General features: G+C 40.0%; 2 protein-coding genes across 2 annotated transcripts; one reads left to right on the forward strand and one right to left on the reverse strand.

The window, feature by feature from the left end:
• Positions 1-24,936: 24,936 nt before the first annotated feature.
• SEC61B (SEC61 translocon subunit beta) lies at positions 24,937-37,537 on the reverse strand. Its single transcript, XM_036738121.1, has 4 exons — positions 37,428-37,537; positions 37,134-37,231; positions 28,585-28,686; positions 24,937-25,261 (listed from the first exon to the last, which is right to left on the reverse strand). Exons 1-4 carry the CDS (start codon positions 37,428-37,430, stop codon positions 25,174-25,176), a joined length of 291 nt encoding a protein of 96 aa, XP_036594016.1. The 5' UTR covers positions 37,431-37,537; the 3' UTR covers positions 24,937-25,173.
• Positions 37,538-37,928: 391 nt separating this feature from the next.
• ALG2 (ALG2 alpha-1,3/1,6-mannosyltransferase) lies at positions 37,929-44,325 on the forward strand. The gene is made up of 2 exons (XM_036738119.1): positions 37,929-38,360; positions 42,542-44,325. The coding sequence occupies exons 1-2, from the start codon at positions 38,019-38,021 to the stop codon at positions 43,442-43,444; spliced, it is 1,245 nt and encodes a 414-aa protein (XP_036594014.1). The 5' UTR covers positions 37,929-38,018; the 3' UTR covers positions 43,445-44,325.
• The last annotated feature ends 27,764 nt before the right edge of the window (positions 44,326-72,089 follow it).

Raw genomic sequence — 72,089 nt, forward strand, 5'->3', positions numbered from 1 at the left:
GTGAACAAAAATGGACCAGAAACCAGCATAAATGAGCATCATAGAAATCATGATGTTAGAAGTATGGGGAAAAGCCTGCATCTTTGGGGCTTTCAGCAGAGGAGAGAAGGGCTTCGGTTCTAATGGCATAATACAAAGGTCCACCAGAAAACATAGAGGTAATTCTTGGAAACTTTCCTATGAAGAAAAACACAGATCTCTAAGATTCTGACTGCTCTTCCTCCTTGTGAAGGACAGATTTAGCTCAGCTTGAGGAGGAAAAGCTGTGCAAGAGAGGAGGAGGGCTAACAGCTTACTTCTTGGCTGCCAACGTGGAAGCATTAAATGTTCACAGCCAAAAGTAAAGCTGTTGTTTTTCTGGTCCAAATATTCAGCTAGAAATAAAGTTCTAAGCAACTATAATGATGTCTCTGACTTTCTTCTCTTAATAAAAATAAAACAGTAGGTTAAATTATATTTGTCATGAAAGCAAAGGTTATTGAAACACATCGAGTCTCCATGGAATTGGAGAGTGATTTATGGCTAAGGGTACCTGCTTTTCTAGATTAAGAGGTATAGACAGGCATCAGGGTTGGGGACCAGTCTCATTTAACATGTTTATAAGAGGAAACACATAATATGATCTCCAAGTTTAATGCTTAGATTTTTCCAGGAAGGGAGCAGAAAATCCTGAATTGGGCACCAGGAGACTTGGGCGCTAGTTTTGGTTCTAACTAGCTATGTAACCTAGATAAGTCATTCGCCTCTGGGCTTTGGCTTCCAAATTGAACATTCTGTGCCAAGCTAATGGAGATCGATTACAAGAAGAGATTTCAAGGTTGTGTGTGAGCAGCAATGTGACAGATGAGTTTCACTGTGGGTAAGTGCAAAGTAATACACTTGGGGAAATATAATCCAAACTGTGTTTACAAGGTGATGGAATTAGAACTCTCAGTTACCACCCAGAAAAGGGACCTGGGAGTCATCATAAAATACTTCTTGTGACCAAATGGCCAGCTTTAAAATGGGTCATTATCAAGGATGCTGAATATATATATATATTTTTAAATCATACCATCTTCATTAGAAAAAAAATTATATTGTCTTTGAACCTTTGGAATCCTGAACTCAGTTCTAGCCTGTGTGACTGAAGAAAGAAATCTAGAGAATTGTAGCAGCTTCAAAAAGCAACAAAAATAATCCAGAGTTGTGGAGTTGCATTATCAGAAAACAAAGATTAGCAGTCCAGGCTGAAGAGAGGCATATGCTTGGAGAATTATGCTCAGAGGCATAGTTCTTGGTACATTAAATAGAGGCACAATTAACTGTCTTCAAATATTTGAAGGGCTCCCAAATGGAAGATTGGTCAGACCTCTTCATGGTATAGTAAAAAAAAATTCTGGATTTGGAGTCCAGACGCCGTTCAGATTCTAGCTTTGGCATTTACTGACTGTGTGACCTTGAACAAATCACTTCCACTCTCTGGGCCTCAGCTTTCTTGCCTACAAAATGATGGGGTTGGATGGAATTGTTCCCAAGGGTCCTCCTAGCTCTAACATTGCGTGGATCTTTTAGGATTGGTCCCTAAGGACAGAACTTGGATCAGAGAGTGAAAACTATGGGGAGGTAGAATGAAAAACTTATTAGTGGAATGGTGAGGTAGTGAACTCCCCATCACTGGAGGTCTTTAAGAAGAGGCACTTGAGCAGGGGTTGGAGTAAACATGTTTGTGAATTCTCTCACCGTGGGAATATGGGAGCAAAGACAAGGCAGGTTAGTGTATGTACTTCCGTCTTCATCTAAGTCACTAATAAGAATATTGGATAGGACCAAGAATAAAGGCCGTGGCTCACCATTAGAGATTTCCATTCTTGCTGACATCAGCATCCTATCCATGTGGTCGTCCCATCATCTATAAATGCAATTAATTCCACTACTATCCAGTGGACCATTCTCTAGCTTGCCTAAGAAAATACTGGAGCAATAAGGTATAGGGGAAAGAGCACTGCACCTGAAATCAAAAGAGACCTAAGTTTGAACTTCAACCCTGACACCTAATAGCTGGGTGACCGTGGATAAAACACTTTCCCTCTCTGAGCCTATTTCCTCCTCTGTGAACTAAAAATAATAACACAAGTGGTGTTCTATTTATGAATGTGTATATTTGTATATCATTATTTGCTATTATATATGTATGCATATGCATATGTGGGTATACATATATGTGTATATAAATACATATACATGCATACACACACACAGTTGCCATCCTTAAAGCCCTAAATAGATATTATTCAGTACATCATGAAAGACTGCTTAAAATGAAACACCCAACCTATAGGATTCCCCGAATCTCACAGCTTAGTAAACCTATCAACACAGAAAATGAGGTTAGTTTGGCATGAGTGTTTTCACCAACACAAATTATTCCAGTGAGGAAGAAAAGAGCAGTTTCAAGAGGAAAATGTGGCTATACAAGGAACATCAATTCAGATTTTGGAGTAGTGGATAAATGTATATGTGTGTGTGTGTGTGTGTGTACACACATGCATTTATGTATACATATAGATATGTGTATGTATATGTACATGTGTGTGTTTATATGCATATATGATACATGGTATAATATATAGACTATATAGAAGCAAGTACAAGTAATTGATTTTAGTACAAGTAACTGGTACCATCCTGCAAGAAAAGCTAAAATGTAGAACAATCTAAGGTCTGCAATGAATGTTAAGGATAACTTAAAACATATGTGTGTGTGTGTGTGTGTGTGTGTGTACATATATATTAAGGTATTTAAGGTAAAAGAAAGATTAAAGAGGGAAAAAGACCATTTGTTGGGATGGATGGGAAAATTAGAATGAAAGGGGGTGTGGTGCATCTCTGTTTTTGCTTCTTCTCCTACACCAAGCAAAATTATTTTCAGCGCATGACTGGGTAGTTGTTGCCAAGAACACAGCTATGAATGACCTTGTAATTCAGCATCATCACTGTAAAGCACTTTGGTCTATGCTGTATATGATGTAACCTTCAGCCGATCGTAGTGCATCCCACCACCTGTGATTTTTCTCAGGGTCAGGCACAAACAGAAGAGAGGAACACAAATACATAGAAAGTCACCCAGGTAATCTGACTCCACTAACCTTCACTGCTCTGCCACGAAAAGGTCTCATCTGGTTCTCTCATTCACCCTCCTATGAACCGTCAGCTCTACGGTATAAGAGTCAATTGAGGAAACATGGATCAAGAACTCTGCCTTAGTTTTGCTTTTACAGACTGACTCTATCAGGACTGTCCTGGAGCTAGCTCAGACAGGCTTGGGAGAGCCAATGGCTAAATTTTCAAGGCAAGCATTTTATACCTTGAAAATCAATAAATGCTACAAATCAGGCTTAATTTTTTGTTTCATCAATTGTCTAGGCTCGAGAGAGTGATGGAGAAAATGTTAACAATGAAGATTAAATTTAAAAGTGTGTCATGTGTACATTTTTTTTTCTTTCAGAGAGCCAGCATATCACTGTTATAGATGATCTAATGGGGAGAAATGCTGGTGTCCTCATCAGAGTTGCTAGCAATAGCTGCTACCTTTCTGCCACACAAATCAATTGTTCCGCCTTCTTGAATTACGGTAACATTAGAAGCTGATGAACTTGACTTCGATTCTTGACAAAATTCAAGAATGCATTTTTAAAGAAAAGACATGTGAGCATTTAGAAAAGGGAAGTGGTGATCACCACAAGAAATGATTAAGATAAGTTATGCAAAAAGAAATCTCATTTCCTTTTTTTTTTTTTTACAGGTTTCTAGATTGAAACAGCTGGGAAATGCCATTAGCAGAGTATCTCTGGATTTCAGCACGGTATTTGACAGACTCTCTCATGATATACTTGTTGACAAGGTGGTGAGGTATTGGTTAGATGGTACTACAGTTAGGTGAATTCAGTATTGGTTGAATGACTAGACCCAAAGAATGGTGAAGCATGGATGGATCTCAAACTCCAGAGCTCTCTATGAAATACCTCGGGGCTCTATTCCTTGCCCTTGGTATTTAAGATTTTTATCATTAAAGAAGTAGATAAAGACATAGATAGATAGTATACAGATGACCAACTTGGGATGAGATAGATAATACACTGGGCAAAAGAAGTGATATCTAAAAATATCTCAATTGACTAGAACAATGGACCACATTCTTTGAGTGATGAGACCATATCTATTTCTGACATTGAACCTCCTTCTGAAGGACTCTGGTGGTGGTGGTTAGATTAATTCACACATGCTGCCTCTAGTACCTAGAACAAGTAGTGTTTAGTTTTGTTATACTGTGCCCTGGTTGAACTATATCTGGAATATTTGTTTCAATATTTGGTGGCATATTTTAGGCGATATGTACATGTATGCATGTATATGTGTATACATATCTGTATATGTGTGTGTATGTATGTACATGTGTGTGTATGCACACACACAGGCACACATAGAAATTAGATGCAAATAGAGGACAACCAAAATGATGAAGGAACTAGAAACCATGTCATATGAAGATCAATAGATCATACTACCTTCATAGCCCTAGTATCTAGTACAGTATCTTAGACTTAGTCATGTTTGACCATTTCATTTATGGTTGTTAATATCATTTTAAATATAAATATATATATATTTATATTTGTATATATAAATAAATATGTTGTATATAATTTTATGTATATATATAAACATGTGTATATACATACATGAATATATACATCAATACTATATATAAAATAGATATGTATATATATATATATATATATACATATATGGATACACATATACACATGTATGTATCTATTTGTAAATGGAATGGGCTGCCATAGAAAGTAGTATGAAGATGTTCCCCATCTCTGCAGGTCCTCAGGTAGAAGTTAAATGATCACTTATCTGGGATGTTAAAGAGCTAATGGCGGCTTCAGGTTTGGATCACACTAGAAGACCTCTGGGCCCATTCTAACTCCGAGATTCCATGATCGTATTGAATTTATCCCTTACTTTTCCAAGTGCTCACAAATCACATCCTTAATAAGCTTTCTTCAGGGAGTGATTTCAATTTTGTAGTAGTTTGCTCTGTAGTGGCTGGAATCTACCTCTTTTATAACTTTTTATAACTTTTTTTAATAACTTTTGAAAACTGAGACAACTCTTACCTGTCTTCTGGCACTTCTCTTGTTCCTCATAATCCCTTAACAGACACAAATAAAGGTCTGACATCCCCATTCTCAAATTCTTTCAGCATTACTCTAGCATGTAACTTATCTGGGCCTGGGAGCCTGAACTGATTTAAAGTTGCTGACTGATATCTTACTATCTCCTGACTGGTCTTTGGTGTGATTTACAGATTGAAGGTCATTCTTCTTGACAAGCAGGCAACTAAGTATTTTCACTTTTTAACTGTCATGTATTAATATTGCTTCATCTGATTAGTTTTGCTGAATTTCAACTCCTCTCCCCTTTTTTTTATTCCTCACAAATAAATGTTTAGTAAATGCTTTTTCTTTCATTCTTCATTTTAAGTAATGGCTCCCTAAGAGGGAAAGGATACATTTAGAAATATAAATATTTTAAAGCAATATATGTATATATTATATTATATTACTAAGTTATATATATATATATATATATATATATATATATATATATACATATATAATTTTTTTACCGAGGAGAAAGCAGGGTAATTGGGGTTAAGTGACTTGCCCAAGGTCACACAGCTAGTAAGTGTGTCAAGTGTCTGAGGCTGGATTTGAACTCAGGTCCTCCTGACTCTAGGGCTGGTGCTCTACTCACTGTGCCACCTAGCTGCTCCTAGAGTAAAATATATTAATGAATCTATCACTTATTATCTTGCTAACATTAGGTGCATACTGTGTGCCAGACATTGTACTAAGCTATTTTAAAAGGGAAACAAACATTCCACCATATGCCCCAACTGGTGGGCCTTTCCTTTCTTTATTCTTCTTGCTCCAAACAAAGGCAAAAAGTCCATTTTAGTCTTTAGCTGTTGGAGGAAGCTTCAACTTATCCAAAGCTTTAGCCACCCTATGTTATGTATACAAGATCGTCTCACTCTTCTGTATTTATCCTGATCTGTGTGTCTCTCTTAACCGTATTTTATACATACCCTTCTAAAATCTGAGCTTGTTAGCTTACTGTTCAGTCATCCTTGGCAACATCACAATTATCAAATGGTAGCGAGTTACCTTCTAGCCACTTAGAATGGGAACGATGTGAAAACCTACTCACAACTAACCCTCCTTAGCTCCAGTCCAAACAGGTGGACCCCAATGAGTCTTCCTGACCAGTCAGAGGAGATAGTTTTCTGTTTCTTAATAAGGTAGCACCACCTTAATTTAAAAGAGTCCTGTCCCTCAGAAAAGAGTCACCTCCAGCCAACTTTTAGGTCTGGTAGAGCTTATAATTCAGAAGGCAGAGTGTTGCCTTAAAAGCTTAAGAGAACAGAGACTGGCAGGCTTATATCCTAGGAGTAAGATGTAAACATACTAGAAGCACTGGAAGGGGCACAATGACCCAGATCTTCTGAACAGACTTGCTCTTTCTCTTCTCTCCCCTTCCTCTTAGGCAGAGGAGGAGAAGGCTCTTCTTTCTCCTCCTAGGGAGTAAAGCACCATTCCTCTTCCCCTTTCTATCTTCCTGGTAGCCAGATGCGTGGAAAACTTTGTAATTCCCCCATCTCCTTCTGGGCGGAGGACTCGTGCTCCCCTTGGCTCCTCCTCCTTTCTCTGGTAACTGCATGGGAAGTCCCTGTGGGCCTAACAGATATTGGTAATTCTTATCTATACTGTTTTAAGAGATGCTTGTGTGTCTTCTATTTTTAGAGTCATAATCAAACATTCATTATAACCGTAGATAAATAATTTTGATAGATTTGCGTATTTTCACAGTTAAAAAATGACCCAGCAAACGCTGTGCTCTTTAGTCCCCATGTGATACTGCCCTCCCTCTAACTTATCTGCCCTTCACTCATAATCATACAAAGTGAAGTTCAAAGCCCATCAAGCATACTTGTGTGGCTTGCCCTTCATTCTCAAAGAGGACTGTGACATCAGGAAGATGATGCCATGACTTGCAAGTGAATTGGATTGAAGTGAGGGAGGGCTGTGCAAAGTCACCAATCTCACTTTCTTCTCCAGAGCCATCTGGGTCCAGTGGCCAGATACAGATCAGGCTGCAGACCGTCCAGCATCAAGCAAGCATCCTGTTGTCAGAACCTTTGAGGAAGGCTCTTCTTAACAGATTTGAGGAGCTACAGTCCTGTCAGTCACAGAGATGAGCCCCTGTGCATTCACAAACGTTTCTCTAGAAGGCTCCTCCTTTTCTTTGTCCAGCACATTGGGATTCTCTTGCCAGAATTTATTTATTTTTGAGAATCTTCCATCTCTCTTTAACAAATTTAATATACATTTGTTGAATTCTTACTACACGTGGGTCAAAGAATAAACTCTAGAATCAATGAACTATGTCAAAGATAATGATAATAATGAAACAACATACAACAATTTCTGGGATGCAACTAAAGCAATCCTCAGGGGGAAAGCCAGATCCTTACAAACATACATTGACAAAATAGAAGACAAGAGGACTGATGAACTGAATGTAGGTTTTTTAAAAATTAGAAAACCAACAAATAAAAAAATCTAAAATTCACACAAAGAGGAATTAATAAAAATTAGAGGGGGAATAGATAAACTAGAAGGGGAAAAAGCCCTTAGAGACAATAAGTAAAAGCTGGTTCTTTGAAAAAAACTATTAAAATTGATAAACCTTTAGCTAATCTGATTAAAAAGAAGAGAGTAGTAAATCAAATCAATGTAATAGCAGACGAGCAAGGTAAAATCACAACAAAACATATTCTATACCGTCACATGCTAACAAAACTGAGTACACAAAAGAAATAGAGGAATATCTTCAAAAATATAAAATATTCATACTATCAGAAGACCAGATAGAGATCTTACATAACCTGATCTGAGAAAAAAACAATAGACCTAGCTGAAGAGGAACTGCAAAAGTGTGGGGAAACCCTGGTCTTGACGGATTCATAGAATTCTATCAAACTTTTAAAGAACAATTATGCCCATACTTCACAGATTATTCTCAAAAACTGAAAAAGAAAGCATCCTTCTAGAATCCTTTTATGAGACAAATATAGTCCTAATACCTAAACCAGGGAAAGAGAAACCATAGAAGGAAAATTATAGGCCAATATCTTTAATGAACATTGCCTCAAAAATTTTAAACAAGATTTTTAAATTTTGTCTGTAGTCAAATAGACTACAGCAATTTATCTGAGAAATCATTGATCATGACCAAGTGGGATTTATACCAGGATAGTTCAACATTAAGAAAATAATCAACATAATTAATCATATTAAAAACCTAAATATCTAAAATCACATTATTATCTCAATAGATACAGAAAAAGCCTTTGATAAAGTACAACAGTTTTTTAATGCTAAAAACCTTTTAAATTATAGGCATAGAGAGATTATTAAAAAAAACATCTTTCCAAGACCAAAAGCAAGCATATATGCAAAGGGAACTAGAACCTTTCCCAAGAAATATGGGTGTGAAGCAAGGATATCTACTTCCCACTAATATCTGATGTAGTTCTGGAAATGCTAGCAACAGCAATAAGACAAGAGAAAGAAATTAAAGGTAGGGAATCAGCAAAAATATTAAGCCAATCAAGAACTTTAGCAAAGTTTCAGGCTACAAAATAAACTTGAAAAATCAAGAGCATTTCTATATGGTAATAACAAAATATAAGAAGTAATAATAAAAAGGGAAATCCCTTTCCAAATAACTAGAAATGTATCCAATATCTGGGGTTTGGCCTACCAAAGTATACAACAGTCTTAAATAAATTCTATTACAAAGTGTTCCTCAAAGAAATAAAGAACAACTTAAGTAGCTGGAGGAATATTCAGTGCTCATGGCTAGGCTGTGCCAACATAATAAAAATGGTAATACTACCAAAATTAATTTACAGTTTTAATGCCATGTCACTCAAATTACCAAGGAGATTCTTTGTAGAACTTGACAAAATAATAAAATTCATCTGGAAAAACGAAAAATCTACAGTATGAAGGGAAATGATGAAAATAAGTAAGGACAAAGAGGGAAATAGCATTTCCAGACCTCAACCTATATTAAAAAATGGCAGTCATCAAAGCTCTCTGGCATTGGTTAAAAAACAGAGATAGATCAATGGAACAGAGTAGACAAGAGAGAGTCAGGAACAATAGAAGTCAATAACCTGGTGTTTAATCAAATGCAAAACAGAAATTACCTAGGGAAAAAAAAAACTCCTTATTTGATCAAAGCTGCTGGGAAAACTTGAAATCAGTCTGTCAGAAATTGGGTTTAGACCAACACCCTGCACCATTTTTTTTACAATACTTTCTAAGTGAATATGCAACCTTAATATTACAGATCACACTATAAAAAAATTAGAAGAGAAGCGAATCATATATCTCTCACAATTATGGGTAAGAGATGTATACTTAACCAAACAAGAGATAAAGGTAATTACAGAAGTTGAAATACATGCCTTTGGTTACTTGATATTTCTGCAGAGATGAAATTAAGTCACCTAGGATAAAAAGGAAACTGGTTGGATAGGGGGAAAAAAATCTCAGTATCAAATTTCTCTGATAAGGTTTTGGTATCAAAGATATATAAACAATTAATAAATATGTATGACTAATAACCATTCCACAATAGAGAAGTGGTCAAAGGATATTAACAGTTCTCACAAAAAGAATTATGAAGTATTCACAACCACATGAAAAAATGCTCAAAATCACCAAAAATGCAAATGAAAAAAAAGGTTTTCTCTCACAACCTGCAAATTGACCGACATAACAAAAAAATTTCAAAGCCCTAATAGGTTGGAGGGGTTGTGGAGTGATAGGCACACTAATACATTGTTGGTGGAGGTATGAAATAGTACAACCATTTTGGAAAACAATTTGGAATTATGTAAATAAAATGACTAAAATTTTCAAATTGTTTGAACCAGAGATTCCATTACTGGGCTTATGCCCCCAAGGAAGCCATCAATAAGAAGAAATAAATGGAGACAGGACTTGACAATTTGGAACATCTAGTGAAAAACCCTAGTAAAACAGTGAGTTTTCCAAGCAATAAAATGGTCCAGATGGAAGACAAAATTGCATAGGGAGTAGAGCAAATAATTAAACAAAGTTTTAAAAGTAGTATAATTGGAAATGTTTGAAATTTCTACAAATGAGAGTAACAGAACTGGAGGGCAGAGATCAGCAAGACAACCTAGGAGTTCTTGGTCTCCCAGAAAAATATGAAGGAAGAGTCACTACTTTTGTGTGTTTCTAGGTCTTCAGCGTACATTTCTATGGCGTACATTATCACTCTAATTTTCCTACCCCAGCCCAATCCCTGACAAAGGAAAAAAACAAAGAAATACTAACAAAATTCATATGACCTCAAAAATATAATACAACACAGCTCCAGAAGTATTACAAAGACAAGCCCATCTGCCACATCAACTTTCTCATCTGCCCCCACTCCCACCTGGATTCTTTCTGCTATCCTTAGCACTTTGTGAAAGTCTCAGCTCATTCTATTTTTTCCCCCTTTCAGACACTATCTTATAGGTCTGTGCCATTCACTTACACTTGTCTTTGCTCCTTGTTCCATGGGGATTGGAAGGGAAATGGAGTACGCATTTATGTAGCGCCTACTACAAGCCAGACTTTGCAAGTATTATTGCATTTAATACTCTCTACAATCCTACGAGATTTCTTCTGTCTATGTCAATATGATACAGTGCAATGTACATTGGCCCATTACTCTAGAGACCTGGGTTCTAGCTTTACCTCTCAATGAATTTAGCTACATAATCCTTGGCAAATCACTACATTGTTCTGGGCCTCAGCTCCCTCATTTGCAAAGGGAGGAGAGGTCAGCGTGATAACATGTCTAGCCCCATCCAGTTCTAAATCTATGCTCTCTAATGTTTCTCCCAGCACAAATATTTTACAAGTCTATGTCCTTTGTAAATATGAGCTCATTTGGAGCATTCCTTTTCTATCTCTAGCACTACCTTGAGGTAGCTGTTTCAATTGCAGACCAAAGAATTAACTAGCATCTAAGAACTGTGCCTTGAAATTCCAAACCTAAAAACGTTCCCACTATATTCATCCCCACTTCCCTCCCCCCACCACCTGCCTCTGGTCACATGTACACACACTATTATATAAACAGAATGCAATTTAGGTGGTTTCTTCTAGAAAGAAAAATATGAATACCTGTTTGTATAGCCAGAGTAGAAGAAAAAGGCTAAGGCTAAGGAGGATTCTTGGGTGTAGCCCAAGCAAATTAACTTTGGAAAGACTGGAAGAAAAAAGTTTTTTAACATTAAAATAACTAGATAGATAGATAGGTAGGTAGAGTTCACACAACTTGACCTTGGTCTCTTTCCTGTCTGGCTATGTTTGAGTGAAGAAGAGACAAGTAAGCAGAACGGGGACTTAAGCCTATAGCATTAAAAAAAAAAAGATACCCCCACTCCTCAGCGGTAGTCCTAAAAACCTAAGGAGGAGATGTAGCCAGCTTCATACTCTGGGGACTAGACTTGCCAGTGAGGGTGAAAGTTAAGATAAGGATCTCCAGATAGCTGTCTATGGAGATAGACAGATAGACAGACAGATAGATAGACAGACAGAATGGGACATACAGTTAATCCAGACCTGCTTGCTGAATGACTTATTTTTATAACCCTTTGTGTTTTCTTTTTCTAGCATCCCTATCAGTTTTTAGGAAGGATATAGATTTCTAGTGCAATTGGGATGCTCCCACTTACAGGAGGATCTAAAACTCAAAGGGGTATGTTTGTATGGATATCCAGAAAGACGGGTCTCAAAGGCAAATCCTGGGATTGGGCCAACAAATCCAGAAATCTGACCACTTTTATTTACTAGGTCAGAAATAGATATGAGTTCTGCAATAACACTATGTTATCTGCAAATTCAGTCAAACTTACAAGTCTGGAATGTTAAGAATGATGAATTATCCTTAATCATTGGGGCAACCTGCTAATGCATAAACTTCACATCCAAATGGTAGTTTCATTTTCTCCCTTGTATATATTATACAAAAAGAAGCTTTACCACGGGACAAAAAAAAGAAACAAAAGAAAAAGGAAAAAAAGCGGGGGGAGGATATTCAAGGAGATCCCATATAATTAAGAAATGTTCACCTTTGCCAAGACTAACAGTTGTTATTGGTTTCCCCACAAGATGGGGCAGTGCGTACATTTTAACAGCCTCCTGCTAATTAAATCTTCCATATGGATCTGCTACTTTTTCCTATGTTAAAAAGACAACTATACCCAGCTCAGTTCCCTCCATATTTTGATTGAAACAAGCTATTTTGGAGGTTTTTAGGAAAAGCCTAGTCAAAGTCCTCTCTAATCTTCGGTCACCTTCCAGTAGGGTGTGCTTCTATCCCTAAATCAGTCACTTTGGACTTTAAGGGCCTAGCTCACCACTTTTCTGTTCAGCTTTCCACCCTGAAAATGATCACAGCATAGGACAAGTCTTGCCTGCCCCAAGTGACCCTCCTAACTCTCCACGGGGTCACTTCTAAAATTGTAATTTGTCCTGTTTATGCTTCTTTGAGGAGATAATGTTTATGTGACTACATTCATGGCAAGAGAGAACATGTTAAAAATGGTTATATTGGGGGCAGCTGGGTGGCACAGTAGATAGAGCACCAGGCCTGAAGTCAGGAGGACCTGAGTTCAAATACGGCCTCAGACACTTAGTAGCTATGTGACCCTGGGCAAGTCACTTAACCCAATTGCCTAAAAAATTACGTTGCCTTCCCTGACTTGAAATAACTTCACCCTTTCTGTGAATTCAAATCCAGATTCCCCAGCCTGGCATTCTAAACCCATCATCCAGTGGGCCTACTTCATCCTTTCAACCTTAGACAATCTTTTCACCACTCTCCACTCTCAGCAGATCAGTCTTCTCCTGACCCATCTCCCTGTTCCCACCTACATGCCTTTGTTCCGGCTATTTCTCTAGTTGTCCTGTTCTCCATGTACTGCTTCTTCAATACCGTCTTCAAGGTCAGGTGCAGCTCAGGTCCCACTACCTCCTCCAAGAAGTTGTCCCTAGGTAAATCTAGCCTACCATGAGCCTTCACTCCCTGAGCAATCTTCCAGCACTGTTTCTACTCACTGTGCCACCTAGCTGCCCTTTGGCAGTCACTTTTAATGAAATGTATAATGTGAAAATGAACTATATATCATCCCTTGTAAGAAAAAGAATTAGGTCCCTCCTCCCTCTGCCATGTATCATTCAATCTCTGTATTAGGTATCAAAAGATACTATAACCATAAATAATTCTCAGAATCCTTCTAAGTGATCTCTCTTACTGAAGGATGTAGAATAGATCCATTCAGTGATATGTCCAGCTAGCTGGAATTTAGGGCAGTCAGGAGTTATTACAATTACACATTTTTCCCACACTTAAGAAAAAAAAACAAACCACGTACCTCCAAGGGTGGGGAGGAGTAGAGAGGGAGATTCAGATAACTCAGTCATGCAGCTGAAGTGAGAAAACTCAGAATTCAGCTTGGCACGATATTCGTTTTCACTGAAAAACAGAAATCAGGCCAAATAACCAGGATGTTTCAGAATTTTTTTTTTTTTACTTATAAATCCTTGACAGTATGAGTGTAATCCCAGAGAGGTTTCTGCTTTTCTAAAGGTAAATCAAGTAAGTCTGGCATGTCTATAGTAGAAAAATCACACCAAAAATCTGGCATTGTCAAGCCGGCCATAAGTCATTGTCCACTGGCCAATCTGTGACCTAAAAATGTTTTCCCAGTAAGAAAAGTAATAAATCCTACATGAACCACTTCAGTAATCCTCAAAAGAATAGTTGAGGCCCATAAAAAATGAGGCCATAAAAAATAACTTTTTCTTTAAGACAAAAAAAATTCTGAAGACCGAGGACATTAAAAAAAGATTCAAAAATGTAAAACAAAACAATTATACTTCATTTCCATATTAAGGGAGGGGAATGAAAGATGAGAAGAAAAGAAGAGAGCAGACAGATGATGACATAAAGGTGGGAAAAGAGAGAAAGCCAGGAGACTCCGAGTTCATCAGGCAGCTAGGGGACGAAATGGCAATAAAGCCAAAACCATCCTGAATTCGAATCCCACCTCAGACGCTAACTACCTGTCTCACCCCGGGCATGTCATTTAACCTCCCTTAGCCTCAACCTTCTTATCTGTACACTCATAACAGGATGATAATAGCACCTACGCCTCAGAGGGCTATTGCGAGGTTAAAGTGAAACAACAGAGGTGAAGTAACTTGCAGACGCTAAATACTCTATAAGTCCTATCAGCGTTGGGAACACAAGCAGTGGTTAACTATATGAGGCAGTATGATGTAATGGAGGTCTGGACCTGGCATCAAGAAGACGTGGGTTCAAGCCTCTGACATATACGAACTGGGCGGCTCACTGGACAGCTCCCAGCCTCGTTTGCTCATTAGTAAAATTGGGGATGATAATATCTGTAACATTTACCTTATAGGGTTACTGTGAGAATCAACATTAATTAAGTAGAATAATTCATTCAGTATAATAGTATAATTGTATAACTCCATACAAATGTTTGAGTTCTTATTATAGATTTCAGGGTAAGGAACCAAGACTAGGAATGCTGAGACAAGATTTAAGGGATCAAGACAGAGTCAAAAGGCTCGTGGTCAGGGTGGATCTTGGAATCTCAGAACAGATGAACAAGTCCAGAGTGGGCACTAATCTTGATAGTGAAGGTCAGAACAAGGCCATAGATCAGAATCCAGTAGGTAAACTGGAGATAGAATATGTATGTAATATTTGTGTCAGGTTCATGTTGCACACAAAAGGCCAAGTACACACATTTTGAGGATCTCTCACCTCTGTGGCTCATTGACTTCACCGGATGATCTGGAAATGTCAGCATTTGACACCTTGCCTCAAAAACTGAAAGGAAGCCACGGCATAGTGGATAGAGAACCAGACTCAAAGTCAGGAAGACCTCTACTAAAATCCGACCTCTGATACATACTGGCTATGAGACCCCAGGCAAGCCCCTTACGCTCTAGGCAGCTCTCAGACTCTCACATACAAGCTGCAGAGAAAGTACCATCCAGCATTAGCAGACGGAGCTGAATTCACAAGGGAATTTCCTGTAACAGTGAAACCACAAACATGTCCTTAACCTCCAAAAGATAGCCACTAATTCCCTTTACAAGCACATGAGTTCACAAGGTTTGGAGCATACACACACACACACACACACACACACAAAATTGTTTTATAAGTTCACGCAAAGACTTTTTATTTTATATGTACCTGTGCACAGGTCAATAAGGGTTCAGTCCTGGGGACATGAGTGTTTGGGGAGATACTTCTGGAGGTGTCTGATGAAGGGGAATGATGGAAACTTGGCTTTCTACTTCAGAGCATGGGCAGGTATTCAGTGACTGTCTCCAGTCCACTTAGCACATGGCGAGAAAGGGATTTTTGATTTGTTTCTGAGCCAGAACTGAGCATGCATACAAAAGGCCGCACAACGGCTAAACAAGTTGTGGTATATGATTGTGATGGAATATTATTGTGCTGTGAGAAATGCCAAGCAGGATGACTTCTGAAAAGAACTGCAAAGATTTACATGAACTGATAAGAAATGAATTGAGCAGAACCAAGAGAACATTGTACACAGTAATAGCAATGTTGCACAATGAAGAACTGTGAATTTACTATTTTTAGCAATGCAGTGATCCAAGACAACCCAAAAGGATTCATGATGAAAAATGCCATCCACCTCCGGAGAAAGAATTGATGTTGTCTGAACACAGATTGAAGCATACTATTTTCCTTTCTTTCTCCTTGAGAATTCTTGCACAAAATGACTAATATGGAGATGTTTTACATGATTACACATGGGTAACCTATATCCAGATTGCTTACTATCTCAGGGGAGGGGAGGAGGGGCAGAATTTGGAATTTAAAACTTTTTAAAAAAATGTTAAAAATTGTTTTTACATGTAATTGGGGACAAGATAAAATATTATTTTTTTTTAAAGGCCCAACAGCTTGACCTTGGTCTCTTTCTTGACTACCTGTATTTGTGTGAGGAAGAGACAAGTAACAGCAGAATGGAGGCTTAAGCCTACAGCATTAAAAAAAGATACCTCAACCCCTCAGGAGTAGTCCTAAAACCCCAAGGAAAAGATGTAGCCAGCTTCACCCTCTGGGGACTAGACTTGCCAGTCAGAGTGGAAGTTGAGATAAGCATCCCCAGAGTTTATAAAGGCGAACCAATCAAACAATAAACATTTATTAAGCTCCTACTCTCTGCCAGGTACTGTGCTAGAAATCTGGGGATACAAAAAGAAGAAAAAGATAGCCCCTGTTTTCAAGGAGTTTACAACCTAATGCTGGAGACAACATGCAAACAAACATACACAAAGCAAGCTCTGTCTATCTATCTAGCTATCTATCTTTCTATCTGATAATTAGGAAATAATTAACAGAGGGAAGGCACTAGAATTAAGAGGGATTAAGAAAGGTTTCCTGTAAAACATGGGATTTTAGTTGGGACTTAAAAGAAACCAGATTACCTATGTAAAGACTACAAATGTAATCAGCATTGTCTGTTCTGCCTTTTGGAATCTCCTCAATTCCTTATCTTATATCTTATATGAATTCTTTCTATTAACTATAATTGTTAAAGAAATGACCTTGCATCCTTCTCTAAATCTTTTGTGATGTGACCTTTTATGTTTCGATTGATTACTCATTTGGAGTCTATTGTGGTATATAGTTTTAAGATGCACTGGGCTATCACATTTACTTTTTTCTATATCTTGCTTGTAGTCTATTCCACTAACTTTTCTATTTTTTAAAAAATATCAAATTGCTTAGAGAATTACTTCTTTACAATTCAAGACATGGCAATTCTATGTCCTCTTTCTTCCTGCTTTTTTCACAATTTCTCTTACCATTCTGAACTTTTTGCTCCTACAAATGATATATTGTTATTTTGTCTGGATCTACAAAGTCATCCCTTGGTAGTTTGATTAGTATAGCAATAAATCTATAGATTAATTTAGGATAACTTGTCATTTTTATTATATTGGCCCAGCCCAGCCACAAACAATGACCATGACTCCAGTTGTTTGTCTTCTTTTATTCCTATAAAGTGTTTTATGGTTATGTTTATATGTCTTGGTGGGTTAGCTCCCAAATATTTTATGCATTTAGTAGTTATTTTTAATGGAATTTCTTTTTCTGTCATTTTTTCATGATATTTGTTAGTAATGGACAGAAATGCTTACAATTTCTATGTATTTATTTTATATTCTGCCAATATACCAAAGCTATTAGTCAGCCCAATTACTTTATTCACTTAATTCTCTAGGGTTTTCTAGGTAAATCATCATATTATTTACAAATGAGTAATTTCTCTTTATCTCTGCCAACATATATTCCATTTAATTTCTTTCTCATCGTATTGTTATAGCTGACATGTCTAGCACTATTTCAATTAACAGTGGGAAGTGAAAGTTTTATCCTTGAACTTACTCAGAAAGGAACACCACATGTTTTTATAGTCCTAGAGACATAAATAATCTCAAGGTTGTAGTCACAGTTCTATTCTAAACCCCATTTTCAAGAAGGATACTGTACCTCTAAAGTCTGAGGCAAGAACATCAGAACTATCTGGGCCCCAGAGCCAGCCATAATGAACCTGGAATCCACCTGAGTGTCAGAACTGAGACTCAGCAACTAGGCAGGCCGAACTGAAAAAGGTCAGGGTCAGGCAGATCTTCAGGGTCTGATGTAGTCAAAGCATGTGAATACAAAAGTAAGGGAGTAGCTTGTTCGGGGCCAACCACATAGGGAGGTTAGTTTGAATGTACATCCTGACAAGACATTAATTCATAGGGGGGAGGGACAAATGCCATGAGTTCCAAAAGGAGAAAGGACCGAATGGCTGATTCAAGATTCAGGCTCTCCAGTAGGCTGGAGTGACATAGGTGATTGTGGAAGGGCTTTGTTGTTATTGTTTTGTGGGGGAGGGGTATGCTAAGTCATATGGGAACAAGGGAGGGACATAATTATTGGGGAATACGGGTATTGAGTTCAGAGTAGAACTAGAAGTAAAATTGAGTTACTGATCTAGGACTCTTCCCCTACCCCCAAACCCCTCATTCTGGACCAGGGTTGAAGCCACAGGTGAGTGGTTAAGTAGACGTACCTGGGGAGGTTAGGGAAGTATATGGAGGAGCCCGGCAAACTATTATACTGAAGGCCAAACTTGATGGGGCCTATTAGATCTCTGATAAATAGAATTTCTCCATCTTTAATGGTGGCTCAAGACCAACATGCAGAATATTCCTGTATACAAGTGGAGAGACCCTTAACTGAGAGATACCTACTTACTGATGTGATAACACGGCAACTAAGTTCCATTTTTTGCCTTTTTCTGTATTAATCTTATTGGTTATTTCAGCTCAGTAACATTACATTATATTTACAACTTTTTTAACCATTCCCCAGTCCATGGACATCCATTTTCTTTTCATTTCTTTGCTAATATAAAAAGAGCTGCTATATTTTGGTACATTTAGACCCTTTTAAAATCATTGACCTGCTTGAGGTATGTATCCAGCAGCAGGATCTGAGTCAAAGGTCATTTATTAGTATAATTCTAAATATCTTTCCAGAATAGTTGAACTAATCCACAAGTCTACCAGGAGTGTACTGTTGCATATATCTTTCTGCATCCCCTCTACCCTTAACTTTCCCTATCTTTCCTCATCCCTTAAGTCAATCTCTGGGGTGTAAGGCAAAATCTAGGATTTGCTTTGACTTGTATTTATCTTATTATTAGCAATTTAAAGCAATGTTTCATATAGCTGTTAATAGTTTGCATTCTTTTTTTTTCAGAACAGTTTGTCAATATCATTTTACCACTTACCCATTGGGGAATGGCCTTTTGGTTTCATACAACTATTTACCTCTTAAAATATTTGTCACCTGTGGCCCAGGGGGCACCTCTCTCACAAAGGGGCCCTGGGTATATGTTCATACAGACCCAAGACTCAATTGTAGGAGAGCTTGACCTATAAAAGAGGGGTCAGGCTTTTCTCACACTCTCTGGCTTATTGTGACCCAACTTGAGATACCCAGGGAAAACCTCTTAAAACTTAGTTTTGGCTCCTAAGAACTCCCCCAAAAGGGATTAATAATCTAGCTACAGGACAGCTATTTATTTCATTCACAGTAAAAGAAATACAAGACTCATAGGCATTTATTGATAAATATTTAAAACCTGAAACAATAATGTACAACAAAGAACTCACAGGAGCCCATAAACAGATATAGAAACAACATGCTAACTCTGGGAAGGGCACAGTTACAGGAATCACTTCCTGCTGAAAACACCTGGCCCCCTCAATGACCCTGGGTCTCTTGAGATAGCTGACAAGGCTGGAAACATTTCTCTCAGAGGTCCAACTACTTGTGTTCAGGAAAGAAACATGAAGTAGAAGAGGCAGCTAGGGACTTAGCATCTAGTCTCAGGCAGACACATGTACTTGCTGCCACAAGCACACAACTTCCTTAACAGTGGCTGAGAGGGGGAAGAGGGAGGAAAATCCCCCTACCCTCTCATCAGAAGTCTAAGGAAGCATTCAGAGTGTGGACATGCTTGATAAAGAGGAAAAGAGTAAGAATGGAAGTTCTTTTTCCTTTTGACCCTCCTGAACAGTAGCTCTTACTGCTCTCTCACTAATCACCCTAGAAATCTCCAGTGATTGAGACCATTGATTGGGGCCAATTAGAAATTGTGGTGTCATCACAGAGCACCAGTCTTTCAGTGCAGAACACATCTTTGCATACAGAGCAAGAACATGCATGCCCACTCCATGAAAAGTGCCCTGTTCCAACAGACGGAGGGAGATCCCCTACTCACCTCCATTACACATTTAATATTCTTTAGACAGTCTATAAGTACTAGGGTAATAAGCATCATTCTCTTCCGGAGAAACTGAGGCAGACAAAGAAAGTAAAAGAGATTAAATAAGATTTGAGAGGTTTTGCTTTCTTTACTACAAGAGAAAAAGATGTAAAAAGTGTTTGTCTTCAGACAGCCCCTGGGCAAAAGTCCAGTAAGTTTCAGTGTCACAGAGTTAATTGAAGAGAGGAAAAAGCAAGTGTTTGAAGCAAAAAATAAGTATGATTAATCTTTAAACACAGCAAAAAGTTGTTCCATTCTAAGAGAGACACCTTAGGAGTTTAACTACATCCAGGAAGAGTAAACCGAATTAAGAGAAATAGCAATTAAATCTGAAAAGTAGAAGTTTTAGAAAAAGCAATGTTAAGTGAAATTAAAACCAGTAATACTGAAAAATGGGTAGGAGTAGAAAGGAACTATAAAGGAGAAATAAAAGGAAATAAAGTCCTGCTGGAAAATTCAAAGAGGGGACTAAGAATTAAAAGAATAGCAGAATGCAAGGTGGGGGTGGGAGGGAAAGGAAGAGTATATGGAAGCCATCTTCTTAAAAGAAGATATATCCGTTTTGATGGCTCCGAGCTCAGAAGTCCCAGAGCATGGGTGCTGCAGACAGGAGAGATAGGAGGAGGTGGGATATGCCGGGTGATTTTAACCTAACCAGATCAATAGTCTGCTCCATTGTAGGCCTCCTCCCTTGTCCCATCATGAGGTGGAAGTGACCCTCAGTCTGAAGTCATCATAGTCAACTACACTCTCCAGGAGATCCTACCAAGTTGCACAAGCTTTCAGTAACAAGCAACAGAATTTGTCACTAAGTGATAAATATTCAGTGATCCCAAAATCTGACAATCTAGCTAGGTGTGGAAGGACTGCCATCAGCATTAGAGGAATTGCAGATCTCTTGAAACATTAAAGAATACTTCTCTGTGTCTGCTAATTGTTTGGCTAAGGATCCATATGTCTAGTGTGATGCAAGGGAACATGCTAAAGCAGTATGGTGTAATAAAGTTCACTGGACTGAGTAAGGCAATCTGGGTTCTAATCCTATCTTTGTAAATGATTCTCTGGGCCTTGGTAACTTTAGCTATAAAAAGATAGGGTTGACTAGACAGGTCTCTAAGGTTCCTTGCAGGTATAAATTTCTATGATGCTTACCTGAAAATTTCTGATTCTTCCCATTCTGGCCAATTCACACAAGACAATGAGACAGTACAAGAACAAAGTGGATGGGTAGGCATCCTGGGAGTCGAAGAAGTGACTGGGAGTTTCTTGCACCATTTGGTACTTGAGAACTCCTGAAGAATTTTACTTCCATAAGGGACTGGTGGTCATGCTTCCTTTCATCTGTATTAGGAAAATGTGAGGTGCCTTCTGGGCCAGCATCAGTCACTGAGGACAGGATTCCCTCGTATGTATGTAGCATGAAGTAACTTGTAAATGGATCCTGAGCTGACAGCAAATAAGTGGACATTAATAAAAGCTGACTTCAGACTATTCCCACAGACTCAGGTCACCTATACCCAGCAGCAGTGAAATAAGGTTTGTTCATGATAACAAAATTTCTATCAACAGCCTCTAAAAGATGGAGAAATATTGGCTGGATGACAAGCATACTTTAGTACTGTATATATGAGCACTATGGAAGGATATGTACTAGAATTATAGAGGATGAAAAGACATACATAGACTTTAATATATATCAATGGAATACCCACAGATTGATAGTAGTAATAAAGCATTTTTCCCAAGACAAAGCTCATACCGTGCTTTAGTCCATACTCGCAAACTCATGTTAGCCTTTGTTTTCATAATTAGCCTTTTGTATATCATTGTATCATTGTATATCTCTTTTAAAAATGAGTTCTTTTTTGTGTTGCTTACCCATATTCATACTGACATCACAATTTCAGAGTTCATGGGCTCTCCAATTCCTCATGAGTCATATTGTCTATTTTTTCTAAATTTTACAAAACTTCCTCAAAGCTAGTGTGTCCATCATCCCTATTATGAAGTCCAATGTAGCCTCATCACTTTAGGGTTCCCGCCACTTCCATATCAATTGCTATTTCTTCCCAGCTTGACAAAACGAATGTTTTCTTCATGGCTTCCTCTGCCTACTGAGAGTGAAATGTGAACAGGATTAAAGAACAGAATTGGTCTGCTGATGTTAACACAGTAGCACTCCAGAATTTTTATGCTGGTGGAAGTACCTAAATTGTCTCTGTGTTTCACAATCTACATTAGGAAAATATTCTTATCTTCCATCTGGCTGGGAAATCTCAAAACAATTATTACTTTGGATTCTCTTTTTTTTTTTACTCAGACACTTTCTGTGTTTGCACTGTAAGGTTCATGCTTTTCTGCTGCAGAAAATACATCATGAGCCTCTCTTTGGATGTCTCATTCATTCAGAGCATATTCTTTTGCCATAGTGAATCCCATCTCACCAAGGCTCACTGATATATTTACAATAACATAATCTATGCATAGGTGGCTTGTGGCTCAAAAATCCAGATTATAGCCAGGAACCAAGTAGTAAAGAAGATAACTTTTGAGTTAACACAAAGACATTACAGCAGTAGCACTAAAACTCCAGTAGTCAGATACACAATAGTGACTTAAAAGGTCAGATATGGAACTGCTGATATGAGAGTCATGAGTAAGGAGGTAGTACATGAAGGAATGACCAGTCCTTTGAAGGAAACAAAGAGAAAAGAATGGAAGAGACTGGGTGTTGAAGATCATCTAGTAGGGTTAGCGAAGGGGAGAAATATTTGTCAGAGAAGTAGGAGGACCAGCACAGTATTGTGTCACAGAGGGCAAGGGAAAAGACATTTTCAGGACAGAAATGGTTAATAACTATTAAGTGGGACTTTAGTGCATTGAAGACTCTCTAACACAGCTCTTGAAAAACTTTCTTCAACAGCTTTTGTGACAAAATCTAAACCAAAACATATTTTTCCCCCTTTCCAATACAGAGGAATCCAAGAGCAACACACTATTTTAAAAACTAACCTTAAATCTCTTAAGTTTTGTACCTTTTACACTGCTTTTCTAAAGGCATTGTTCCTGAAATTAGTTAATGTGAGGAGTTTGAAAGACATCTTAATTGAATAAAATAACTCAAATTACCTGGGAAAAAAGATGTTCTGAAAAATATCATAAAGATAGTAACTGTAGGAGTGATGCCTACTCAGGTTAATTGCCACATATAGGCTAGGACAGTTTTTTCCTTAAAAAAAAAAAATCCATCATTCAACAACTGTTTATAAAGCACTTACTATCTGGAAAGCACTTTACTGAATGCTAGAAATACAAAGACAAAAGTGAAACAACTCTGCCCTGGAGAGGCTTACACTCTAGCAGCAGAGACATCCTATCTACATGCAGACACATACAAAATGAAGACAGGACTAGCAGCCAGATGATCAGGAAGGGGTTCATGTATAAAGCAGCACTTGAGCTAAGTCTCGAAAGATAATAGGGATTCTAAGAGGAATAAGTGAGGAAAAAGTAGTTTCCAAGCACAGGAGGCTGCCAATGATAAGATATGGATAAAGGAGATAAAGTGTCATGTGCTCAGGAATAGTAAGGTGGCCATGATGTCTGAATGGCCAAGTATTTAGAGAAGAATAATGCGTAAAGGCTGGAAAGGTTGGAAGGGACAAGGTTCTGAAAGGATCTAAATGCCAAAAGAGTTTACATTGGATTCTCTTGGCAACAGTCAACAAAATTACATTTGAGACTTAATTGGTCAGAGGAGATAAAGCTTGAAACACTTCTGCATCTTCCTGGATGTATCAGTACTGCTATCCAGCACTGGAGGAATCGGGGGCTCCTCAGAGTCGACTCCTGCTTCTGTGCTGCCTCAGCGAATGCAGGGCAGTGGGACTACATTCAACTGCATCGCTGCTGTATCCCTTCTGGATAGCCTTACCACGCTATTGTAAAGTAAACCTCCTTGCATTACATATTAGGTGGTCTGTCTATAAGTGTCTCATTTCAATCCCAAACTTGAACCACTGGATGGGCCTTAGTGAGACTGGCCCAGAACACTATACCTTTATCAATAAAAGATTGTGCTGGAGTCTGATACTCAACTTAAAAAGGTTACAGTATACATGATAAACAACATTAAATTTTCAGTAATTTGCTTAAGCATGAATAGTAATTCAAGTATTTCCTATAGTTTTAGAGAAAGAATAAGTTTTGTAAGAGACTAATTTGTACTAAATTTTTTTAAACAATGATTTGCATTATGTAAGCACAAATCACTTCAGATACCAACATTTTAATATCACTAAGCCTGTGACAGAGCAGAGAAAAACAGGGAAAAATAACCATGCTGGATTCAGGGCAGATCGTACATCTTCTTGCCATTTAATGAATACCCCAAAATGTCCCCATTATCCAAGCAGAAATATGGAGAAAAGTTAGGAGCCCAGGCTATGGAATGGACTTCAACAGAGTACTAGTCTCCTTAGCAACAATAACCAAGTAAAAACACATTGATATGAAGTTAATGATCTCTGAATTATATTATCTCTGCTTTAGGAAACCTTATGAAAAGGTTAGCACAATCACCAAGGTCAAGTATATTCAAGTGAGTTTATGGAGGCAAAGGAAATTTTCAATATACCACAGAAAGTCTCAGTTCAATCCAAAAAACTTTTCCTGATACAACTATCCACTAAAGACAGTTATGGCTGAGATACACAAATGTATGTATTTTCAAATAATTTACAACATGTGAAATGATGTACAATAAATGAGTCAGTGCTATACTGGGAAGGAGAAAGCATGAGACAGCATAACACTTCCGTTTGCATTGCCATTTTATTATGCCTAACCTGCAAGTCTTTAAGCAGATGAAACCTGTGACAGATGGGCTTCAGAAACAGACTTGATACAAAGGAATTTCAAAAGTTCACTATAGACAAATTAAGTTCCTTATAAAACAGTAAGCTTTCCAAAAACTCTCTCCATGCACATAAAGTCCACCAAGCTTTTGGTCCAGAATACAATTGTTGACAGAAAGATGGATGCAGCTGAATCTATGAACGTGTGTACTTGCCCCAGATATGCAACATAAACACTGAAGCAATGAACAGCAGACTCATCACCAACACTGGAACAGGACCACTGAAATGAAAAAAGAAAAAAGGGATGATTACCTTTAGCAGTATTTTAAAAAATTATCAGTCACCCAGAAAAAACGTTTAAAAACTAGGAAAACATCAAACAACCCAAACTCTTTAAGTAAATGCAATTTTATATAATTACCAAACTAAAGTGCTATTTTGAGGTGACACCAACACAGTTCTAATTTATAAAATCAGAAGGAAATTAATCCAACAAATACTTCATTCCCAAATCATTTTTAGATGCAGAAATAGTATCACCACTACATCTTCTTAAAAGGCAAACCAACTGCTAGTATAAAATATGACAAGCATATAGCTAATAAAGTGCTAAAAAAATCACTTTGTAGGCAGTTATTTTAGATGCACAAGTTTTTATTTCACCACACACAGACACACATGCCATTTTTAACATAAAAATAAAGAATATGTATCATCAAGGCAGAATAATTAACAGGGGTAAAATATACAATGAATAACAATGAACTAAAAAAATAAATTTACAACATGGAATATGAAGTTCAAATACATTATAACCAACAGATTAGAAAAGGGGTGAAATATGATGATCTAAGGAGATGGCAAGCTGGAGGATTCACATGACACACTGCATAACGGGGCACATTTTACTATACATACACACATGGTCCTAGTTCTATCACCACGTTTGTTAAATTGTTAAATTATCTAACCCTAACCCCACCCTCACAGACACAAATTATTACCTTTTCAAACAGATATAACGAGACCTCAAAAAATAAATTCCTAGAATTCAAATCCGGCTTATTCAGAACATCTCACAATCCAAACTGCTATTCTCTGGAAACAAGATGGGAGGCAATTCTTTCATATCAATCAAGCCAATTTCAAATTTGTTTTTTAATTCTTGGCCATTTACCAAGGCTAACAGGATGTTAGATTACAGAGCTACAAGTGACCTTTGGGGTCATCTAGTTCAGCTCTCTCACTTTCCAGATGAAGAAACTTAAGGCCTGGAAAATCGAGGTGACATATGTAAGGCCACAAAGGTACCAAATGGTAGAGCTGTTATTCAAATTCAGCTTCTCTGATTCCAAATCCAGCATTCTTTCTACTGTTCCAGGCAAAACACTAAATCTCCAGGCTGGACAGGCTTTTGGAAGTTGTCTAGTCTCTCTGCTACCTGAAAGCATGAATCTTCTCTACAACACTAACAGGCAGAAATTCAGGCTCTGCTTAAGACCTTTAATGACTGGGGCTCATTTCCTCTCAAAGCAGCCCATTCCACTTTTGGATAGCTCCAACTATTAGGTTGTTTTTCTTTATACTGAGACAATCCGATTTCCTAAAGTTTTCTACCCAGTGGTCCCTAGAACTGGAGACCAAACAAACAAAAAAGCTAAACTCTCTTCTACTGACAATATCTGAAGACAGTAATGTTTTGCTGCTCCATCCCCAGGTTGCTTCTTCCCTTGCCTGAACATTCCCAATTCCCTCAACCATTCAAACTACAGCATGAACTCCAATCCCTTAACTATCCTGGTCACCCTGCTCTGGAAAAGCATGCATTAACTCGTCAGCATTTTTCCCTAAAATATGGCACTTCAACTGGACCTGAGACTCTAGACATGATCTGACTACGAGAACGTAGTTGGACAGTTACTTCCCTTCTTCTGACACTATGCTCCTGTTGATGTGGCTTAAGATATTTATTAGATTATTACAGCTGCTCGCTGGATTGCCTCAAATTGAGTCTGCAGATCACACATTTTTTCACAGAACTCATGTTCCAACATCTCCCACATGTATGTAGTTGACGTTTTGAACCAAAGTACAAGACTATGTATTTCTTGTTAAGTTTCATCTTATTACACCTGGCCAATCAAGTTCTTTTCTATCAACCAGCATATTGCGTCCCCCCCCATTGCCCTGCATTGCGTCATCTGTATATCTGCTAGGTTAGCCATCTATGTGTCCTTCCACATTACCAATAAGAACACTGAACAAAACAGAGGCATAACTGACTGCTGTGTCCCAACCATCCTGGAGAGTAAGCCAGAGATCACTGATTCCTAGACCCATCATCTCCTGTAGTACCTAATGAGGACTCCCCAACACAAAGAGACGCTTTGGTTTCACACTGGAGAGTACAGAGCATGCCAGATTCATTCTACAGATGCAGCATGAATGGCAGCAAAAGGTCTAAGCATTTACAAGGTAGTAAAGTCTCTACCGTACAACTAAACTCCCTCATTTTCTTACTATGTCAATGCATCTACTTTTGTATCTAAATGTATCTTCTGTACATGGAAGAAAGGCATAAGCAGTAGAATTCTAGCCTCAAGATTACTGGAGATATTTCAAACTCTGACATCCAATACTGTACTTTAAACTTGGAAACATGCTCACATCTACCTAGAGCTGTTATAAGCCCCTCCCACCTCCCCAACTCTGCCAGTAACCTAATTAATGACTTACTACTTCCATATCTCAATCAAATGCAGTTTTTGGCAACAGAACAAGAGAAAAGAAACTGAAGTTTGATAAAGTATTCTTCCAATTCTCTTCTAACCCATAAATTACCTCAAAATAGTTAAGACACAGTTCTATTCAATACACAAATTCAATAAACCTTTATTAAGTACCTACTATATGGAAAGCACTGTGCTAGGCACTGGAGAAGATAAAAAATTTAAATAAGACTTAGTCCTTGTCCTCAAAGAACTTAATAGTCCACTAGAGGGATGAGAAAGCAGCACAGATGGCTACAACACAATAAAATTATGTGACAATAATGGACATTGGGACAAGTATGGCCATTAGGAAATTCTAAAACAAAATGCTATGTGAGGGAAAGTTGTCACTAACCAGGAAATGCTTCCTAGGAGATGACAATTGAGTTTGGCTTTAAAGAATACACAGTGGACAGCTAGGTGGCACAGTGAGCACAGCACCGGCCCTGGAGTCAGGAGGACCTGAGTTCAAATGCAGCCTCAGACACCTGACATACTTACTGGCTGTGTGACCTTGGGTGAGTCACTGAACCCCAATTGCCCTGCCTTTCTCCTTCAAAAAAAACAAAAACAAAAACAAAAACACACAGGAAAATTCAACCAAAGCAGGCAGAGGAAACTGTGAGCAATGCTACTGAAGAGTTCAAGAACTGATCCCTAGTCATTCTAGGAACTGTTTCGTTACCTGGTATGACCAAAGTAATACTGGTCCACTGGACACAATCTACGTCTTACGTATTCACACTGTCAAGCTGAAGGCTATCAAAAGCAGTAAATGTAAGGAAGGTGGCACTTAGTTTATATTCACTATTTTTATGTTTCTTTGACTTACACTTTGAGCCCAGGGGAATCTTCAGTGTAGAACCTCCACATCCCCCCTGTGCCTGCTGAAGTAGTACGGCCTGCACTTCTTGTCCCACAGCTGGCATTTTTCCTATTAAAAAAAATTAAAATTTAGTTATATTTAATCCCCCCAAAATTTACAACATATTAGCAATATAGTGAAGGTAAGGTTCCACTTAATTTTTAAAGAATCAGTTCAAACAATGAATCAGGACAGTTGCGTCATAAAAATGAAAACATTTCTACCAAATAAATTTGCACATTCCCAATTAAAGTAACCCTAATTCTAAAGAAGGAGAGCTTAAGCTGCAAGAGAAATGATGTGGTCAAACTACATTTTAGGAAAATCACTTTGCTTCAAACTGAACAGACTGGGAAAGATGACCAAAACATGGTAAATGACCAATGTTGGAGGGCAAAGAAAAAAACAGGAAGGTGGAGCCAAAATGGCAGAAAAAAGGCAGCAACTCACCTAAGCTCTCCCCCAAACTCCTCCGAACACCTTCACATAATGCCATAAAACTATTTCTGGAGTGGCAGAAACCACAAAAAGATGGGGTGAAACGATTTCCCAGCCAAAGACAAATTAGAAGGTCGACAAGAAAGGTCTTTTGCACCTAGGTGAGAATGGAGCACAGTCCAGTGCAGACCACGCCAACACAGACTGGGCCCCAACAAACCAGGCACAGGCCTTTGGAGCCACTGAATCAGCAGCAGCAGTGGGAGGTAAAAGTGGTAAAGGGGTTGAACAACTCATCAGAAGGCGATTACAGGGGTCTCTCTTTGCTGGCACTAGGGGCAGGACTGTGGCTTTGCTCATACTCAGATGTGGCTTGCACTCCTGGATGGCAGTCCCAGGGCGAGGAGGAGCACTAGCACACCAGAGCTTGCAGCCACAGTGAAGCAGTGGAACAAAGACCCTCCTCACAGTTCCAGGACAGAAAAGAATGCCTGAGGTCATTCAGACTAGAGAACAGGCCAGAAGAGTAGTAAACACACCTTTCCTTAGATCATGCCATCTTGGAAGAACTGAAAACTTACAGGTCCCTAGAAGTATCTCTGAAAACAGCTGCACAAAACCTCTGAAGTTTGGGGACAGTGCGCCATGCACCCTGGAAGCAAAGCCCCACCTTAACCAAGAGTTAAACATCAAGAAATAGACTGGAAAAATTAGCCAACAGAAAAAAAAAATCTGACCATAGAAGGTTACTATGGTGACAAGGAAGATCGAAACATACACTCAGAAGACAACAAAGTCAAAACTCCTACATCCAAAAAAATATGAATTGGTCTCAAGCCATGAAGAGCTCAAAGAGCATTTTGAAAATCAAGCAAGAGAAGTAGAGGAAAAACTGGAAAGAGAAATGAGAGAGATGCAAGAAAATCATGAAAAATGAGTCAACATCTTGACAAAGACACAAAAAAATACTGAAGAAAATAACACCTTAAAAAACAAAATAGGCCAAATGGTAAGAGAGGTACAAAAATTTACTGAAGAAAAATACTCCTTAAAAAGGAGAATTGGGCAAATGAAAAAGGAGGTACAAAAGCTCACTGAAGAGAATAATTCCTTAAAAATTAGAATTTAGCAAACATAAGCTAATGACTTTATGAGAAATAAACAAACAATAAAACAAAACTAAAAGAATGAAAAAATAGAAGACAATGTGAAATATCTCACTGGAAAAACAACTGACCTGGAAAATAGATCCAGGAGATAATTTTAAAATTATTGGACTACCTGGAAGCCATGATCAAAAAAAGAGCCTAGACATCATCTTTCAAAAAATTATCAAGGAAAACTGCCCTGATATTCCAGAACCAGAGGGTAAAATAGAAATGGAAAGAATCCTCTGATCACCTCCTGAAAGAGATCCCAAAATGACAACTCCCTGGAATATTGTCGCCAAATTCCAGGGCTCCCAGGTCAAGGAAAAATATTGTAAGCAGCCAGAAAGAAACAATTCAAGTATCATTCTGCCACAGTCAGCATAACACAAGGTTTAGCAGCTTCTACATTAAGGAATGGGAGGGCTGGGAACAGGATATTCCAGAGGGCGAAGGAGCTAGGATTATAACCAAGAATCACCTACCCACCAAAACTGAGCATAATCCTTCAGAGGAAAAAATGGACATTCAGAGAAATAGAAGACATGCAGGATGAAAAGACCAGAGGTGAACAGAAAATCTGACTTTCAAATACAAGACTCAAGAGAAGCATAAAAAGGTAAACAGGAAAGGGAAATCATAAGAGACTTAAGGTTAAACAGTTTATATTCCTACATGGGAAGATGATACCTGTAACTCATAAAAACTTTCTCATTATTAGGGAAGTTAGAAGAAGTGTATATAGACAGAGGATACAAGTGTGAGTTGAATATGAAGGGATGATATCTAAAAAATTAAAATTAAAGGTGGGAAAGAGGAATGCACTGGAAGACAGGGAAAGGGAGAAGTGGAATGGGGCAAATTACCTCACATAAAGGAGGCAAAAAAAAACTTTTTGCAGTGGAGGGGAAGATGGGGGTAGGGTGGGAATGAGTTGGCTCAAAGAGGGAATAATATACACACTCAATTGGGCATAGAAATCTACCTTACCCTACAGGAAATTAGGAGAAGGAATAAGAGAAGGGGGGGGGGCGGCACAGTGACAGAAGGAAGGGCGGATTGAGAAAGGCAGTAGTCAGAAGCAAAACACTTGGGAGAGGGTGAAAGGAGAGAGAGAATAGAATAAATGGAGGGGGTGGGGGGAATAGGATGGAGGAAGATACAATTAGCAAAGATGACTGTAAAAAAAATTTTTTTGAAGCAAGTTTCTCTGATAAAGACCTCATTTCTCAAATATGTAGAGAAATGAGTCAAATTTATAAAGAGCCATTCCCCAACTGATAAATTATCAAAAGATATGAACAGTTTTCCAATGAAGTAATCAAAGCTATCTATAACCCTGTGAAAAAATGCTCTCACTACTGATTGGAGAAATGCAAATTAAAACACTTCTGAAGTACTACCTCATACCTATTAAATTGGCTAATAGGACAGAAAAGGAAAATGATAAGTGATGGAGAAGAAGTGGGAAAAATGAGACATTAATGCACTGTTGGTAGAGTTGTGAACTGATTCAACCATTCTGTAGAGCAATTTGGAACTATGCCCAGAGGGCTATAAAACCATGCATACCTTTTGACCTAGCAATACCACTATTAGATCTGTATCCAAAAAGAGATAAAAAAACAAAAAGAAAAGGACCTATATTTACAAAAATATTTATAGCAGCTCTTTTCTGGGAGCAAAGAATTGGAAATTAAGGGGATGCCCATCAACAGGGGAATGGCTGAACAAACTGTGGTTTGTGATTGTGATGGAATACTATCGTGAAATAAGAAATGAGCAGGATGCTCTCCGAAAAGCCTAGAAAGACTTACATGTACTGTGTACAAAGTAACATCAATATTGTAAGATAATCCACCGTAAATGACTTAGCTATTCTTAGCAATACAATGATCTAAGACAACTCTGAAGGACTTAGGATGAAAAATGCCATCCATCCCCAGAGAAAGAACTGATGGTGTCTGAATACAGATTGAAACATACTTTTTTCAACTTCATTTTTCTTGAGGGTTTTTTTTTGGTCTGTGTTTTCTATCAAAACTCGACTTATGCAGAAATGCTCTGCATGACTACACACATTTAACCTATATTAAACTGCTTGCCTTTTCAATGAGGGCAGTGAAAAGGAAGGGAGAGAATTTGAAATTCAAAGTTTTAAAAATTAATGTTAGAAACGGTTTTTACATGTAACTGGGGAAAAATAAAATACTAAATAAAAAAAGAACTATTAAAAAAAGAAAAGACAGGAACACTGATGCACTATTGGCGGAGGTGTGAACTGGTCTAGACATTCTGGAAAGCAATGTGGAACATAATTCCAAGTCACCAAATTATACATACCCAGTAATACAAATATGAGGGCTATACTTCAAACAGTCAAAGAGGAAAAGGATCTACATATGCAAAAATATTTAGACACTTTTTTTTGTAGCAGAAAAAAAATGGAAACTAAGGGAGCTGTCCATGAATCTGAGAATGGCTGAACAAATTATACGATATGATTCTAATGGGATATTATTTTCAGGAAATGAGGAAGGAAGTTTCAGAGAAACCTGGGAAGACTGGTATGAATTGATAAAGAACAAAGGGAACAGAACCATAACAATTTATATCACAACGTTGTAAAGACAATTCTGAAAGACTTAAGAACTCTGATCAACTAAAAGCTGATACTCTAAGTAATTTGGGAAAGCAAGGAATAGTTTACTTATCAGATTTGTGGAAAAGTAAAGAATTCATGACCCAACAAGAGATACAGAGCATTACAAAATGAAAAATGGATAATTTTGATTATGTCAAATTGAAATGTTTTTGTACAAAAAAAGCCAATGCAACAAGAATTAGGAGGGAAGCAGAAAATTGGGAGAAAATCTTTGCAACTAGTATCTCTGATAAAGGCCTCATCTCTAAAATATACAGGGAGCTGAGCCAAATATATAGGAATACAAGCCATTCCCCAATTGAGAAATGGTCAAAGGATATGAACAGGCAGTTTTCAGAGGAAGAAATTAAAGCTATCTACAGGCATATGAAAAAATGCTCTGGATCACTACTGATTAGAGAAATGCAAATCAAAATAACTCTTAGATACCACATCTCTCCTGTCAGATTGGCTAAAATTACAAAACAGGAAAATGATAAATGCTGGAAAGGATGTGGGGAAATTGGAACATTGTTGCATTGCTGGTGGAGTTGCGAGCTGATCCAGCCATTTTGGAGGGCGGTGTGGAACTATGCCCAAAGGGCTATAGATATGTTCATACCCTTTGACCCAGCAATACCACTTCTAGGGTTGTATCCCAAAGAAATCACACAAGCGGGAAAAGGACCCATATGTACAAGGATATTTATAGCAGCTCTTTTTGTGGTAGCCAAGAATTGGAAATCAAAGGGATGCCCATCAATTGGGGAATGGCTGAACAAGCTGTGGTATATGAAGGTGATGGAATACTATTGTGCCATAACAAATGGGGATGATGCAGACTTCGTAACAACCCAGAAAAACCTACACGATATAATGCTGAATGAGAGGAGCAGAGCCAGGAGAACGTTGTGCACAGCCACAGATATATGGATTCCGTGAGGACCAACCCTGACATACTGCGCTTTTCTCAGCAACCTAAGGGGCAAGGACAACTCCAGGGGACTCACGATGGAGAATGCTATCTTCATCCAGAGAAAGAACTGCGAAGTTTGAATACAGATCGAGGCGTACTACATGCTCGCCTTTTTTGCTTCTTTTTTTGTTTTTGGGTTTTTTTTTTGGTTCTGTTTCTTCTTTCTCATGATTCATTCCATTGGTCAAAATTCTTCTCCACGACTTGACTAGTGCATAAATTAATTCAATGCAAAGTTATACATGACAGTTATATGAGATTCCATGCCGTCTTGGGGAGGGAGGGGGGAGGGAGGGGAGAAAAACTGGAACTCAAAACCATGTAGAACCGTGTGTGGTAAACTAAAAATAAAGAAATTCAAAAAAAAAAAAAAGAACTCTGATCAACACAATGACTAACCATCATTCCAGAAGCCTGATGGTGAACCACATTAGCCACCTCCTCAGAGAGGTGAAAGACCCAAGATGCAGAGCACGCTATCATTTTTGGACATGGCCAACGTGATAATTTGTTTTAGGAGATCAATTAGAATGAATGCAATAGTCTAGGTGAGAGGTTATTAAGGTCTGGAGTAGAAGGGTGGCTCTGAGGTTAGGGGAACAAGGACAAACGTGAGACCATTGCGGAGGCCAAGCCCTCAACTATTACTACTGATTATTATGACTACTTGTAGCTTGTAACACAAAATTCAAATAATTTTCTATCATTTTCCAATTATTTTTACATATGTAGGCCTTGCAGACTATATTCAGCAAGACTAACTTTGAGAGGAAAAGGGCTATATTACACAAAATCTAACTATAAAGAAACCTGGATGAAAGTCACAAAAAAACACTCGTCACTGCTTTGGATTCACACCCCTGTATGTTCCACAACACCTAAAACATTGATAGGCCCAGAATAGGTTATTTGATTTAAAAAAAAAAATTAAGGCAGCCAGAATCTAAGGTTCTTAAATGACAACACTTTCGAAAACTCAATGGTAATCTTCAGAAATGAGACATGATTGCCTATTCACCCTTCCCTCCATTACTTCTCTAGATAAGATAAAATCAATCCAGTTTCTGAGCCAGGCATTGTGATTAAGTGCAAGGGATACAAAGAAAGGCTCACAAGACCTCTACCAGGCCCCACTGTGCCCTTCCCTAACTTCCAATTCTGAAATCCCCCTCCAATGACAACCCACCATTTCATCTCTCCGTTTGCCTCTCTCATTTCAAGCCTATTTCGTCTTCCCTGCAACCTCCCTTCCCCCCACACCTCCTTGTTCTCCCAGGCCATCAGCCTCATTGTCCTCCTTTCGAAAGTTTGGCCCTTCAGTTAACCAGTACAATTATTCACTGTCCTCCATTCCTGAAGTCTTCTCCCTCATCTTTTTCCATTGTTCCTTTTCTGACTATCCTCAGCCCAGAATCACCTCCACCACCTGTCTTCTTCACTAACTGAAAAGCTACTGAAAGGCACAAAATAATGCTGACTGAATCCATGAATATTATCCAAACTGGGCCCTCAAGGCTATGTCACAACTTTTATTCTTCCCAGATTAACTATCTTGTCCCAGCAACAGCTGTTCCAAACTCTCTTCCCTTTTACCAAGACCTAATACCTCCCCGCCCCAACTCTATTCAGATGACCTCACTTCCCACTTTACTCAGAAAATCAAGACCATCCATTGTAAGCATTACCTCAAAACCTTCACCCATCCTTGGTACCCAGTGTTTTTGTCTTCACCAACCATTCTACCTGTGCCCTCAATCACATCCCCTCTCTTCTAGAAGTGCTTCCTTTTACTCATTCCCTCCTCTCTCAGTCTTCCCTACCTTTATTAAATTAAAAAAAAAAAACCTTTACTTGGTCCCGATATTCTATCTTTTTTCCTTTCCACTGCCAAACATCTAGAAAAGCTTTCTACTTCCATTTCCCTGCCACGTCTTTACTTCTCAACTCTTTAAAATGTGGCTTCTGACCTCACCACACTAAGGAAACTCCTGAACCCAAGATTACTAGCCACCTTTTAACTTCTAAATCCAAAGACCTTTTCTTGATTTTATAGTCAGTGACACTCCTCCTCGATAGTCTCCCTTTCTTAATCCAGCCACCACATGCCTACCCAAGAAAATCTTTTTTTTTTTTTCAAGGGAAAAGACAAAGTTTATTAGGGATTCACCACAATGGGCTGTCTTAAGAAATTCCCCCCGCTTTGTAACGCCTGTTTCCACAAGCGGGCCAGATTCAACCTACTGCATTAGATTGAATCTGAGCCAGAAAATCTTTTTAAAACACAAGTTTGACCAGCGGTCAATGTGCTTCCTACAGCCACTAGTGTGATAAACGCCAATTTCCCAAGTCTGACATTTAAAGACTTCCAGACACTGGCTCTGTTTTACCTTTCTGGTCTTATTTTATGACTCCCCTTCATGCAAATTACACAACAGCAGAACCCGCCTAGTATCCCTAACGGGACATTCCCATCTTCCACATCTAAGCCCTACTTACTAAAAGCCCTCCCCACACCTGAAATCTCCTCTCCTCACCTCAGCCCCTCCACCCTCCTCTGGGAAGCCTTCCCTACTATTTCTCATCTCTGATTGGTGCTCCTTCCTTCCTCCAATTACCTTGTATTTATTAATCTTGGCACATGTTGTTTTGACTCACTTCCAGCCCCGAGTAAAACATAAGCTCCTTGAGGGTATTAATGGTTTCCTTTTCATCTGTCTTCCCTCGTGTCTAATACAGTCTCTGAAGAATGAGTCCTTATTAAATATTTGACGAATTGAACAGGGTCCAAATCAGGTCTCCTCCAGGTCCTTTCTCCAAGGAAGCACAATTCTAGCACCTTCACTCCATTGGTTACTTCCAATATATCTTGTCTGTGTCTCCCCATTAGACTATAAGCACACACACAGTGCCAAGGCACATAGTAGGACCTTAATAAATGTCGATTGACTTACAAGCTCACCGCCCCTCTTCTTTCATTCACACACCCAAATTCTTTACTTCGACAATCGTATATCCAGCACCGATTACGTACAACAACACATGATGAGCGCCTCAGCACCCTGTCTGGCACGTAGTAGGTGCTTAATATTGGTTGGTTGATTTCTAGAAAACGTGCGTCGTAGCACAGTGCGCAGTACATAGCAGAGCTTAATAAAGGCTTTCCCTACGAATCTCCCCATTTTAGGTTAACTAGGCCATAGCCCTTGACCTCACCGAGCTAACAATTAAGCACTGACCCCCGGGAAAACCTGTTTCAGCACCCACAGGCCTCAACGCAGGAGAGTCCTAGGCACCCGCACTCGCTCCTTACCTTTGCCTGACCGTGGATCCAGCGGCCCTGGCGGCCACAGCTTTGCTGGGAGATCGGCCCGAGGCGCCCACGTTGGTACCACTGGGAGTAGGGCCCGGCTGTGGACAGACATAAAGAGACCATCTGGTATCACGTACAGCAGCCCCAGCCCGGCACCACCGCCCGCCCCCCTGCCCCCCGCTCGGGGGATTCCACCCGGAGTCTTCTCAGCGGCCTGCCAGGCCCCTGTACCCCGCCAAGTGCCTGCGGCGACACCGAGGCCAACCAGAGTAGGGCCCGGGGAGTGAGTTATACCATCACTGCGGTTGAGGAGGCGGCAGACGCAGCTGCAGATCTTCCAGCCGCTCGGCCACTAGCCGTAACCAGAAGAGTCTGCCTCCGCTAGGCTTCTCAGTCGAGAGAGGAGGGGGCGGAGGGACAACCGCTTCCTGTGATGGTTTGGACTATGCCTGATTTAAAATAGGCAGAATCTTAAAAGAGAGCCAGAAGAGCTTAGCGTTCTCCCATCTCTTCTCCACGCTGAACAAGAAAAAGTATGTGAAAATTAGTTTCACCCTCTGACAAAAACAGACAGATAAAAAACCACGCACGAGGATTTCCGGCAATACGAGAGACACCCGAACTTTTAGCTAACGTGTCCAAATTCATTCAAGCCCCAAGGAGGGGCGGAGCCATTCGCACGGAGAAGATGGGTCCGAGAAAGCGGTCCAATGCCACGCCAGCACCAGCTCGGCTGTGGCTGGGACGGGTTGGGGTGGGGAAGAAAGGGCGGGGCTTGTCCTGGAGCCTGCGCCACAGCGGCCCCCGGGACCTTGGCTCCTCCTGGGTTTCCCGGAGAGGTCTGCGCAATCGCGAGCCCACGGGGACTTCAGGGTCCAGGCTGCGATGAGTCCTCGGGGGCCGGAGGCTCGCGGGCGCGGCCCGTCGGTGCTGTTCGTGCACCCGGACTTCGGCGTGGGCGGCGCGGAGCGGCTGGTGCTGGACGCGGCGTTGGCACTGCAGTCTCGCGGCTGCCGCGTCCAGGTGTGGACGGCGCACTATGACCCGGGCCACTGCTTCTCGGAGAGCCGCCAGCTGCAGGTCCACTGCGCCGGTGACTGGCTGCCTCGCAGCCTGGGCTGGGGCGGGCGCGGCGCGGCGCTGTGCGCTTACCTGCGTATGGTCTACCTGGCGCTCTACATCCTTCTGCTGAGCGGCGAGGAGATGGACGTGATCGTGTGCGACCAGGTGAGGGGGCCGGCGACGCCCCTTAGGGACGGCGCAGCCCGGCTCATTTTGTGCAAACTGAGGCCGGGAGAAGGGGAACGACTCGTTCAAAGTCAAGTCCAGTCATTAATGAAGCATTTGCTGCAAGTCCCACCCAAAAGCCCACTTTTCCTGATTCCCCTTGGTGATTCAATGGGTGGAACGCTGAGCCTGGAGGCAGCAAGACCTGAGTTCTAATTCGCCCTCCGCGTCTTGATAGCCTTGTGACCTCGGGACTAAAATGAGGCTAATAAGAACCCTTCCCTCCCAGAGTTCTAATGAGGATCATTCATTCCGTAAACATTTGTGCTAAGCACTGGGGATCCACCCGGAGTTAATGTTTGTAAGGCAATTACCGTAGTGACTTGGACGTGGAGGGAGCTTAATAAATGATTGTAGTGCCTTTTCACTTTTAATTATCTTTGCTTTATCCTTTGTATGGCCCTTTTGTGCGTGGTTTTCTCCGTATTAGACTGAGCTCCTTGAGAGCAGGGACTGATCTGTATTCCTTCCTTTGTATCCCTAGCTGTTAGCGCCCGCCCCTCCAAATCTTGCCTCCAGTGCCTTCCTTCTGAGATCAGTTTCCACCTCGGTATACATCATACACGTGCATGGTTGTTTGCATGTTGCCTCTCTCATGGGAATGTGAGTGAGCCCTTTGAGGGCAGGGATTCCCTCTAGCACAGCACAGTGCCCGACACAAAATAAGCATCCTATAAATGTTTGTAGACTTTTAGTGTTTATTGACTGCTGTGCTTAGCTAGATCACACAGGCAGGCAGTGTTGGATACTGAACTTGAACCCAGAGCCTTGACCTCTAAATCCCGTTCCCTTTGCTCCACAAGTTATGGAGGAGGAAGGAGCTTCAGTGAGGTTAGGGGGGTCAGGGCGGGCTACGTGTTTTAAAGAGCGCCAGAATTACGGATGAGACCAGAATTCCGGGCCCCAACTTTGCCACTTAATTTAATCGCTATGGATGACTTTGAGCAAGTCATTTCTTTCCTCTTCGTTTTCCTCAATTGTAAAAGGAGGAAATGGGGCTAGATGGTTTCTAAGACTCCTTCTAGCTCTGACATGATTCTATGATTGTCCCCAGACCTCACAATAAGTAACCGATAAAGTTGGAAACAGTGGATTATAAATGTTTTCACGAAAATTAAAGCCATTTGGCCCTCATTCGCTCTTTGAAGTATACCTTGCATATACTTTTATTACCATGCTTTTGCATTCAACCTGAATCATGTAATTCAACCCCTTCTATTTGCAGATGCGGAAATTGAAGCCAAAGGAGGTTATTGATACTCTTTTGCTAACAGAACTTTAGTATGCCTTTTTTTTAAAAGCAGGACTAAATTACCTAAAGTAGAAACTGCTAGATGACTTCAGAAGTATCCCTCAACTCCCTGCTGCAGTTTTCGTGGTAAAATAACAGTATTTCATGAAAATAAATGAATTGCAAGTAGTAATAACACCCTGCCCTCCTCACATTCTTGCCTTCTCACTTCCCTGGCTTCCATCAAAACTCAGCTCAAATCCCATCTTCCTGCATGAGGCTTTTGTGGTTCCTCCTACCATCTTCTCTCCCACCTTCTAATCACTCCTCCCCACCCCAAGTGCCTTCATTTTGAGATTACTTTCTATCTTGGTATATATTTTATGTGTATATAGTTGTTTACCTGTTTCTTTCATTAGAATGTAGTTCTTTGAGGTTTGGGACCATGTATTTGGGTACTTTTGTTTTTTGTTTTTCATAGTGTAGCACAGTACCTGGCACATAACAAGCATCTAATAAAAGCTTGTGGACTGACTGTGTCTTTCAACAAATTATTAAATCCCCTCTGGGCCTTGGTTTCCCCATCTGTAAAATGAGGAGAAATTGACTAGAGGACCATTTCCAAATCTTAAGTTTGTGAGCTCGATCCCACTTTAAAAATAATCTGTTATAAGGTGACAGATAAACTATTGGGAGTATATTTGCATTACAAAGTAATACTTAAGTTTTACCAAAATTTACTATTAAATAAAATACTTTGACCCTCTGTAACACTCATGTTACTAGCAGCTGCGGGGGGTGGGGGGGGGGCATAAGACCAACAACACCAGCACACAGGAGGGCTGCTAGCACAGGTTCTTTCTTCAGCTTTTCTGAAGGAAAGCAACTTAAAGGGTTTTACAGTCTCACTTTAACTAAACATACATATACCATTCACTTAGTTCAGAGGGAAAACATGTATAAACATATGTATATATCTATATATATGTATCTATATTTTATTCACTAGTTCAGCACTCTGAACTTCACACACACAGTCACCATTACAAGCAGTTATTACAAGCAGAAATTAGTACAAATCAACAGACAGGCTTCCAACTGTCAGACCAAAAGCAATACACATAGTCACCAGAGAGAGAAGCACCAACATATGGGTTTTTCAAAGCGGGGGATTGGGGGGCACCCCTTAATGGCTACCCAGAGTCTCATCTGGCTACATCACAGGAACACTCTTCCCATGAGTGAGCCCCAAAGCAAAATTCTAACCTCAGAGTATATATACACTTCTTCATGGTCAGAGGGCTTCACAGCCTTCCAGCTCTAACTTTCTACTCCACCCCCTCCTGGTCCACTCATTCAGTTAGCTCCTCCCACCACAAGCTCATGTAACTTAGACTTCCATGTGACTTAAGCAGGGTGCTTGCCTATTAATGAGTGGGAAAGATCTTTAAATCAAACAAAAATACATTAACAGTACTTACATACTCATGGTCATATCAGTTTGTTTCTCAGAATCTAAGAATTGGAAGATTCTTTAAAGATTTTTAACTGATCAGGAATTCCTTCTATAAGGTTTTGCTTTTAAGACTTCCAGTGTCAGATTATTTATTGTCCACAGGGGCAGCTCATTCTATATTTGGACAGCTCTTATATTTCTTGATGTTCTTCCTTGGTACTGAGCTGAATATTTTGCACCTGTTGTGTGCCTGATTCTTCCCTCTGGGGCTAAGTAGACCTTATACATGTTACAAAGGAATACCAGATTTTCATTCAGAAGGTGCAGGTCTGATTTTCTAGAGTATTGTATGAGCTTGGGCAAGTCAGACTCAGTTTCCTCATCTGAAAAGTGAGATTGGACTAGATGGTCTTTTCCTCCCAGGACTATACAAGTATTTGAAGATAGGTCTGGTCCCCTTGTTTCCTCTAGGCTGAATATACAGGGTTCCTTCAATGGATCTTTTTGTGTTGGAAAGAACAGGAATTTTAATCTCTCTAGGTTTGTTTTTTTTTTTTCTCACTAAAATGATGAGCTTGGACTAGGCAATGTTTATGATCTTTTTGTCTTTAAAGCACTGTGATTTTTCTAGAAAGGGATTCTGTAAAAGGTGAAGTTGTTTAAAATAGAAAATGAAAGCAGTATAACAGGCCCAGAGGACAAAAGGAGTCAAGACCATAAGCATTTATTAAGTACCTACTATGTGCCACTGTGCTAAGGGATAGATAGCACTTATCAGGTGATTTTTATTCAGTGTCGACATACAGTCTCACATTCCTTTCCTCCTTTCCAAACATATTTGTTTGGTTGTCTCAGGGTCTGAGGGTATTTACCACAGATAAGTTCATGCTTTTGTCTCCTAGTGGGAAACAGCATTGTTTGAGGGTGAGGAGGATCAATGCAATTATGCAAAATCTTAAGGATTTTTTTTATAGAAAAATTAAACCCAACATTAGTTAGATGTTTGCAGTGCATTTCTGTTGCTACAGGAAATTAGGTAAGGAATGATAAGATATTCTTTAGATTTATTTTTGTGAATTTGGGGTAAGTTTAGAAATTGGTCAACAATCTTATTGCCATTCTTACAACCTTGCATTCTACCCCCACTTGCCTCTGCCCTTTACTACTACCAGTGTCCTGGGCAGTTCAGTTATCCTCTCTTCCTTTTACTTTCATATTCTATAAAAAAGAGAGCCATGGAGAAGATGACTTTTAAGGTCCATTCTACCTCCACATTTATGATTCTGTATATGCAGGGGGAAGGGGCTATGAAAATCTAGAGGAAGCCTCGTCAAATTTCTGCTTTTAAGTATATACAACACAAAGTAGGCAGTTTTCTTGAAATAATGAACAAAAGTCATTTTCTTAACCAGTTTTCATTTCTGCTTTAATTAGGTGTCTGCTTGTATCCCAGTGTTTAGACTGGCCAGACATCGGAAGAAGATACTGTTTTACTGTCATTTTCCTGATTTACTTCTCACTCAGAGAAATTCTTTTCTTAAACGACTCTACCGAGCCCCCATTGATTGGGTGGAAGAGTATACCACTGGCATGGCAGACTGCATTGTGGTCAATAGCTCCTTCACAGCAAGTGTTTTTAAGAGCACCTTCAAATCTCTAGCACACATCAACCCAGATGTCCTCTACCCTTCTTTGAATGTCAGCAGCTTTGACACTGTGGTGCCTTCAGATCTCGATAACTTAATTCCCAAAGGAAAGAAGTTTGTTTTTGTTTCAATCAACAGATATGAAAGGAAGAAAAATCTGACTCTGGCTTTAGAAGCGTTACTTGAACTACGTGGGAGAGTAGATGTTCAAGATTGGGAAAAGATTCATCTAATAATGGCTGGCGGTTACGATGAGCGAGTCCTGGAAAATGTGGAGTATTATAAAGAACTGGAGAATACAGCCGGCCAGTTTGACCTTAGCCGCAATGTCACGTTCCTGAGGTCTCTTTCAGATACACAAAAGATCTCCCTTCTCCACAACTGTACTTGTGTGCTCTATACACCGAGCAACGAGCATTTCGGCATAGTCCCTCTTGAAGCCATGTACATGCAGCGTCCTGTCATTGCAGTGAATTCAGGTGGACCTCTGGAGTCGGTTGTAGATAACGTGACGGGGTTTTTATGTGAACCTGACCCGACGCAGTTTTCTAAAGCAATGGAAAAGTTTATCAGCAATCCTTCCTTAAAAGCTACCATGGGGTCAGCAGGAAGAGCCAGAGTGAAGGAAAAATTTTCACCAGAAGCTTTTACGGATCAGCTATACCAGTACGTAACTAAATTGACAGAATAATCATGTAGTTTTAAAACTTTTTCTGGAGACAGCCTGGTGGTACAGAGGTTTTAAGGACTGGATTTGAAGTCAGGCAGACCCAAGTTGGAATCCTGCCTTATCCAGTTACTGGTTGTGTGATCCTGAGCAACTCGTGTAACCTCTCACCCTCAGTTTCCTAATTTGTAAAATAGGGATAATAATATCACCTACCTCACAGGGTTCTTGAGGAGCAAATGAAATAACTCATGTAAAGCACTTTGCAAACCTTAAAATACCATGTGAATGGTTGTTATTAGATTACTGTTAGATTGACTAAACTAGTTGACTAGGTTTCTAGACTCAGTTGTACTTCCAAAAAAAAAATCACTGCACAGTTTATCTGGTACAGAGTAGATTCATCATATATTGAAAATAACAGACTTAGGTCTTATCCTCCTCCTCCTATAAACATTTTTTAAAAGGAGGAAAAAACATAGACCATATCATATTAGTACTGTCTTTAAAATATTAAGACATAAAACCTGAAAAAAAATTCATAACATTTTAATTCTGTTCTATCTAGATAAGTATCAGGGTTTGTATGCATTTAAGCTGTACAGTCATGTCACATGTATATTATGGTTTGACTGGAGAACTTGTTTTAATTTTCCTTAACTGTAATTAAACCAGTATGTAAGATTAAATCTTAAGTCATAAAATATCAGAACTAATATTTAATATTTCCACACTAAAAATACTTGGTCAGCTTTACATGGTCTGCCATACTTATGGGAAAATATGCATTTTTTTGGACAAGATTAATTATCACATTTTAAACTGATATTTTTTTGTGGTGTTTTTGCTTGCCGAAAGGTGGAAGCAAATATGTGTGAAGAAATAAATAAAATGATATTTGAGAAGCATTTTTATTTTTTTTTTAATTTTGGGCTGTGTTTTTCAGATTGCCACTAGGGGAAACATCTTAGTACCAAAGCTTGAAATCACTCAGTTTAAAAATCATAAAAGATATATTCACAGTATAGCCTGGAGTATTTCACATTTTTTAAAATATCTAACAAAACATATTAAAAGATGAAAATAAGTATACAATATTGCTCAATGAGACAGAAAAGGAAAATTAGGAAGGAAAGTTAGTTCTTGGTTAAAAAAAGAAGAATATTACTTCGTACCTACCATGTGCAAAGAACTTTAGGGGTGTGGGAGGCAGTGCTTCAGTGGATCCCTGGTCTCATCCATGGTGAGCACTTCTTCCAGTCTGTAGGTTACAACCCAGCCACAGCCATTCATCCTGGGTAATTCTTACCTGTGTTTTTCTGTAAATTGAGGATCCACCCAGCATGCTAGTGGCCTTCCTCTGGTTTTTTTTTCATTGCCAGCACAACACTTGGGTCGTCCACCTTTTGTTCAGTCTTGTCACCTGATCAGCTCACCTTTTCTAGTCCTGAGTGCCCTTGGTGTGACGTCCTTTATGCTGTTCATCAGACACGTGTTGTCACTCATGATATGTCATAACCTGTTGGTACTCGCCATCCATTGTCCTATCATTCTGTGCCGCTGGTGTCACATGATTCACAGCTAGATAATACCACTGAGAAGAAAAACGGTACTTAAAAACTGTGGGCTCTTGTGACAGCAAGTAGTTTGGGATCATTGAAATTGCCCTGCACTTTCGCAAATGACATGTTCTGATAATCTCTTCAGCTCATTTTCCTAGATATATGTAGGGCTGCATGGCACAGTGGTTAGTTCACTAGATTTAGAATCAAGAAAACCTGAGTTCAAATCACTGCTTTGTGATCCTCAGTAAGTCTCAGTAACATCTCAGTAAGTCTCTTAGCATCTCTTAAGCCTCAGTTTTCTCATCTATAAAATGAGGGGATTGGATTCTGAGCTTTGAGGTCTCTTCTACCTAAATCTGTGACACTGAATTGCCCATCCATATTCATGTTATAATCTAGGCAATATCCTTCATTCACTTTGTTTTTCCAGTGGAAGTGACTAGTGATCTCCCTGGAGCAGACTTTTGCCTAGAATGTCTATGAAATACAGCATGTGATCTTAACACGTGATCAATACGTTATTTGAGGAGAGCTGTTACACTGGAATTTTGTTCTACCAAGATGGAGGACTTCCTGCCAAGATAGGTGCCCGAATGGAGGCAGACAACCCTATTCCTCTGTGATTACTCAAGCAGAACCCTGAAGTTCAAACCAGGAATAATGATCAATAAATCCAATGAGAAAGTATGATGACTTCTTCCACTTCAGGACTGCACAAAAGCCAAAAGCTTTTTGTTTTGTTTTTTTTTTTAAATGGGAAAGGGGATTCCTCTAACAATCTGCCAGCATTGGGAGCTGGTACAACCAAAGGAAGAGGTGGGCTCTATGTCTGGAGACAGTAAGAATGGAGGATTCTGAGAAAGACCTAGGATGGTCAGAAGCAACTCAGAGACCAATATCTTGAAGTGTTCAAACTAGGAGAGCCCTGAAGATCCAGCACTCTAAACCTCCAAGATCCAAGAGGGTTTAATCTGAACTGAGGAGGTGGAGGTCAATGTAAGATTCCAAAAGATCTAGGACGGAGTCAAGCACCCAAAAGTGAAGTCCATCTCTAGCACACATTACGTTTTTGATGAAATCAAAACACTGACCAGTATCAAAAATTATTGCAAACATTAAGATCTAGACTCGAAGGAAAAACTGGATTTTCCACATGGACTACATGAATGCCCACTATCAATGAAGTAAGAGAATTTTTAAAAGATAATTTCTGGACAAAATAACTGGAAAGGGAATAAATAGCTTAAAAGAGAAAATTACAGATATTAACCAAGAAAGAACTCCTGGAAAACTAGAGTGACTCCATGAGCCAAAAAGGATATTAGAACGAGATCAAAATATTGAAAAAAATTGAAAATACAAAATATTTAATATAAAAAAAAACCGACCTAGACAACAGGTCAAAGAAAGATCATCTAAGAATCACTGAACTCTGGAAACCATTAAAAAAAAGTCCTGGCCATAATATGCTAAAAAATGACAACTGATTACTGAGTGACCAGATCAATTCTAGAGGAATAAGTAAAGATAGAAAGAATTCACTGATTGTCTTTTGCCTCCTGAAAGGAAGGAGTGGAAGGATTATCAGCCAAAATTCAGAGCTATACTAAAGAGAAACTGCTACAACTCTCCAGAAAGAAACAGTTCAAATACCAAGGAAATATAAAGATCACATAAAACCTTGACCTTCAGTGGAATAGAGAGCTTTCATACATTTCTGATTTAAAAAAAAAAAGACCATATCTGAACAGGATATTTGAAATACAAACACTAGTCCAGAAAAACCTAGAAAGGCAAATTTATTTGGGCAATTTGAAGTTGCTTTGCTATGCTGTAGTACCAACATTCTGTCTACTAAGGGAGAAGAAACAAGTATCCCTTGAAAGCAGTGGGTTTTGATCTGGAGTGTCTGAACTTATTTAAAAAAAACATTTTTATTATTTAATATAATTGAGATACCATGTATTTTATTTATGTATTTGAAAGCATCATTCAGAGAACATGTCCATAGTCTTCACCATAGGTACTCTTACGCAAAGGAATTCCTGACAGAAGAAAAGATTTAGAATCCCTTACTACCTTCACAGGTATCAAAAGAGTTAAATAAAAGTAGAGATCCTACTGATTCTTTTCTGAGTTTGAAGGAGATAAAGAGAAGGAGGATAAAGGAATGTACTAGTGTAGAAAGGAGTAGGAAAGGGTTAGAATTTGCTATTTCTCACAATTGGAGTGTGAGAGAAAATTACAAACACGGAAGAAGGGAAGGAGGAGTGGGCATCTGATGAACTCTTATTTGAAATGGACAAAGGAGGGTTGAACACAGGTGCACACAAACATTTTAGTATAGAAATACATCAAACTCAACATGGAAACAAGGGATAGGGATGTACATACGTATACGAATCTTCTTCATAAAATGATCAAACCAATGCAAGTTCATGAGGTCACAAGAGAAAATGAATAGAGAGAAAGGCGAAAAGAGCCTTGGATAGAGCTTTAGGGAACACCCACAGTTATAGGGCATGATATGGATAATGAAGAATCAGATAGGAATGAGTGGTATCATGAAAACCCAAAGAGAATAGAAAGGATGTCAAGGAAAGGATGGTTAACAGTGTCAAATGCAGCACAAAGGCCGAGAGGGATGACCAAAGAAAGATAATATCTGGCAATTCAGAGATGAATGGTAACTTTTGAAAGGGCAGTTTCAGTTGATCCACAAGGTCAAGAGCTGTATTGCGAAGGGTTGAGAGACAAGAAAAGAAGTAGAGGCAATAGTTTATTCCCCACCCCCAGAGTTTGACTCTGAAAAGGTATTGGCAATCAACAGACTGACTACGTGCCCTGTGCTGCACTAAGCATCAGAGATACAAGGAAGGGCAAAAGACAGTCCCTGCTCTCAAGATCAGGTTGAGAAATTGGTAGGGTCTAATAAAGGGTTTGGGGGTTTTCCTCCCATTTTAAGGATGAGCGTGTTTGGAAGGAACCAGTGGAAATGAAGAAGCTGAAGATTAGGAAGAGAGAAGGGTCAATTATAGGAGGCAACTGAAGAATACCCGAGGAGGTGGAATCAAAGATACATGTAGATGAGTTGGCTTTGGCAAAGAGAAAGGCTGCCTCATTGTCAGAGATCAGGGGAAATGAGGAGAGAGAATGTGTGTGTGGCTGGAAAGACAGATACCAAGTGGTTTTGAGATCCAAGGTTCAGAACCAGAAGGACCTTACGACTCTTCTAGTTCAGCCTCCTTCATTTTGCAGAAGAGAAAATTGAAGCCCAGGGAGTGGCTTGCCCCAGGTCACATAACTAGTAAGCTTCTGAGGTGGAATTTGAACCCTTGTCCTCTGACTCAAAAGCCCAGTGCTCTTTCTCCTCTGTCATTCCGACTCTGAAAAGAGGGAGAAAGAGAGAAGAGGACTCGGAACAGAGGCTCAATAATCTTTTCTCTCCAATTAGTCCTTCACGCAGCAGCCAAAATCGGTATTCCTAAAGCGCTGATCTCACCGTTACCCTCCTGTTTAATAAACTTCAGTGGCTTCCTATTTCCTCCAGTAAAAATTCGAACTTCCTCTGTTTGGCATTTAAAGCTTTTCACTATCAGACTCCAGCCTATCTTTCTAGGTTCTTAATGCACTATTCCCACTCCCATACTCTGTGCTTCAGTCAGACTGGCTTATTTTGCTGTCCCTCATCTATCCATCTCGCGTTTCTGTGGCTTTGCAGAGGCTCTATCCCCTTGCCTGTGATGTTCCCCTCTGCCCCTTGTAATCGCTGACATCTCACTAGATGCTTTTTCCTGATTTCCCCACTTCTTAGTGCACCCTCCCCCATCACCACCACCCTCACCCCTGCCCCTGAGTTTACTTGGCATTTCTTTTGCCCTTAGATATCAGTTGTTTCCCAACCTGACTCTAGTCCCTCCAGGTAGCCCCTTTAGGGCAGGTCAGTGATGTTCTTGTTTTTTGTTTTTATCCTCAATGCCTAGCAAAATGCCTGGTACAGGGTATGGTGAGGGCCTTTTGGGTGAGGCTGAATAAAAACAATATTTTTGTGGAAGTATATTACAGACTGGTGAGAAGGAGGAATTGGATAATAAATTATGAAAGCGTATAAGAAAGCTGGTACAGAGGTAAGACTTGTTAGGATTGGGAAATTTCAGCATCTGTACCCACTGAATATCTGTGCCCTAAACTAAAGCAGCTAAAAAAGTATTAACTTTCCAATACTTTTATACTTCAGAAGGTAGGCAAACTGGCCAAGGGACCTACTATTCCAGAATTGATTCAAACTAATAAGGAACTGGCTTGATATAATAGAAGTGATAGGAACATTGGGTGGAATTGCCTGAGCTTTCTTAGAATTTGTGATAGAGAAGAACACGATTAAACTTTTATCCAAAACTTTGTGCGAATAGGTTTCAGAGTTTAGGCAGCAAATAGAAACTTGAGGCCTAAAATTCTACACAAGCCAACTCAAAAGAGATGAAATAAATAATACAAACCAATATATACTCATCAAACCACTCACTTCAGCAGGCAGGTATTCAACATTTATCTGGCAGGTACTGTGCCAAGTGCTGGGGATACAAATTGCTGTGGTTTGTCCTTCATTCTTGAAGAGGACCATGACATCAGGAAGGTGATGTCATGACTTGCAAATGAACTGGATTTAAGTGAGGGAGGCTGTCCAAAGTCACCAGCCTCACTTTCTCCTCTGGAGCCATTTGGGTCCAGTGACAAGATATAGATCAGGATGACTGGAGATGGCCCCTTGGGATACAAATACAAGCAAATTGAAAGACAGTACCTACCCTCAATGAGTTTAAATTCTAATGGGGGAAGACACACTGGAGGGATCCGAAAAAGAGGGAGGAGCAAGGCAGGGAGAGATACTGTAACGGGGGCATAGTATTGAAAGTGAGAAGTACTATCGAAAAGGGAATAAAAGTTAGCCAGCCTGGATCCCTTCCCAAAATGGAAGCCATGGGAGGAACTCCATAATGGAAAGTGACTAGCAGGGTGGAAGGATGTTCCAAGGTGAGAAGGCTCTGGGGACAGATGTTTCAAAGTGAGGATGCCCCAGGCACAGGGGGAGGTTTTAGGATGAGACTGCAATGGAGACCTAGCTTTGAAATCCAGAAAGTCAGCATGCGCATGCACACACACGCATACGGTAGGGGCTCCCTGGTGGATAACTGGGAGAGATGGATGAAATCTATGTATAGGTTATCCTATTCCTGCCATACCTGCTGGTTTTATCAAGTGAAGCCACATTATGCATTTTGCAAACTTTAAGTATCGTCTATAAATATCAACCACCTTTTTTTTTTTCATTGAGGGTACATATGGAGGTGTTTTGATGGAGAGCAAGTCACTAAGTGACTTTTATGAAAGACGTCAAATAGATCCAATATTCTGAAGGCACATTAAATTGGGGTTCTTTTAAGGGCTAGGTCTTCAGGATGTTTCTGGGAAGATTCAGGCACTAGTTATTCAATCTAGAATAGCTTATTAGAGTTGATTGTAGAGATTGTAGTAGAGGAGATTGATATCAGTTCAGGGTTTCTTAACGTTTTATTGTTTCATATCCTTTGAGCAGTCCAGTGAAGTCCACAGACCCCTTCCAGAAGTAATGTTTTGGATTTGGGGGATTTTTTTCAATTCATAATTGAAGGAAATGTTAAATTTCACCTAGAGGCTTATGAAAATAAAAATGAAATCTTTTTCCCATCCAAGTTCAAAGCCCATCTGAAATCTTTTCATGAAACCTATGTTAAAAATGCCCGTATTTTACATATGAGAAGAGTGAGGTCTAGAGAGGCTAATTGACTTGCCTACTGTCACATAGCAAGGTAGTAGTGGAAGAGCCATGGGAGAATCTGGCTGTCATGAATCGCAGCTGAGCACCCATCTCTTTTACCACAGACGTTCCAAGCCGTGCCATCACTTCTTTACTACCATTTCCACTGCCCCCAGCACCATTACCCCATGTACCCCCTGCTCGACATATAAGAGGAATAGCTTCCTCACAGATTTCCTACCAGTAGTTAATATATCTGGAGCATCCATCATCTGAAGTGGAATTCTCCACTTAATTAGCAGTTTCTTGACAATCCAGTGATCACTGAGTGTACTCAACTCTTGAAATTACTTAGTAGTGAGGGTTGCTGCCCCAGTCTGTGGCACCCTTTAAATGTCTTTTGGACTTCTTTCTTACAAGAATTAAAATCTTTGACCAACCAGGTACCCACCATAGTGCCACGGATGAGTTCCAGGCATTTGGCTGGTCTGCCCTTTTCAGGATCCTGAGGAAGGCACGCCCAGACTATGTATGCCACAGTAATAACACAAGGCCTGATGGTCTCTATAGCACAAGAGCCCAGGATCGGCATAGCAACCCCCCACACAAGCTCCAACATGGCCAGCTGCCACATCCTGCTGGGGGTGGGCATAGGCAAAACTCCCAGAAACCAGTCCTGGAATAACTTGTTACAACCCCTGACCATTCAGGGAAGCCCTTATCAAGGTCTGCACCATAAGTCCTATGTCATTATCCAAAAAGTAAGAAGTAGATAAGCAAAGGTTAAGTCACATGTCCAAGTAATTAGCAGGAAAGCATATAAATACTGATCTGGGATTGCCCTCAATAAACCAAGTCTGAGATATATAGGGGGAATATTCTGAGATCAAGTTGGGTTTGCTAGAGCTTATGCTTAAGTCATGCAAAGAGTTGCTTGCACAGAGGTTTCTATATTCATACCCATAGGATCATAGAAACGTAGATACAGAACTTAAAGCACCTTGAAAGTCAAGTAGCCGAACCCCTTCATTTTACAGACGAAGGACGTAATGGTGGGGAAGAGGAGGGAATCTACTTCCCCTCCCTTTCATGCCTCCCCTCACCTCCCTATCTCAAGGGGTAACACTCTACAGATGCTCCAAGCCTAGACTGCTGAACTATCAATTTCATTAACTGACTCCAGGCCAAAATATTTAAATGTCTTGAAGAGATTAACCAATTTTTTTTTTTACTTTTCTAAACTTCAGGCTTCCTTTAATTTCATCAGAGAAAGTGTTCACAGTTCATAAAGGGGTCATAAGGTGTTAATATCTTGCTAATACATCAGTACCTTCTCCTTTGTAATTATATCCTGTGACTGCATCAACTAGGTTGGAGAGTGAGCAGGTAGGGAAAGGTGAGTGGAACCACATCTTCTTCCCTTTTTACATCAATACCATAACACTTCATCATCTGTAATTGTATTTGGTGACTCCATAAGCTGAGCCGGGAGCTTGGGGGGATGAATTTCTCACCTACCTCCCCTTACACTATTACATACATTTTACAGGTAATAGAACTTACCTACATCGATAGAGGGAGTTTCTGGACTGGAAGCTTTTAGTATTGAAATCTCATTTCTGGACCATACAAACAAATAAGCAGCAAAAACAGGCCCAGAGAAGAGAAATTACTGTCTCCACTGAGGTAGGTGACAAAAAGTATTATCACCATTTTTAAGGCAGCATGGAGGTGGTTGTCCTTCATTCTCGAAGAGGACCAAAGTGACATCACTGCTAGAATCAAGTTATGCTGTGTCCAACCGTGGTTGATCAGACCAATATGAGCTTGGAATGCTCTATCACAGGTTGGGCACAAATAGTCCATGTGAACATTTGGGGTGGATTCTCCAAACTTGTGCATCCTGCTTTTCCGTTGAGCTGTTTCAATTCTGCTTTGCTCATAGAGCACAGCACCTTCACTGATGAGGGCATGCTATGCTGGGCAGTCCTATGCCAGTGTCATACAATCAATTCCAAAGTTCTTAAGAGAGAGCTTGAGAGTGTCCTTGTATTGCTTCCTCTGACCACCATGTGAACCCTTCCCCCTGTGTGAGTTCTCCATAAAATAGTCTTTTTGGCAAGTGTACTCTTTGCATTCAAACAACGTGGCCAGCCCACTGGAGTTGTGCTCTCTGAAGCAGAGTTTGAATGCTTGGCAGTTTAGTTTGAGTAAGGACCTCAGTGTCTGGTACCTTTCTCTGCCAGGTGATCTTCAGAATCTTCCTAAGACAATTCAAAGGGAAGCGATTCAGTTTCCTGGCACGGCGCTGGTAGATTGTCCAGATTTCACAGGCATACAACAATGAGGTCAGCACCACAGCTCTGTAGACCTTTAGTCCTCTTCTCTCCCATACTTTCCTTCGGAGCCTCCCAAACACGGAGCTAGCTCTGGCAATGCAAGTGTCAACCTCATTATCAATGTGTACAGCCCTGGAAAGTACACTACTGAGGCAGCATGGTACAGTGGAAAGAATATTAGATTTTAGAGTCAGAAGACCTGGATTCAAATTCCCATTATGCTGACTACAACCCATGTGACAGTGGGCAAATCACATAGCCTCTTTGGGTTTCTGTTTCCTCATTTGTAAAATGGGGGTGGGGTAGGGTGGAGTTGGCCTAGATGACCCCTAAGGTTCCTTCCAGCTTCAAATCTATGATCCTTCAGTCCTGTGCATTCCAGAGGGTTGAAATGATTTGCTTGAAATCACATTACTAAAAAGTGGCAAAGACAGGACTTGAAACTAGGTCTTTTGGCTCCCAGTCTTGTGTCCTCATCTCTATACGAACATTGCCCCCACAAAGAGCAAAATGAGAGATTTTGAAATGCACAAATTCGAGTTCACACTCTTGCAAAATAGCTGTCTCTGGCTCAAAGAGTGTGGATTGCTAAGTTCCATTTGTAGCCAAGTGTCATGTCATAACCATAAAATGAAAAGGAAGGAAGGAAGGGAGGGAGGGAGGGAAGGAGAAAGAAAAGAAGGAAGGAAAGGAAGAAGGAAGGAAAGAAAGAAGGAAGAAAGATTAAAAAGACCCACCTAAGGGAAAACACTGCCAGAACTTTGATACCCATTATCCCCCAGTATCATGTATCAGAAACCACATCCATAGGTTGTTTAGGTGACCACCACTAGCTTTTCTGGGAAGAGGATGAAAATAAGGAGCTTGTATCTCTGATAATTTCTTTTTCATTATCCTAAACAGTGCAGGCAACCAGGTCACTTCAATTGCTTGGAGTTTTTCTACCTGTCTAAACGCTGAGAAAGTTTTTTTTTTTAATCTAATTGCAATAAAATGGAAGGCAACTTTCTGCCAGTTCAGTTAACTAGAAGGGGGAATGTATTCTCTTCTAACATAAATTGTCGCAGAATTAAAGAAAATCAGCCTTGGGAGCTGATCTGATTACTGTCAGGGAAAATGCTCGGCTCAATCACTGGCGATTGTCCAATAGCCATCACCGAATAATCATCACCTCCTCATTCAGCCTCTTCCACTGACATGCAAAACAACATCCAAATATTCATTGCACATCTGTGCCGGACAGATTATAAATTAGCAATTCAAATAGAGTCAGTGTACAGGCAGCTCCTGCAAAAGCGTCTGTTTGGGTGAGATGCCTCGTTGTCTGGGTTGGATAATAAGGCGACTCTGTCTAATCTTGGAGAACAATCAACCCATCTTGAGAAGGTGACTGCCTATGTATGCTCTTGCCCCGAAAGCATTAGAACAATGGCCCCAGAATGCACTTGACTCAGCTGGTAATAAAATCCACTTTTGATTAGTAGCCATGGCTTGTGTCAATCACAGTATGATGTACCATTGTCCTCCGGTCCTAAACACAGTTTATTTACAGGAAAACAAAGGCTTTTTGGGATGTGGCTGCTACCCAGAGATTGCAAAATAGATTGAGCTGTCAGCCACACACACTAGATGAAGATTAATGAGTTGTGCAGACAATAAATATGAAGCAATGACCATAAATATGCTAATCGGTATTATCCATATACACCATAATTGCAACAAAAATTAAAAGGTGGTGTGAAGGAAATGGGTCATAGGGTGACACATAGATAATCTTGGATGCTTGAGATCCTTAGTTCGGTTAGATTCTCTACAGGTTTACATTCTCCAATTAAACCCTCTGAAAGATGAATTGTTTAAAAGCTGTTTGAATAATTTCCTTTCAAACAAGGGGGGAAAGTCTATGAAAAAAGTTAGTTTGTTGAAAGATGTTGCTAAAATGAGAAAGAGGGTTATGAAAGGCTCTGTGCCCATTAGGTACTTAATAAATATTGGTTGAATTTGGAGAGATTAATATCTTTGATCAGCTGTCAATCAACATTATGAGAAACATACATTGAAGTAGCACATCAATCAGAAAGTCAAAAACACACACCCCAAAGTCACAACAGTCTACCTAAACACACAAGGAACTCATGGCCCCCTTGGGAGGAGGAGGTGGTGTGAAATAATCAAGTACTACGCTACCCTGTTTATTTAGTTGATGCATTCAAAAAAAAAACTAAGAGGAAAATTCTAATAATCTCAAAGGAAAACCTTACCTTGACTTTTGTCCCACTCTACCGATATAGAAAAGGCCGTGTTTTGGGGTTTTTTTCCTTTTCTGAGGTGGAGGAGAGGGGTCAAAAACATCTCTCTTTTATATCAAATGAAATGTAATTTAAAACTGAACTGATTTTGCCATTGGTTTTAATTAGTCCTGCACCAAGAATTGAGACCAAGAATGAATGACACTCAAGCTGTATTGGAACTGTGAACCAAAGCCAAACAAATTCAATCAGCCTTAGCTAAGGGATTATTTTAAAATAATAATTCTTGGATCATTTCATAGGATCATAGATTTAGAGCAAGAAAAGAATTTACTAGTCATCTAGTTATGGCATTAGAATTCTGGAGCTGAAGGGCTTTCAGAGCCCTTTTTATCTACAACCTTTCACTTTACAGATGGAGAAACTGAGGCCAGGGGACATTAACTGACTTGCCCAATGTCCAACAGGTAATAAGTGTTGGAAATGGAAGTCCCTTCACCCCAGGGCCAGGGCTTTTTCTTTTGTATCAAACTGCCTCCTAATCCAATCCCCTTCGCTTTATATGGTGAGGAAACTGAGGCTCAAATTATTTTGTATATATGTCATAGTACATTTTTGGAGTATTCTCCTTTGGTGCAAGAGGAAAGAACAGTGGCTATGGAATTAGAAGACTTAGCCTCAAAACCCAGTTTTGTTATGGATTCATAGCTTAAGAAATTCATCCTCTCTCTGGCCTCAGTATCTCTATCTGTTAAATGTGTGGGTTGGATTGAAGATGCCTTCCCTCCGTGGAATTTAAGCTCCTTGAGATCTGGGACTATTTTATTTATGTTTGTCTCATGTAGATCATTTATTAGTGAGACTGGGCCACGAGTGGCCACTGAATGTTTAGCCTGGGTAAAATAAGGAGAGTCAGTCTCGAATAAAAGTAACTTGCCTAAGGTCAAAAAGGCAGCCAATGTTAGAAATGCAAACCCAGTTTTTCTGCTTTTTTTTTTTTACTCTGAGTCCACAATGACTCTCATTCTAAATCATTTTTTGTATATAACAAGACTCCACATGTTACGAGGGCTATCTACCTACCTGTCTAATTGTGTCACCCAGAGGGAGGCAGAATAGACATCTCTTGCCTCTCCTCCTCCCCTCTCCCCCACTTCTCCAAGGGAGACTTTGATTCCTGCCAGAAGGGGAAGCAGGAAGTTGGGGCCAGAAGCTTGGCCATTCTGTTCTCTTTGTAGAGAGAGGGGATACCAGGCCTGATCCCTTAAATATTGTTAAGTCTAGGGTATGTAATCAGGTTCAATCTAACGTCTGATCGCTTTTCATTATGGGGTGGGGGAAGCAAAACCCTAAGCTTTATGTCCTGGATTCAACTCCTTTCCCCAAAATACCGTCTCTACAGTGAGCACATATAGCAGTTGTCAAAAAGAAAACCCATTTATCCAAATAGATAGCAAAACAAATCAAAGAAAGTATACATAGGAGAATGTATACTACCAGTATATACTATACTATGTGGCCTTGAGGCCACAGGTTCCCCACCCCAATAACTAGACAGTACAGAATGAAGGAGCTCTTTGATGGGGAGTCCTAGATCTCACCCAAGAGACTTCCCCAAAGTCTCTAGTGTGGCAAGCTGGGGACAAGGACATGATGGAGACTGCCCACTCTTATTGTGTTGGCTTCTTCCCAGAGGCTTTTCCTTGAGCAGCCTTGACTCACCCTCTCAAAATGAAGTCAGAAATCTCTAGAGTGACTGCAAGGCCCAAAGCATCTCAAACCTTGAAGAGAGCTGAGCAACTTGTCAGACTTGGAGCTTTGAAGAGAACTGAAGGAAGCTGGAGCTGTCCTACACACATAGGCATGGGCATTCAATCTCTACCAATAAGGAGAGTTCCATATCGATGGACCTCAGGCCCGGGGTTACCTATAAATGAATGCCTATACTTTTTGCACCAGAAAATAACTGGGGACAAAGTAGAGAACCCTAGCTTTGTGAATGGCTAAACAAACTGTGCTGCCTAAAAGCGATGGATACACTAAAAGACATGATGAATAGAAAGAATTCAGAGAAGCCTTGAACACTTGGAAACTATGTACACGACAATGTCCATGGAAAGAACAGCATCAGCAAAAAAAACCCCTGTGTAATCTTGTCCCTGAAGAAGAGACGAGAAAATACATCTTACTTTCTTCTTTGCGGAGGTGGAGGACTATGCTCATTGAACACTGCATATATGATTGTCAAATCTAACAGGTCAGTTTTACTGAACCAGGTTTTTTTTTTAATTCTTTGTTATAAGAGTTAGTTCTCTGAGTAGCAAAAGAGAGAGGGATATATTTTGAAGTAAAGGTGTTGTAGAAACAAAAGATATCAGTTAAAATTAAATGAGTCTGCCCCTCTGTGTTAAAATAACTCAGGATAGAAAGATCTTGGCCCAGCTAAAGGGTTCTAGAGTTTGGGTTAATTGGAGTTTGTTTTTATAGCACAAAGAAAACATCAAGAATGAGGTTCTCTGGGATTAAGAACTATTAGAAAGTTTTAGGGGCACAGGAAGGACAAAAGTTAATTTGGGCATTTCTGGGTGTGGGGTTAGGCTAGGTTTCAATGATCCAGAAGAGATAAATGTAGGCTTCTAAGACTCAGCGGCAGGTTAAGATAAAACAGGAAACATGATCAGAACTCAGATGTAAAGTTTTCTTTGGTGTGTCTTCTTTGTCTTAAGGCCTTCTCAAAGGCTTGTCAGAGGAAGAAATATATTTCCCATTACTGGAAGTGATCAAGTAGATGGTACAACATTTAATCAAAGATGCTACAGGCAGTGAGATAGGGCAGTGGACAGAGCTCTGGGCCTGGACTCTGGATGACCCAAGTTAAAATGTAGCCTCAGATGGAGACTGTGTGACCTTGGATGAGTCACTTAACTCTGCTTGCCTCAGTTTCCTCATCTGTAAAATGAGCTGGAAAAGAAAATGGCAAACCAGTCCAGAACCTTTGCCAACAAAACCGCACATAGGTCACAAAAAGCCAGACACGACTGAAACAACTGAAAGATAGCAGCAATACCATCGAGGGGATTCCCTGCCAACTCTCATTCTGTGAACCAACAGGGAGTTCCGTTAGTTGTATGTGACCCATGGCCAACCATGCCTCTTCAGCAGTCTGAGCATGAAGGACACTGTCGCTTAGGCCCACGGAGGGTAACTCACTGAAAGGGCCTTCTGCCTTCTGACCTGGCACACCTACGGAATAGAGAAGGATTCAAAAGGTCGCAGCCATCACTGGCCATCGTTCCCCTCCAAACCTTTGCCTAGAGCTTGAAGCAGCTTCGAGCACAACCCAATTGATGGCCAAGATTCTCTTTCTAATAATACAGAGGAGCAAAAACACCGATACGCAGGGAAAGGCACTCGAGTTCTTACAGAGGCGTCTCATTTAGTGGTTTCCCCTTTCACAAGATCTAGCTCAGCCACCGCAGTGTAACAGGCTAAGAGTCTAACACCAACCACCCCCAGAGGCTTCAGTTCTCCTTTCTTTTCTGACTGTAGACTCTCAGAATGGAGCCATCACCATGGCTACTGGGAACAGCTGCTTCCTTACCATCCTATGGATCAATTGTTCTACCTCCCTGATTATGGTAATGACAGAAGCCTCTAGGACTCAGTTATCTGTTAGCCTGGGTTTAGGAGAGAAATTACTCTGGAATTCTTCTGTTGAGCTAACTGAAACCTCCTTCCCTGGACAGGGAGCAAGACTGGAGCCTAAGGTCACCAGTGGAGTGGTGAGGGTTGGTACCTATTCCTGTGGTAATTGGAGACTTGGGAGATTGTATCTCAAAAGACCAGAATATTCACCTGTCTGCTATTTGTAGTGATGTTACCTGAGCACCTTGGTAGACACTAGATTAGACGCTACATTTTGCTTTCATGGCAGACAGGTGGGGATAATGGGGTCTGGCTGCTGAAGCCACGTAGGAGTGGTAAACCAGTGGTGCCAAACTCAATTGGAAATGAAGGCCACTAAACTGGCCACATGGACCCCTGTGGGCACAGATTGACTTGGAAAACCACATGTTAATGTTACTTATGTTCTATTGTATTTTATCTGGTTAAATATTAAATTATTTTATTAAATATTAAATATTTTAGTCTGGTTTGAGCAGCCCTTGGGAGTGTTGCGTGCTGCATTTGACACCTCTGTGGTAGACTAAGAGAGGCTGTATCTTTGTGAGCCTGGAGCAGTGAATGCCTGCACTCCTTCGTGACAATGCTGGATATTCTTACCTGTTGTAGGATGAGGCTGTGAGGGACAAGAGACTTAATCATAATAATAATGATAATGGGCCCGTAGAACTGAGTTCAAATCCAGCCTCAGACACTTTCCAACTAGGAGACACTGGGCAAGTCACTTGACCTCTATTTGCATCAGTTTGCTCATCTGTAAAATGTAAATAACAATGACACCAGCCTTCCAGGGTTCTTGTGCAGATAAAATGAAAATTATATCTATAAAGTATCTATAAAATACTTATCACAGCACCTGGCACATAGTAAGCGCTAGATAAATGTTTGCTATAATAATAATAATAGCTGATATTTGCATAATACTTTACAGTTTACAAGAAGTGTTTACACTTTTTGTTTACAAGCAGTGTTTACAAAACACTTAATTTTCTTAACAACTCTCTGACACAGGAATCCCACAGATAGTATTATGTCCATCATTCACTTGTCTGAAGTCATACAATTTGCCAGAGGTCGGTTTTGGACCCGGTCTCTCCCTACTCTAAGTTCTCCGCTCTGTCTTTCAAGCGATATTGTAATTACTCTCTAATTACAACCAGGAGTCACCAGAGTAGGAGTTTTGCTCACAGGTCAGGGAGGAGGATGTAAAGGAGGACTTTTCTTTCCAGAGGCAGCTAGGTGGCAAAGTCCCCAGATTCCTCAACTATAAAATTGAGGTCATAAGAGCAGCTATGTCACAAGGTTGTGAAGCTCAAATGAGGTAATATTTGCAAAGTGCTTAGTATGGTGCCTGGCACATAATAGGCATTTAATAAATGTCATTTCCTTCCTCCCTCCCTTCCTTCCTCTTGTAGATTGGTGATAATCTGTCTTCCTTTACAAGACAGCCATCCAGGCCAACCTATTCCAGTTCACATCAATTCCTAGTGAATGTGAATGGGAGTTATAGGTCCCCTAGTTAAGACATAAAGCAAAGGTTCTGAGCCTGGGATCCATGAACTTGCTTTTTAAAAATATATGGATAACTATTTCAATATAATTGGTTTCTTTTGTAATCCTATATATTTTCTCTTATGCTTTCAAAAATATTCTTCTGAGAAGGGGCCTGTAGGCTTCCCCAGACTGCCAAGGGGGTCACAGAAAAGATTAAGAATGCCTTGTCTCAAGCATTTTTGAGTCAATGTGTGCTGGGATTCCTTGAATAGCAGCTTGGGCCAGATCAAGAATCAGACATTTGGCAGACCTATTTAGGCAGGACAAAAAAATCTTGGAAGGCAGCAGTAGGAGCTGGGAGGGGATCTGGGCAGATAGTCAAGGTATGACTAACAAAGCCAGCATAGATGGAAAGCCTAGTAGGCAATCAGCCTCAGAGAGGTGTAATGTGGGACAGCAGGGAGAGATCGTCTCTGAGCATGTGACGACCTTATTGACAGAAACTATATGATTATTATTGCTATGTTATATATGTGTATTTATACATACGTATAAAACATTCATGAGACTATCACACTTGTCACATAGACTCTGAAATGCGACACCTCCCTGAGACCATCAGTTTGTAGACTAGGTGGCACCTCAAACCAGGCTGTGAAAGGTATGAAATATTGACTCCACCAGGTGTCAGGACTCTAAGGCTCGAAATAGGCAAAGGATATTAACTGAAGTACAGCCAAGTCTTACAGCTGTTTACCTGGAGCGAAGGCTCCCATACTCCATTCCTCTCCGTTGCCCCTGCCCCACTATATCCCTTCCCCAACAAGCATTTAGTGAGAAGAGCAGGAAGGGTGGACAGCATTAAAGTTGAAAGGGTAAGGGGGTTGATTTGAGGCTACACAATTAGTCGGTGTCAGAGGTGGGGTTCTAACTGGTGCCTCCTGACTCCAAATCCAGTGATGTTTCCAGTCTACCACTCCGAAGATGAACCATTCAAAATAAACTAAAGCGTGAAGGAGCGTCTGGTCAGACCTAGTCTGTAGAGAAAGGCTCCTGTGAGAGCTGACCATTCATATTGGCTCCCTGCCATCAACCTGCTTCTTCTGGTTCCAAGTCTATGATCCAATTGTCTTTTCCAGTTTTCTTACAAGTATCTTGTTTGGATTTCTCCTTTACCCTTTCACGTTCTACCTTGTATAGGTATGGAGTTTATCTACTCTGTTAGACAGGAAGCCCTTCAAAGAACTAGAATAGACTTTTTTTCACCTTCATATGCCCATAGTCTAGCCCTGTGCCTTGCACATTTTTTTTAAAGTCTAAACCTGTGATTTCATTAAGAGAACTCCCATAAACAACTAAGTCAGGGGTGGGGTACCTGCAGTTTTGAGGTCACATGTGGCCCTCTAGGTCCCCAAGTTCGGCCCTTTGACTGAATCCAAACTTCACAGAACAAATCCCCTTAATAAAAGGATTTGTTCTGTACAACTTGGACTCGGTCAAAAGGCCACACCCAAGGACCTAGAAGGCCCCATGTGACCTCAAAACTGCAGGTTCCCCTCCTCTTCTCTCCCCCTTCCCTTAAGTTGTACAGTGGCTAGAGCACTGGGCCTGGAGCCAGGAAGATTCATCTTGCTGAGTTCAAATCCGGCCTAGATACTTACTAGTTGTGTGACCCTGGACAAGTCACTTAACCGTTTGCCTCAGTTTCCTCATCTGTAAAATGAACTGGAGAAGGAAAATAGCAAACCACTCCAGTATCTCTGCCAAGAAAACCCCGAATGGGGTCACAAAGAGTGACTGACCAATAATAACAACAACAGAACTCCTTGTGATGACCAGCTCTTGTTCTACAGACTTAGGTGCCCGGGGTTCTGAAGTGACTTGCCCAGGGTCACACAGCCAGGATGTATTAGGGGGAACACTTGAACCCTGGACCAGCTCTCTGTAAACTAAAGCACTGTACCTTACACCAAAGGGCTTAGTCTAAGTTTGAAGTAAATGACTCACCAGAGAGCACATGTAGCTAGTCAAGGACTCAAACCTAGATCTTTTGACATTAATTTTCATCTCCTTCTCTGTCATCAAATTAAAAAAGATGCGAGACCTCTGCCCTAAAGTGTTTTGTGTTTGGGGCTGCATGGAAATCAGGTTTCTCCTCCCTACAGTCCTCTGGGTGCTATGTATCACATGGAGGCTTTGTTTGTTCCTCTTCTATTTACCCATCGTGTATAACTTTGTTTTAGAGTATTTTTTTTTCCTCTGCCCTAACCTCATCGTAAGCTCCATGGGGGAAGAAAAGACAATTCGTTGTACTGGGTGTTCCAGAAACCTTAGTCAACTTTAAAGTATGAATGTGTGTCTATATGTATGTGTGTATATACAGGTCACACACATACGTACATATACATGCACATATACAATTCATATACACCTATATACACATACACGTACGCATACATACACATCTGGGTATGCATTCTCCAAGGGCTCATTTTGCAGAGTACTGAACACAGGAGGGACTTAATAAGAATTTAATTGAGAACTATTATCATGGCTTCTGTTTATTTCATGATACAGAATCTTCAGGCTAAAAAAAGATAGAACAAAATGGTTAACAAGGAATCACCTAACGATTCTGGATGGCAATTTGGTATGATGCTAAGAAAGTGACTAAAGCGTCCATACCCCTTCACCCAGACTTCCCCTGCCAGGCATATGCTTCAGAGTTCTAATACTCACAAATACTAAAAAAAACATTACGATAGGACCTTTTGTAGTAGCAAAGTAGTGGAAACAAAGTAGATCCCTATCGATTAGGGAATGGGTAAAAAAAATGGGGTAAATTGAGGCAGCTAGGTGACGCAGTGGGTGGAGCGCTAGATCTGAAGTCAGGGAGACCGGAGTTCAAATGCAGCCTTAGACGCTTAATAGCTGCATGACCCTGCACAAGTCACTTCCCATCTGTCTTCGTTTCCTCAACTATCAAATAAGAATAAGAATAATAACACCTTCCAGTATTGTGAGGATTAAATGAGATATCTGTGAAGTGATTAGTTTAGTGCTTGGCCCATAATAGGTACTTAGTGAATGCTCATTCCCCTCCTAAGTGAAAGTAAGGGAATATACTGTACCGTAAGAAATGATGGCTATGAAGAACATAGAGAAGCATGAAAAGACTTCTGTAAACTGATGCATAGTGAAGGAAGCAGATCCAGGAAAACAATGACTAAAAGAAAGTGAAATGGAGAGAACAAAAGGAAGATGAACAAAACCTAACACTGCATAATTATAATGACCAAGCTTAGTCCTGAAGAAGAGAGAGCATTTTATCTCCCTTTCCCTTTTTTTTTTTTTCCGTAGGAGTGAGACTATGGGCATGGATGAATCATTGCTTATGAATGTCAGACTTGGTTGATATGTTGATTGTTTTTAGCTGCCTTTTTCCTTCTCATTCTTATTCTGTTACAGGAGAAGACTTGATAGGTAAGGGTTGGGTAAAGATATACATGGAAATAAAAGTGATAGGGAAGCAAAATATTTCAGTTTTTTAAAGGAAAAAAATGTAGACTTAAAACACAAGCTAAGTAAAAAGAAGGACACCTAGGTATCTTTCCATGATTTCAACTTACATTACTGAAAGAATTTATGGATTTAATTATTTAACTGTTATCTTCTAGTATCTTGGAACAAGTGTGGGCAACAGAAGAGGTGTCACAGGACAGGAAATGGTAAATGCCATCCAGCTCTTTAAAAAGAAGATACCGATGATTCCTTCAAAATATGTGCCAGAGATAGTGACTTTCCTATGACTGGAGGTCTTCATGAAGAGCTTGGATGAGCACGAGCCAAACAATGTCGTAGAGGGGCTAATTGCCCCAGTGTTATGGTAATTAGGGTGGTACTTTTTTGTTTTCTCTTTTAGAATGCTAAGGTGATCAAGTACCCTTGATGAATCTTGCTTTTCAAATGTAATGGCAACCAAAGTGGACTTTTTGTTGTCTTTTGTTTCTTTGATTGAATCAAGAGTCTTTGACCTGCTTAAGAAACAAAAAAGTCTAGTTCATATAGGTCTGAGTGGCTTGGTTGTGATGCCTGAAGAAGAGTCACATGGTTTTGAGTTGCATGGTTGTGATGCCCTTTGACCATGAACAGGGTATATAAACTCAGAGGTTAGCATTTTGTTTGGGGCTCTCACTCACTGGAAAGAGTGTTGTGTGATTTGACCAGACGAGACTCTGGGTAGCCATTGTTAAGGAGCCCCCTAGCTTTGAAGACCCAGATGTTGGTGCTTCTCTCTCTGGTAATTGTATGTATTGCTGTGGACAGATAGAAGCCTGTCTAATGCTTTGTGTTTGTTCTGTTTATATAATGTATATTTGTAATGTCTGTTTGTATTCTCTCTGAAGTTCAGGATGCTGGCTTTTTCCCCTGAACCAAGTGAATGATATACGTATGTTTAATTAAAGTGAGATTGTTAACCCCTTTAACTTGCTTTCCTTAAAAAAGCAGATTAAAGAAACTGTGCTAGCAGCCCTCCTGTGTGCTCTTGTTGTTGGTCTTTCACCCCCACAACAGCTCCTAGTAACATTGCTGTTACACCCAGGTATGGTTTGAAATAGGTCATAGGTTCCCAAACTTACTTGGCCTACTACTGCCTTTAAAAAAAAAAATTACTCAGTACTGCCTTAGAAATCTACTTTCTTTAACCTTTTAACAGTTTTTTTTTAGTTTGCATCATTTCAAAAAAATATGTATTTTTTTAAATGACACATCTTAAATTTAATAATTTATTGTAAATTTGTGGGGTTTTTTTTCCTGCATTGAAATTTCGATGATACAATATTGTGTAAACAAGTCATTACAAACATATGCCTGCTGATGTATGACGGACTTACTGACAATGCAAGACATGCTCCCTTGCCAACGCTTGCTTGTTAAGACCTGTGGGCGAATTTGACCACTGATTGGTTATAACTTACATTTTGTGAGTTTATTTGGAAAATAATGTAATCACTATGACTTTAACTCTGTTGCACAACAGTTGAAACATGTATGAACAGTTTTTCAGATTTTTCTTATCTTCTCTTCTTTTCTTATGTTTCCACCTCCCCCCTCCCTTATTTTTATTCAATGGCCCCTAATTGCACCAGAGGCTACCCCTGGATTGTTCCAGTGCCCCCACACCCCCCAGGGGGCAGTATCACCCACTTTGGGAACCCAGATGGCCTTTGAGGTCCTTTCAACTTTGAGATCCAGTAATTCTATGTTTCTTTAGTTCCTGAGTTTCTTATATTTCCTAGAATAGTCAAAGGGATTTTAAGCGACTCTGCACAGTAAATACAAGGCAAGATCTCATATAAGGGATCCATTAAAAGAGATTATGGACTCTACAACACACAATGGGTCAATTCCTGTAACCTTTAATTAGGCTTCTCCATTCAACATAATTCAGAATCCCTACATCAAGCAGTTCTCCCATCCAATTGCCAATTAAAGGGAAATCATAGCCTATTTCTCTGTATATTTCATATCTAACTCACATTCCATTCAATTTCCAAAGTGTATTTGTATGGTAGATACAGTTACCACAACAGGAGGTAGGCATTTGAGCTATAGGGACAGGAAGGAAGCTATTACTTTCAATAGCCACGAGAATACCTACTGCCCTTTCATTTTGAGACTATCTGCAGGCAGAACGTAAAATCAGGAAACGCTAGAAATTTTGGTCGGTGGTACATGTAAGAGGACCCAGTATACTGCATTTGCAGAGCTGATCATCTGGAAAGGAGGAAGAGTGAAAAAAAATGGTTGAGAGTTCTTCACGGTAGAGCAATGCAGCTCTGAGGATCTGATGTTTTAAAGGCAGCGTTACTTAAAGTTTGTTTCCGTCTCCTCTAGGAAGTCTCATATGCCGGGCTGTATTTAAAGCTGCCTGAATTCCTAGGCACAGAGACCGTGCAAGGCTTCTACATCATCAGGTCAGACAAGTACGTCCTTAATAACACCTTATGAGCCTTCTCTATCCCCTCAGACAGATCTGTTTCAGGAGTTGTGCTAGAATCAGAGGTTGGGGGAGCCTGACAGACACCCAGTAGTAACTCTTCTGTATTCATTACTATACTGTGCGGTCTTTAGATAGCCTCATTTTCTTTTTATCCTTGTACATCACAGTCATTCTAGAGATATATACATACATACATGTATATATGTATATGTGTATATATATGTATATGTATATATGTATATATATGGGTATATTCCTTTAATTGAACCCCTTATGTAAGAAAGAAAAACAGTTAAGTACAATCAAGTGGCTCAGGAACCACATCTGACTGTATAAGCCACCATCTATACTCATAGTCTCCACCCCTCCACCCAAAGGATGGTGATCATCTTTGATCATCTGTAGTCTGGGACTGAGATTGGCTATTACATTACCCAAGGGCCCAGTTTCCTTTTAGTGTTCCTTTCGTTTGCATTACTGTAGGGAAGGGAAGACAATAAGCATTTATATTGGTAGCAGGCACTCTGCTAAGCATGTGTTTGTTTACAAATACTCTCTCATTTGATACTGTAACATTTGTTTGTCTTGATTTTGCTACCTCTTTCAAACCTAACAGGACACAGATGTCACAAAGCTTAGAATCTAGCCGAGTGATTTGGAGTAATGTCTGAGTCATCAGGTGACGTTCCATTTAAACTGTTTCCTCCCTGTCTGCAGCTGAGTGGGCTCTCAACTTTTGGCAATCTGCAATATCCCTTCTGACCACTAGAGGGTATTCAATGTCTGAACTGTTCCCCTTTGGCAGTTTTTACCCCTTATACACACTACTACTTTCTAAATTCCAATCCAGGGAATAAAAATATTAATATTAAATATAGTAATTACTACAACTATATTGTCTCTGATTCTCTCATGTTCTTTCCTCTTAGGACCAAAAGCATACAGATCACTGCAGTGTATATGTGTGTGTGTGTGTGTGTGTGTGTGTATAAAATTAAAGTAAAAGTATTTTAAAAAACCCTCTTCTACAGTCAGAATTCTCTTTCTTATTCTCCCATCTCCTCTTCCCTGCCAGGGAATTCCTTATGTCCTCCCCTGTCTCATGGCGACTGAGGAATAGAAAAGGCTTTTGTAGTAATCATCGCATGAAAAAGGTAGGTGGGGAAGCAAGCCCTACTTCAAATCACCCACTTTAATTTCCGCAGGATTTATTGTAGCTCATGGTGTACAGCGAGCAGCCTCTCGTGACGGATGATCATGCTGTGGACTTGCTGTGTGCTTGTAGACAAGGAGTCTAGCTCTCTTCTGCCATTCTGGTCGAATCTTGGCTCCAACCAAAAATTCCAAAAGAGAAGCTATAAATTATAGTCAATCCTCTTAGCACATAGGTGCTTAATAAATGTTTATTGTATTAAATTTTCATGTTATTGGTCACAGAGGAAATTAGCACAACTTCATGGAATTCCCTTTGTGATAGGAAGGTCCCAGAATCTGTTTTTGATTGCTCCTTTCTGATTTCTTTTTTTGGGAAGTAGAGAGTGGGGCAGGTGAACTATTATACCCAACTGTCATATTAAGACTAGGATCCACTAAGTTCCCATAACACCCTTCACAGAAACCCCCTTGTTGAGCCACATCCCCACCCATCATCTTGTGGAGCTGATCTTTTAACTCTATGTAGAACTTTACATTGATCCCTATTAAATTTCATCGTGTTAGATTCAGTCCAATTTTCTAGCCAGCCAAGATCTTTTGGTTATTGGTTGTCTTTCAGTATATTATCTAGTCTTCCTAACTGTCATTCGTCTGCAAAGCTAAGTATACCTTCTAGGATTTCAGCTAAGTTGGTGGTCTTTAAAGTGTGAGCTGAGACCCAAGGGATATGTGTAGATCCACCAGAGGTTGGAAGATGAGTCATATCCCACCCTTCCCTGAAATGCCCTGATGAGCTCGTCTTCATCATCCCTGAACCTCACCCAATCTGTCTATATTACCTTCGGTGGGCAAACTCCTAACCTCCCCTCTCCTGAGCTCGATATTGACTCCTCAGGGCAATTATGACCTAACACTGCTTAGGCTTCACAATAGCAGTTTGCAGGTGCCATTGATGAATTCCTTTCCTCACCCACCCTTCCTCCCCCCAGGTCCTACCAGAAAGCCTTGTGTCCGCTCTCTGCGGCAGGCATCCCTCAGAGAGTACGCTCTGTGCTTCAGGGTAGTGACTGATGAGAAAGAACCCTGTCTCCTCCCTTTCCTTTTTGGGTGGGATAGAGTGACTCTCGCGGGATGAACAGGTATGAATGGTTTGTGATCCTCTTCACAGTTCTCATTACGTTATGTCCTCCCTCTTCTAAATCTCCTGGTTGTTGTCAAGGACACCCATCCTTCCAGGTATCCTCCTCAGTCCCTCACTCTGCCTCGCTCCATCGGCTTAAATGGCATTGTTTATGCGCCGTACCCTAGCGCTGGTGCTTTCCATAAGCTGAACCTTGTCTTGAGAATTCCGATCCCAGCCCCCCTTTTGTTCAGATTTTGAATGTTTTCCCTCTTCCATTACCTCTCTCGGTCTCCTTCCCGCAAAAGGAATGAAACCTACTTCCTGTGAGTCTGGAGTCAATTAAATTCAACATTTATTAAGTGCCTACTGTGTGCCAGGAACATCACACTCTGAAACCAGAGATAAAAGTGAAAGCCTATGGGAGAAAGCAACAGGTAAGTGTACACATATGAAAATGAGACACAGCACAATGAGAGAGAAGAGTTTCTACCTGGAGGGAGAAATGGGTTATTTCTAGAGGGAGCCATAGCACCCTTAATGGGCCGTTCATTACCTCTGAGTGGAATCTTCGCACTTCCCTAAAGATGATTTAGTATATTATCTACCTAGACACTGAGACACCTTTCCTCCTTCTGTTCCTGTGAGGAGATCATAGGTTTATAGATTTAGAGCTGGAAAAAAAAACTTAGAGGTCATTGAGTCAAAATCCTCATTTTGCAAATGAAAAAAACAAAGATCAAGAGAAGTTGTAAATTGTCTGTTGTTGTTCACTCATGTCCCACTCTTTGTGACCCCTTTTGGGGTTTTCTTGGCAGACCTCCTCCCTCAGCTCACTTTGCAGATGAGGAAACAGAGGCAAACAGGGTTAAGGGACTTGTCCAGGATCACACAGCTAGTCGGTATCTGAAGACAGGAACTCAGGACTCAGGAAGATGAGTCTTCCAGGCTCCATGCCCAGGGCTCTCTCCACCATGCCACCTAGCTGCCCCATAACTTGCCTAGGGTCACATAATTAGTAAGTGTTCCAGACGGAATTTAAACCCAGGCTTCCTCATTTCAAGTTCAGTCCTCTACTCCTGCCACCACACTCTTTTATCTGTTTTTACTACATCTTAAAATCTATGGTATCCATTGCAGTCAAATACCCTAGGCTTCTCCATATCCTCTTCTACCTTATAACATCCAGAAGTATTGCCAACTCATTTTTAGGGAACTGATACCCTAGGATCACGGACCCAGAGCTGGAAGGGACTTAAGAGGTCATCTAATCCAACCAACCTCCTCCTTGTACAGATGAGAAAACTGAGGCCCCTTGACTGTATGTGACATACCCAAGGTCACACAGCAATTTCAGGTGCTACAAGATCTATCAGGAGATAGATACATATCTTTTAATTCATGATATCTGTGCATATTTAATTGAAGACTATGATTCTTTAAATAGAGTCTTTATTTTTGCCTCAAAAAGGAATCTAAGGAAAAATTAGCACTCCCCGGAAATGAAATCTGAAAATTTAGTAATTATCCCATTTCTCTAGTATGTGAGCAGAATTTTGTACTATCTGGAGACTTTTACACATTAGCTTTAGCCCAGCTCTGAGATTTATTTGTACATACAATGGATCCCTGCAATATTAATTGAGAACAACTTCTGATTCTTGCCTAATGGGCTTACGGTTTTGTATCTGAAGGGACTATTTGCCTTGTCAAATGAAGATGATGTTCCAAAATTTATTTTTCTCTAAAGCAGAAACCATACAATAAAACATAATGTGTTCCGTGGTTTGGAATGATAATTTCACCAAAGAGTGAGGTCATATTTCACTTTTGATCATTATGATATCAATTTAAGTTGTTAATATACTGCTTAAATCTAAATATTCAATCAACAAATATTTATTGAGCATATCCCATGCACATAGATAGTTCTGTGCAATGGATTAGATTTCCGAAAGAAAATGTCCATAGGGCATCAAGATGGCCCCTGACATCCCCCTGGAATCCTATGATTCTATGAGAACAGTGTCATAGATTGAGCTTTGGGGATAGCCTACAGTTGGGGGCTGGGAGGAAAAAGAGGGGCCAGAGAAAGAAGGAGAAGAGCCATCAAAAATTGGGGGAATATGAGGCAAGTATAATGGCCTCGTGTAGGTCAAGGGAGAAGAAATTTTAGAAGGGAATGGTGTCAGATTCAGCAGCATGGACAAAAAGAATAGGGATGTTGAAGATTGAACAACTGTCTGAATTGGAATGCAGAGGAAGCTACCTGGGACAGTGGACAGATAGAGTGTGGGACCAAGAGTCAGAAAGACCTGAGTTCAAATTCATCCTCAGACACCTAGTAGCCATGTGATCCTGGGTAAGTCACTCGACCTCTATCTGCCTTACTTCCCTTAAGTGTAAAATGAGGGTAGTAACAGAACCGACCTCCCAAGGTTGTTGTGCAAATCAAATGAGATAATATTTGTAAAGTGCTTTGCAACCTCTAAGGACTAGCAATTATTAATTGGGAGATCCTTAAATCTAAATAAAAATCTAAATAATAATTATTTAGATCTAAAGATCTGAGTAAAAATTTCATATGAGAAGAAATCAGATTCTGGGAAATAACTCAATACATTGGAAAGTAACCAGTTCTGGAGCCAGAGGACCTGGGTTCAGATCCTGACTGTGACGATCATTACCTATGTGACCTTGGCCAAGTCACTTTTCCTCAACTGTAAAATGAGGGATTTGACTTAGATGGCCTGTAAGACCTCTTCCAGTTCTAAACCGAAGGTCCTTTGACTGGATGATCTTAGTGAAATGCCTGGTGCTTAAGAGGTTGCTTAAAAAATGTCTCTCTGGGGTGGCTAAGTGGTGAAGTAGACACAGTCCTGGGTTTGGAGGAAGACCCGAGTTCAAATCTTATTAGCTGTGTGACCCTGAGCAAGTCACTTCACCCTGTTTACCTCAGTTTCCTTGTCTGTGAAATGAGCTAGAGAAGGAAATGGCAAACCACTCCAGCATCTTTGCCAAATGGCGTCATGAAGAGGCAGACATGACTAAAAAAAGACTGAACGACAAAATGCTTGTTGACTGTTAGCAAGCGTTTATTAAGCACCTACTGTGCGTTAGGCACAGCACTACACTCTGGGGATACAAAGTAAAAGGCAAAAATATGGTCCCTACTCACTTTTTAATGAGGGAAGACAACGTGCAAAAATAATTATACATAAAAGGTATGTATGGTATAAGGGAAAGGTAGAAAAGACTGTGG

Source organism: Trichosurus vulpecula, chromosome 9 (genome assembly GCF_011100635.1).
Source record: "Trichosurus vulpecula isolate mTriVul1 chromosome 9, mTriVul1.pri, whole genome shotgun sequence".
Classification (NCBI taxonomy): Eukaryota; Metazoa; Chordata; class Mammalia; order Diprotodontia; family Phalangeridae; genus Trichosurus; species Trichosurus vulpecula.

What these genes read in the sequence shown, in the direction of transcription:
- ALG2 (XM_036738119.1), top strand. Translation starts at nt 38,019, where the DNA reads ATGAGTCCTCGGGGGCCGGAGGCTCGCGGGCGCGGCCCGTCGGTGCTG. An exon ending in ACGTGATCGTGTGCGACCAG is followed by an intron (nt 38,361 to 42,541) that starts GTGAGGGGGCCG and finishes TGCTTTAATTAG; the next exon opens with GTGTCTGCTTGTATCCCAGT.
- SEC61B (XM_036738121.1), bottom strand. An exon ending in GGATCCACGGTCAGGCAAAG is followed by an intron (nt 28,687 to 37,133) that starts GTAAGGAGCGAG and finishes TTTTTTTAATAG; the next exon opens with GAAAAATGCCAGCTGTGGGA. An exon ending in GATTCCCCTGGGCTCAAAGT is followed by an intron (nt 25,262 to 28,584) that starts GTAAGTCAAAGA and finishes TTTTCATTTCAG; the next exon opens with TGGTCCTGTTCCAGTGTTGG.